At 45.5% G+C, this 72089-nt stretch overlaps 1 protein-coding gene, 3 non-coding genes and 1 pseudogene across 4 annotated transcripts; 2 read left to right on the forward strand and 3 right to left on the reverse strand.

Moving 5' to 3' along the window:
- Positions 1-2881: 2881 nt before the first annotated feature.
- On the reverse strand, positions 2882-2953 carry trnam-cau (transfer RNA methionine (anticodon CAU)). The gene has a single exon. It is a non-coding gene; the product is annotated as a tRNA-Met (tRNA).
- A 6956-nt stretch (positions 2954-9909) lies between these two features.
- Positions 9910-9998, reverse strand: trnar-ucg (transfer RNA arginine (anticodon UCG)). The gene is given in 2 exon segments: positions 9910-9945; positions 9962-9998. It is a non-coding gene; the product is annotated as a tRNA-Arg (tRNA).
- Positions 9999-36595: 26597 nt separating this feature from the next.
- Positions 36596-36667, reverse strand: trnam-cau (transfer RNA methionine (anticodon CAU)). Its single transcript has one exon. It is a non-coding gene; the product is annotated as a tRNA-Met (tRNA).
- A 19838-nt stretch (positions 36668-56505) lies between these two features.
- Positions 56506-56880, forward strand: LOC137365858 (histone H2B-like). Its single transcript, XM_068028101.1, has one exon. The coding sequence runs from the start codon at positions 56506-56508 to the stop codon at positions 56878-56880; it is 375 nt and encodes a 124-aa protein (XP_067884202.1).
- A 7730-nt stretch (positions 56881-64610) lies between these two features.
- Positions 64611-64719, forward strand: LOC137365919 (U2 spliceosomal RNA; annotated as a pseudogene).
- Positions 64720-72089: the final 7370 nt, after the last annotated feature.

Genomic DNA, 72089 nt, shown 5'->3' on the forward strand with positions numbered 1-72089 from the left:
TCTTCTCAGTTGTGTAAATATGATCCGTCTTGTGTAAAAGTGTTCCCGGTTGTTTAAATATGTTCCCTGCTCTGTAATGTAGAGCTGAGTCTGCACTAATGGAATTGCTACAGTATCTTCCAGTCTGATACTGTATGAGGGCTGGAATATGATCCAAAGCACAGTCTATACAAATTGAATTGCTATTGTATCTTTTAGTTTCACAATCCAGGGGAGTTTTAAACTGAAATCTCAGTTTGTATCTCAGGTTATACTATCTTTCAGCTTCTCTCAATCTGATATCACACTTGAGATTTAGACTTAAGAAAGGATGTACTGGCATTGGAGGAGTTCAAAAGCGATTCACTCAGCTGATTCCTGGGATGAAGGGGTTGACTTATGAAGAACGGCTAAACAGGTTATTCATTCGTGTTTAGAAGAATGAGGGGTGATCTTTTTGAAACGTGCAAGATTCTGAGGGTGCTTAACAGGGTGAAGAAGGGTCTCTGACCTGAAACATTAACTCTGCTTCTCTCTTCACAGATGCTGCCAGACCTGCTGAGTATTTCCAGCATTTCTTGTTTTTATTAACAGGGTCGATGTTGAGAAGATGTTTCCACTAGTGGGGGAATCTGAAACTAGGCGACATAGTTACAGAATAAGGGGACACTCATTTAAACTGAGATGCAAAGGAATTTCTTCTCACAGAGGGTAGTGAATGTCTGGAATTCTCTACCCCAGTCAGTATTGGAGGCTAAATCACTGAAAGTATTTAAAGAGGATGTAAATAGATTTTTGAAATATTGGAGAGTTGAGATCTATGAAGAGCTGGCATGAAAGAGGAGTTGAGGTCTGGGGCAGATCAGCCATGATCTTACTGAATGGCAGGGCAGGCTTGAGGGGCCGAATGGCCTACTCCTGCTCCTATTTCTTCTGTTCTTATGTTATGTTATATCTAATGTATATGTCAGGATGCACTATGGGAATTAATACTGAAACTTATAAACTCATAATGTGTGTAAATATTGGGCTGATATTTAACTTGAATCTCAGAGTACACTATTGTGGTTAATTCTGTAAGTTTGAAAAGGGAACTCTGTGCCATAATGAAAACAAGAAATGCTGGAAATACTCAGCAGGTCAGGCAGCATCTGTACAGAGAGAAGCAAAGTTAACGTTTCAGGTCAGTGACCTTTCAGATGCTGCCAGACCTTTTGAAAGTCCATGTAGACCACATCAACAGCATTGCCCTCATCAACCCTCTCTGTTACCTCATCAAAATCTCCAGCAGGACAGTTAAACATGATTTTCCCTTAAGAAATCCATGCTGGCTTTCTTGAATTAACCCACATTTGTCCATGGGACTATTAATTTTGTCCCGAATTATTCTTTCGAGAAGTTTTCCCACCTCCAAAATTGAACTGACTGGGGAGTGAAATGAGGTGAGTTGCTCTAACAGAGACAAAAACAAGAAATGCTGGATTCACTCAGCAGGTCTGGCAGCATCTGTGGAAAGAGAAGCAGAGTTAACGTTTCGGGTCAGTGACCCTTCCACAGATGCTGCCAGACCTGCTGAGTGAATCCAGCATTTCTTGTTTTTGTTTCAGATTTCCAGCATCCGCAGTATTTTGCTTTTATTTTAGTGCTCTAACAGAGAGCCAGCACGGGTTCGACAGGCTGAATGGCCTCCTTCTGTGCTGTCGCCATTCTATGATTGTATGATTCTAGCAACAACTGTTGGTGGACAGGCAGTGATGCAGGAATGGGTTGACAGGAAGGGGAAAGTCTGGGCTGGTGTGTGTTCGGGTTTGTGAATAAAGGTGATTTGGAAGCTGTGTTCCAAATTGAAGTGTTTACTGGAAGGAAGATGTGGATGCAAATAAAGAGTAAAACGTGTTAAGACGAAGCGTGGTGTGATTGGGGAGAGCAGTAAATATAGTGTTGGTGAATTATTTGTGTTAATAAACTTCCACTGCGCCCTCTGCTGCAGGCTGCTGTTTATATCCAGCTGTGTATTAGTGCTGTGTGTTAGCGAGATAAATGTTTGTTTCAACGCTGTTTATAAAGCAATAGCATTGCACTCAAACAGTCCCAGACATAGCAACACACGTACAAAAGCAAAATACTGCGGATGCTGGAAATCTGAAACATAAACAGAAAATGCTTGAAATAGTCAGCAGGTCTGGCGGCATCTGTGGAGAGAGAACAAAGTTAATGTGAGCTAAGGAAACAGATCTGAACTGTTAACTGTTTCTTTCTCCACAGATGCTGCCAGACCTACTGAGCATTTCCAGCATTTTCTGTTTTTATTACAGCAATACAGGTGTTGGGAGGCTCAGCCTGGCTACACAATGTTACAAGGACGCTGAGTAACACCAGCGACAACGGGACAGGGAGAAAAACACACAGAAAACCAATAGACAGTGAGGAAGCAAAACTGAGGGACAGAGAGAGAGACAACGAGACTGAGATGGAGAAACAAGGCATTTGTATGATTGTGTTCTCCCTGTTGTCTAAAGGTATTTCCTGGTGTGTAAATATGTTTTCTGTTGTGTAAAGATGTCCCCTGTTGTTGTGTAAAGGTTTTCCCTGTTATTGTTTTATTTTCTGTGACTGACCGTCTCCTCACTGTGACCATTTGTCCTGGTTTTATTGTGGCCAACATCACCATCTGGTGGTGGAGAGGAGGCTCTGCAGGTAGGGGTTGACAAAGTGGGAGAGACTCGGCTGGTCCGTGTTTGCAGCTTGTGTTCGTGTGAGCAAATGTGATTTGTTACTGATTGATGTGTTCACTGGAAGGAAGAAGCTGATTGCAATAGAGTGCCTTTGGAAGCATCTTGTTATTATGGGGAAATACTTGATGTTTTGAAAGTGAACAGTTTGCATTATTACGAAGCATAAATAGCAGAAAATGGTTTCGATCCATTGACCTCTGGGTTATGGGCCCAGCACGCTTCCACTGCGCCACTCTGCTAACTGCTGCTTTAAATTTTGGCTGCCCGTTAGTGAAATATGTTCATTTCCCCAATGTTTTGATAAAAATAGGATTGTAGTCGGATTTCTCAAGAATCCCGGACTCAGCAACACACATGCTGACGGACTCACCCTCACTGCGCAATGACACAAGGACACGGAGTAACAGCACCGACAATGAGGCAGACAGAGAAAGACGCACAGAAAACCAGGAAGATATTACCAGGACTCAGAAAGGAACAGACAGAGAACGGTACTGAGCAAACCAGCAAGAGACAGCGAAAGACTGATGAACACCACTTGGAGGGAGCACTGAGGGTGGCAAGGGTCCAGAATGTAGTCTGGCTGGGGGATTTCAATGTCTATCACCATGAGTGGCTCGGTAGCACCACTACTGACCATGCTGGCCGAGTCCTAACGGACATAGCTGCTCGATTGGGTCTGCGGTAGGTGGTGAGGGAACGAACAAGAGGGAAAAACATACTTGAACTCATCCTCACCAATCTGCCTGCCGCAGATGCATCAGTCCATGACAGTATTGGTAGGAGTGACCACTGCACAGTCCTTGTGGAGATGAAGTCCCGTCTTCACATTGAGGATACCCTCTATCGTGTTGTGTGCCACTACCACTGTGCTGAATGGGATAGATTTTGAACAGAACCAGCAATGTATAACTGGGCATCCATGAGGTGCTGTGGACCATTAGCAGCAGCAGAATTGTAGTCAACCACATTCTATAACCTCATGGCCCGGCATATTCCCCCACTCTAACATTACCAACAAGCTGGGGGATCAACCCTAATTCAATGAAGAGTGCAGGAGGGCATGCCAGGAGCAGCACCAGGCATACCTTGAAATGAGGCATCAGCCTGATGAAGCTACAGCCCAGGACTACTTTCATGCCAAACAGCAGAAGCAGCATGTAACAGACAGGGCTAAGTGATCCCACAACCAATGGATCAGATCTACACCCTGCCACATCCAATGATGAATGGTGGTGGACAATTAAACAACCAACAGGAGGAGGTGGCTCCACAAATATCCCCAACCTCAATGATGGGGGAGCCCAGCACATCAGTGCAAAAGATAAGGATGAAGAATTTGAAACAATCTGCAGCCAGAAGTGCTGGGTTGATGATCCATCTCGGCCTCCTTCTGAAGTCCCCAGCATCACAGATGCCAGTCTTCAGCCAATTCGATTCACTCAATGTGATATCAAGAAACGACTGAAGGCACTGGATACAGCAAAGGCTACGTGCCCTGACAATATTCCAGCAATAGTACTGAAGACCTGTGCTCCAGAACGTGCCGCGCCCCGAGCCAAGCTGTTCCAGTACAGGTACAATACTGGCATCTACCCGGCAATGTGGAAAATTGCCCAGGTATGTCCTGTACACAAATAGCAGGACAATTCCAACCCAGCCAATTCCTGCCAAATCAGTCTACTCTCAATCATCAGTATCGTGATGGAAGATGTCATCGACGGGGCACTTGCTTTGCAATAACCTGTTCAGTGACGCTCAGTTGGGTTACGCCAGGGCCATTCAGCTCCTGACCTCATTACAGCCTTGGTTCAAACAAGGACAAAAGAGCTGAACTCAAGAGGTGAGGTGAGAGTGTCTGCCCTTGACATCAAGGTAGCATTTGACTGAGTATGGCATCAAGGAGCCAGAGCAAAACTGGAGTCAATGGGAATCAAGAGGAAAACTCTGCACTGGATGGAATCGTACCTAGCACAAAGGTAAATGGTTGTGATTGTTGGAGGTCAATCATCTCAGCTCCAGGACATTCCTGCTGGAGTTCCTCAGGGTAGTATCCTCGGCCCAACCTTCTTCACTACTTCATCAGTGACCTTCCTTCAATCATAAGGTCAGAAGTGGGGATGTTCACTGATGATTGCAAAATTTAGCACCATTCGCGACTCCTCAGATAGTGAAGCAGTCCATGTAGAAATGCAGCAAGACCTGGACAATATCCAGGCTTGGGCTGATAAGTGGCAAGTAACATTCGCGCCACACAAGTGCCAGGCAATGACCATCTCGAACAAGAGAGAATCTAACGATCTCCCATTGACATTCAACGGCATTACGATCGCTGAATCCCCCACTATCAACTTCCTGGGGGTTCCCATTGACCAGAAACTGAACTGGAGTAGCCTTATAAATAGTGTGACTACATGAGCTGGTCAGAGGGTAGGAATCATGCGGTGAGTAACTCACCTCCTGACTCCCCAAGCCTGTCCACCATTTACAAGGCACAAGTCTGGAGTGTGATGGAATACTATCCACTTGCCCGGATGGGTGCAGCTCCAACAACATTCAAGAAGCTCGACACCATCCAGGACAAAGCAACACGCTTGATTGGCACCCCGTCCACAACATTCACTCCCTTCACCACTGACGTACAGTGGCAGCAGTGTGTACCATCTACAAGATGCACTGCAACAATGCACCAAGGCTAGTCAGGCAGCACCTTCCAAACCTGCATCCTCTACTCCCTAGAAGGACAAGGGCAGCAGATGCATGGGAATACCACCACCTGAAAGTTCTCCTCCAAGCTACACATCATCCTGACTTGGAACTATATCGCCATTCCTTCCTTCACTGTCGCTGGGTAAAAATCCTGGAACTCCCTTCCTAATAGCACTGTGGGTGTACCTACCCCACATGGACTGCAGTGGTTCAAGAAGGAAGCTCATCACCACCTTCTCATGGGCAATTAGGGATGGACAATAAATGCTGGCCTGGCTGGCGACGTCCACATCCCATGAAACAAATAATTAAATACAATAACAGCTCATCTCAATTCCTAGTATTTCTAAATCCCACCAGTCCAACATAAGCTGAACAATTATTGCATGTTGTGATTGACGGTCTGGTCTGTAAACTGCACTGTATCACAGATTGCTGACATTTGCTAACTGGAAGTGAGAACTGCAAAATCGGGACAGTAGTTCACATAGTCTGTCAGTGTGAAAGAATCAGGCAATGTGAGGTAATAGAATTTGTCTGTAAATGTTACACTCACATTGCTTTATATTTTTATATTGAAAATAAAAGTAATCATTTCGTGAAAATAGTGACATGTTGTCCAAACTTTGGTAGCCAGTTGTTTTCGTCTTGCACTCAGCAGGGCAATCCACAAGAATACCAATTTAAGGGAAAACAACAACTTTCTTCTGTATGAGAAGAGAGTGCTGATTGGTTGGCAAGTGAACTCTGATTGGTCGAGGCATTGCCATTCAGAATGCATCAGTTTATGGTAACTGACAGATAACTGCCCAGCTTTGTCTGAAATTTAAACCAGGCAGCTTGACTCTGATTGGTCACGGCATTGCCCTGTGGAATGAGCCAGTGAATGGCTGTCACTTATTTTGTTTAGCTGAAACTGGCACAACATGTGTGCATGTTCTTTCTGTCTGCAAAGAACAGGGCCCTGTGTATTAATATATGTAGCTTACAGTACACACCAGTGCACCACACTGCGAGCCCTACTGACAGTCTTAAATCGGTTGTCAGTGTAATTCTTAGCACACTGAGAATTATTTAGCAAATGTTGTCCTATTGTGGAATCACATCTCATGTTGGATACTGTGTTTTGAGTTTTGCAAGCACGGGTTGGTTGGGTTGGGCCCATTGCGAACAGCGGAAGGGACATGTTATTTGATACAATCCGCCAGTTTTGGGATGTACGGTCTAGAAACCTAGCATCACACTGGTATTGAAATTCATATATCACGTTACTTATTTGTGTGATAGGCAGGATGTCTCTTTTGCTTGACAGCAGCATCCTGTTAGTGGCGAACACCACACTTGTTGCTCCTGCATAGTAACAGCAGGAAACAGCTCGCTTCACCTGTTACTCAAATACTGGGGATATATTACCCTTCCAGGGTAATTTGCGGGAGACTGGGCACTTTTCAGGGCTCAAAATGACGTCCTTCAGCCCATTTATAAGTTTGTGTGATATACAGTGAGAAATGATCTGATCAGTGTAGCCATTGTAATGCAGGATGTCTTTGATTCGCCCTATTTCAGCATCAAGCTTGCATGGTGAGCAAATGGCTCAGCCCTATTTATGACGTTGTCGATAAGACCAATTTTATAGCACGTGGAACTGTAATAATCCCAACGCGTGTATTGACCAGTGAAGGTAGGTTTGCGGTAGACCGTGGTAGAAAACCCCTTAGCAGATTTCTCAACTAGTACATCAAGGAAAGGGAACTCATTTGACTGCTCCATTCCAAAGGTGAATTTGAGTGTAGGATGGAGCCCATGAAGACGTGCAAGGAAATTATTTCATGCAGCTGCGGATTCAAATTTAGCAAACGTATCATCTACATATTGGAAATATGCAAGCGGTCGGAGGTTAGGTGTCATTCCCTTAAAAACAGGTTTGTCATGGAATCCAACAAAGATGTTTGTGAGAGCTGGGCCTAGAGGGGATCCCATGGCAACACCAGCAATGCATGGTGTCAATAAAACTGAACTCAACTGTGCAAGTTGCCGAGTTCATAAGTTCAATGAATACAGATTCACACAATGGTGACGGGTATAGATCACCATGATATAGCACTGCAGTGCAAATATCTATGGCTTCCTGAAGTGGTACATTGGTGAATGGGCTAGCAATGTCAAATGACACATGGACACGGCATTGCTATCGAAATGCAAGTCCTGTATGGTCTTCGCAAATGTGAAGGAATCCTTCACTGTGCATGTGGAAAACTTGCTCAAAAACTGGTTGGAACAATTTGCCCAACCATTTGGCAAATTCATTTCAGGAAACTATTTACATTACTTCAAATAAAGGCAACACAACGACACAAAGAATTGAGCACAACGCTGAAAGTTTCACAGCAAATAGTCAAGTGAGAAAAGGATGAAATACAGAAAGAAAAAGCCTAAAATACTGAAAACACTCAGCCAGTCCGGAAACAACTGTGGAAAAGAGAAGCTCGGGTTAGTGGTCCAGTTCTGTGACTCTTCTATAGACCTGAAACATTGCTCCTACCTTCCTCTCTCCACAGATACTGCTGGAACTGCTGAGTGTTTCCAGAATCTTCTGTTTTTATTCAGATTTCCAGTGTGTGCAGTATTTCTCTTTTTGAAAATAAAATATTCCCTGAGAGGAATGGAACTTTACATAAAAAATAGGAGTGGGCCATTCGGCCCATCGAAATAGCTCTGCCATTCAATAAGATCACAGCTGATTTCCTACATCAACTCCATCTTACCACACTAGCACAGATCCCTTGATTCCCCTTAGTATCCAAAAACCTATCGATCTCTCTCTTGGATATACCCAACGACCATCCACATCTCTAGAGTCACAGAGAGATACAGCACTGAAAAAGGCCCTTCGGCCCACCGAGTCTGTGCCGACCAACAACCACCCATTTATACTAATCCTACACTAATCCCATATTCCTACCACATCCCCACCGACCCTATATTTCCCTCCCACCTACCTAAACCAGGGACAATTTATCATGGCCAATTTACCTACCAACAAGTCTTTTGGCTTGTGGGAAGAAACCGGAGCACCTGGAGAAAACCCACACAGACACAGGGAGAACTTGCAAACTCCACCTAGGCAGTACCCAGAATTGAACACGGGTTGCTGGAGCTGTGAGGCTGCGGTGCTAACCACTGCGCCACTGTGCCTCCCATAATGTGTGATCTCACCAATGCTCTGTCTAATTGCAGTCAAACTTCTTTATTCTTATAAAAACTCTTCACAATGTTGAACACAACTATTAACTGCCATTCTGCTCTAAGAAGAAGGACCCCAGCTTCACACACCCCAGACCCCTATTCTTTCCACATTAGCTGAATTCCTGCATTTCTGATACCATTCCAGTAAATCTCCTCTGCGCCCTCTCTGAGGCCTTGACATTCCTGCTAAAGTGTGGAGCATTTAATTAGGCACAACGCTCTAACTGAGGCCTATAACCAGTGAGATTTCTAAAGGTCCAGCATAAATTCCTTGTCTGTGTCCCGTACTCCCATTTCTAGTTTCTGACTCAATGTCGGCTCTGAGCTGTTGAAACTGCCTGAATAAATATTTCCACCCAACAAAGCGCTCGGAATGTGAGAAGGGACAAAGTGAGTGACCAAGTACATCAACTCCAAGTAAAACTCCACCATGTAGTGAAAACACTCGAAACACAACGGCTCTTTTCAGAGCCACCCACAATCGCTCTGAAAAAACTGCACCAACATCTCTCTAGAATTGGTTTATTTCATTGGTTTTAATGCTCAGTAACTCTCTGGAACTTTCTCACTGTCTTTGTGTTTTCTGTTTCAATCTGGTATGGAGATTCTGGGAAGATGAGTTTCACTGCCTGGGAGGATCTTTGTGGTTTTCCTGCAGAAACACAAAACAAAGTCTCTTTTCAGAGTCACCCACCGCCTCATAGGGACAGCAGTGACATGGGAACGGGAGCTGGGGTGTGTTTTATGCCGGAAATATCAGTTAATGATTTATGTTCTGCTCTCGTTATATTCCAATCTCTGAATTGAGCCTTTCCACCACACCAGGGTTATGGGGAGAGTTTTCATCGTTTCTTTTCTAAACGTACAGACGATGTTATAAAGTTGCTGATTTACCCAGATGGCGGATTCTCCCCTCACAGTGAAAAGTAACATCACACCTTCACATTGTTTTATAATTGAATAATTAGTCAAATGGAATTATTTGTGATGTTATTTCCCCTGAGACGGTGTTTCCTGCAGTGAAACTGAGCAGTTTCAGCTCAGTCATTCAGGGACCTGGAATTCCTGCAGTTTGAACCCGCTGGAACCCCAGCCCACTTCTGATTGGTCACCCTCTTCTCATAAAGTCGGTGACAGCACATGAGGAGACCATTCGCCCCATTGAGTCCATGTCGGGTTTCCAATCTGTTCAGTCCCCGACTCAATCCCCAAATCCCTGCATAATCCCTTTGGGTCAAAATGACCGTGGTAGGACTCGAACCTGCAATCTTCTGATAACATCATCGAATATACCGAAGTCAGACGCCTTATCCATTAGGCCACACAGCCGTTAGCTTATATGAATGATTCAATCAGAGAATCTCGAAGCACAAAATACAAAAAATCATTGGTTGAACCTGTCAACCTGGCAGAATATTTGAATTTGTGAAAGCCGCCAATTTCACTGTGGAAAAGAAGTGATCGACTGGAAAAGTACATAAAAATCTATTTTCCCGTAGCGGTTTAAATAAACTTTTAAAACACAATTTTGCTTTTACCGACTCAAATTGCTGGTGCTATTTTATGAACAGCTTTATTTTGCCAATTTTTGTCAACTTCTCATCCGTAACTGACAGTAAAATACTCCGTTCAGCAATCTTTCACGCGACAAATAACTCAAACTCGGTGTGGAAGTAATAAATTACAGACTATTGGTAATTCCCCTTCACACAGGCTTCAGGGGGACAGTGAGAAGCCACTGAAATAGTTGCTTCATCCTTTTAAAAGGTTCCCATTCTGTCCTGTTACTGACATGTTGGAATCAGATTTGTATTTAACAAGATATTTCTGTGAAAACAAAATCCTCAACAGACCAGCTGGGAATCTGGGAATCACTGTAGTAAAATTTTGATTGAGAAGACGGGACCGTCTCACCAGCAGCCGGGTTACATTCCCCTCACATCCTTATACAGTGAGCAGCTCTTTCCCTCGAGAAATAGACAGCAGCAGTTGGAAGTTCAGTAAAAGGATCGGTTCATTGAGACAAGTTTCTGACTGACAGGTGGTGCTGAATATTAATACAAGAAGGTCCTGGAATGGGAAACAAGTGTCCAGAGTAGGGTCTGAAATCAGGACAGGGAAATGGCCAGCACTGACACAGATCATTTCATTATTACATTGATATCTGACCGTCTAAAAGGAGAAGCGAGTTAAACACATGATGGTGAAAGGAATGGAAGATGATGCTGGTTGTTCTAGATGAAGAGGGATAGACAGAGGTGTGGGTACAGCAGACTTCAGACAGTAATCAGCCCTTTCAGATACTGTGGGTGGATCTGAAAAGAGCCTTTGGGATAGGGAAAAAAGCTCTTTGTTTAAAAACCCTCAAATAGCTACCTTGTAATTGGTCAGGTTACTAATGTTTTAGTTAGTGTAATTTATGAATAATTACTAATTAGAAAGTGCTGTTTGGACAGAGTGTAAAGCTGTGAGTTGATGTGTGAGGGACTTCACTGACTGGGGGAAGGAGGTGCTCTTTGGTCTTTTCTGCCTTTTCAGCCTCCATGGTATAGGGGAAGAAGCTGATCGGTGAGTAACTGGTAAATTATTCTACTTATTACACTTATTACACGAGCAATAATGAGTTTGTAAAGCTAAGTAATGGCAGGGCAGCTCGAAAAGTAAAAGTTCTAAATTGGGGGAAGGCAAATTTTACAAAACTGAGAGGTGATTTGGTGGATGTGGACTGGATACAACTACTTGAAGGAAACCCAAGGATGTTTTATCAGTCCATTAAGAGCAAGAGGATAACTAAGGAAAGGGTATGGCCTATCAGAGATGTACAAGGGAACTTCTGTGTGGATCCAGAAGATGTGGGCGGGGTTCTTAATGAGTTTTTTGTCTCTGCCTTCACAAAGGAGAGGGATGATGCAGACATTGTAGTAAAAGAAGAGGAGTGTGAAATATTAGATACGATAAGCATAATGCGAGTGGAAGTACTAGAGAGTCTGACATCCTTCAAAATGAATAAATCACCAGGGCCGGATGGTTTGCATGTGAGGTTGTTAAAGGAAGCCAGGGAGTAAAAAGTGGATGCGCTGAGGATCATCTTCAAATCCTCACTGGATATGGGGGAGGTGCCGGAGGATTGGAGCTCTGCGAACGTTGTACTATTATTTTAAAAGGATGTGGTAAGTCTGACCTCAGTGGTGGGTAAATTATTCGAATCAATTCTGAGGGACAGGATAAACTACCACTTAGAAAGGCACGGATTAATCAGGGATAGTCAGCATGGATTTTTTAAGGGAAGGTCATGTCTCACTAACTTTATTGAGTTTTTTGAGGAAGTAACAAGGAACATTGATGAGGATAGTGCGGTGGATGTGGTTTACATGGATTTTAGTAAGGCATTTGATAAGGTCCCACATGGCAGTCTGGTCAATAAAATGAAAGCCCATGGGATACAGGGGAATGTGGCAGGTTGGATCCAAAATTGACTCAGTGACAGCAAACAAAGGATAGTAGTCAACGGATGTTTTTGCAAATGGAAAGCGGTTTTTCGTGGCGTTCCACAGGGCTCAGTGTTGGGTCCCTTGCTGTTTGTGGTGTATATTACCACACGGGCAGCACAGTGGCGCAGCGGTTAACACCGCAGCCTCACAGCTCCAGCGACCCTGGTTCAATTCTGGGTACTGCCTGTGTGGAGTATGCAAGTTCTACCTGTGTCTGCGTGTGTTTCCTCCGGGTGCTCCAGTTTCCTCCCACATGCCAAAGACTTGCTGGTTGACAGGTTAATTGGCCATTATAAATTGTCCCTAGTATCGGTAGGTGGTAGGGAAATATAGGGGCAGGTGGGGATGTGGTAGGAATATGGAATTAGTGTAGGATTAGGATAACATGGATGGTTTGTGGTCGGCACAGACTCGGTGGGCAGAAGGGCCTCTTTCAGTGCTGTATCTCTTCAAAAAAAAGTTAATTATTTGGAATTAAATGTGGGAGCTATGATTGGGAAATTTGCTGATGACACAAAAATTGGCCGTGTAATTGATAGTGAGGAGGATGGCTGTGGACTTCAGAATGATATGAATGGATTAATTAAGTGGGCGGAAAAGTGGCAAATGGAATTCAATCTGGAGAAGTGTGAGGTAATGCACTTGGGGAGGGCAAACAAAGCAAGGGAATACACAATAAACGGGAAGATACTGAGATGGGTAGAAGAAGTGAGAGACTTTGGGGCGCATGTCCACTGGTCCCTGAAAGTGACAGGATAGGTTGATAGAGTGGTGAAGAAGGCATATGGAATGCTTTCCTTTCTTGGTCGACAAAAGCAGGGATGTAATGCGAGAACTGTTTAAAACGGTGGGTTGGCCACAGCTGGAGTATTGCGTACAGTTCTGGTCATCACATGACAGAAAGGACATAATTGCTGTGTAGAGAGTACAGAGGAGATTTACAAGAATGATACTGTGGGTGGCTCTGAAAAGAACCTTTGGGTATTTGATAAAATCCTGGCAGATTGCCTTGGTTTTGGTGCCCGGAGCGCTGGTTTTCTTGGGCAGCAGCATGGCCTATATATTAGGCAGCACCCAGCCCTGAGTGATGGTCACCCCTCCCAGCAGCTTGGTGAGCTCCTCGTCATTCTGGACAGCCAGCTGTAGGTGTCTGAGGATGTTGCGGGTCTTCCTGTTGTCCTGGGCCGCGTTACTGGCCAACTCGAGGATTTCAGCGGTCAGATACTCGAGCACAGCAGCCAGATAGACCGGGGCTCCGACACCCACATGCTCAGCATAGTTGCCCTTTCTCAGGAGCCTGTGAACACGGCCCACCGGGAACTGCAGTCCAGCCCAGGAGGAGCGAGACTTGGCCTTGGACCGAGCTTTCCCGCCGGTCTTTCCTCTTCCAGACTTTTCTTTTCCAAAAATATACTTGAGGACATTCCGTGCAGACCACTGCCTGATGGATTGGTGGTCAAAGGTGTTTTTCCACACAAACATTTCCACGAACGCACAGTCCAACTGGATGGAGCGTTCCGTGGCAATGTGACCAGATCCATCCTTCGCAACACCGGGGTCAGATAGAACCTCAGCACATAGTGACAGTTGGTGTTTGCATACTGGGGCTCTCCGCACAGCTTGATGCAGCCACATACTAAGGCGGCCATCAGGTTGAGGGCGATGTTGAGTACATTTTTTCGCCTTTATCCAGAGGTTTGAACATCGTGTCCCTCTGGACCCTGTCCATTTTGCGTCTTCAGATAAAGCGGGAATTGGCTCGGGTGATCGCCACAGCGCAGGTTTGGGGTATGGGCCAGACCTGTGCCACTTACAGCAACAACGTGAGCACCTTGCACCTGATGACCAGGTTCTTACCCATAATAGAGAGAGATCGCTGCTCCCACTTGCTCAGTTTATGTTGTACCCTGGCTACTCGCTCCTCCCAGGTTTTGGTGCGCGTCACGGCCCTTACAAACCATATCCCCAGCACCTTCAGGTAGTCTGACCTGACGGTGAAGGGGACAAAGGATCGGTCAGCCCAGTTTCCAAGGAACATGGCCTCGCTCTTGCCATGGTTAACAGTGGCTCCCGAATCCAGTTCGAACTGGTCGCAGATGCTCATCAGTCTGTGAATGGACAGCGGATCCGATCAGACTACAGCAACATCATCCATGTACAGGGAGGCTTTGAACTGAGTGACTCCGCTGCCTGGGATTGTCACCCCTCTTATGCCCGCATCCTTCCAAATAGACTCAGCAAAGGGTTCGATACAGCAAACACACAAGGCAGGGGAAAGAGGACAGCCCTGTCTGACTCCAGATTTGACTGGAAACTTTCTGATTCCCACCCAATTTTTTGGACTGTACTACTGATGTTTGTGGAGAGCAGTTTGATCCAATTGCAGATTCCCTCCTCAAACCCCATTTTGGAGAGCATATCCATCATGTATGTGTGCGATATCCTGTCAAAAGCCTTCTCCTGGTCCAGGCTGATGAGGCAGGTGTCCACCCTCCTGACCCGTACATAGGCGATCGTATCCCTAAGTAGCACGACACTATCAGAGATCTTCCTGCTGGGTACAGTACAGGTCTGGTCAGGGTGAATCACCAACTCCAGAGCAGACTTGACTCGACTGGCGATGACTTTGGACAGAACCTTGTAGTCTACATTAAGCAGTGAGATGGGCCGCCAATTTCTGATTTCTGCCCTCTCCCCCTTCTGCTTGTAGATGAGGGTGATGATGCCTTTCCTCATGGATTCTGACATGCTGCCGGCCAGGAGCATACTCTCGTACACTTCCAGCAGGTCTGGGCTGACCCAGTACCACAGGGCCGAATACAACTCAACTGGTAAGCCGTCGCTTCCGGGAGTTTTCTTCGTCTCAAAAGACTTGATGGCCTTTGTCAGCTTGTCCAGAGTTAGCGGTTTGTCCAGATTCTCCTGCATGCTGTCATCTCAGACCTCTGTGATAGATGACAGGAAGGACTGGGAGGACGTGCTGTCCATAGACTTCACGTCTTACAGCCCAGCATTCAAGGATTTGCTAATCCTTAGTATGTCGGAGTGTGAAGTTGTGACTGAGCCATCCTCTTCCTTCAGGCTGCTGATCACAGAGCTCTCTCTGTGTACCTTTTGGAAGAAGAAACGCGAGCACGTCTCATCCTGCTCAATGGAGCGGACTCTGGACCGGAAGATGATCTTGGAGGCCTCCGTGGCAAAGAGCGAGGCCTGCTGGCTCTACACCTCTTGGAGATCCTCCTTGACCTCGACCCCCATCGACTGCAGCCGTAGCAGATATTGCATACTTTTCGGGAGTTGGGACATTTCCCTTTGTCTCTCTCTCGCCCTCTGAACACCTTTGGAGATAAAGAACCTCTTGATATTCTCCTTGATCACTTCCCACCAGTGCACTGGATACTCAAGGAGGGTCTCACTGTTCTCCAACTTTTTCAATCTCTTTTGAGTTGCTCAATGTTCTCTGAGGTTAGTAGTGTAGCATTGAGCTTCCATGTCCCCCTGCCAACCCGCTGGTCATCCTGTAAGTGACAGTCAGCCAGTAAGAGGCAGTGGCTGGAGAAGAACACCGGCTTGACGTCGGTGGATCTGACCGTGAAAGCAGGGGACACATACAGGAAGTCAATCCTGGAACGGGCAGACCCGTCCGATCTTGACCAGGTGTATCTACGCTGCTCTCTGTCTGCAGGTTTGCTGAAGACATTGTGCAGTTTGGCATTTTTTAAGAATCTGGGCGTAGCGTCCAGTTTTCTGTCGTCACTGCCAGATTGTCCAGCTGCATCAATGATGCAGTTGAAGTCACCTCCAAGAATGATCGGCCTGGATGTCACCAGCAGCAGTGTGAGTTGCTGGAGGATGGTCAGCCGCTCACTGTATTCGACCGGGGCATATACGTTGCTTAAATGGAGCGGAGCATTGTTGTACATTACATCTGCTACGAGAAGGCGACCGCCCACCAGCATCTTAACTTCAGAGATGGTTAAATTGCCTCCCCGCAGCAGAATCCCCAGGCCGGAGGAACAGGAATCATTTCCCCTGGACCAGATCGATGTCCCATGGGATCACCATCGTGACCATTGCCTGTAAGTGCTGCGGTGCAGGATTCCACACTCCTGACAAAACAGTACGCCGGCTTTGACCTTTGCGAAGTCATCCAAGGTTGAAACACATCACGTGGTGGATTTAACACAATGCATGTTAATCGAAGCAATCTTTATATCCACTATAAAGTTGGGTGTTGCTTACCACACCAGGTGTCCTTGCTAGTCCCAGTCCTTGAGTATGTTCCTGCATACCCATAGTGTACGCAAGCTGTTTCACATTCGTTGAGCCCAGAAACCCCTCATGGTTATTCATGAGGGTTTTGTTCCACTGGGGTGACATCGGCGGGTGGGGGGCGGGTCTTGTAGGCAGCAAGGCTTGGGTTGTCCTCTGCTGTTGGTGTCTTTCCCCTCGGTCCCTCCTCAAAGACATCACTGTTCCTGACTTCCCGGAGCTGGAGCTGGAGTGCGCAGGACAGCAGCCTGAACTACAAATTCAATGTCAGATAGAACGGACAAACAGTACCTGATTGTGAAGTACAGAATTAATCTCAATAATGTAACCAGACTGCAGACTGAGCTACATGTTACACACAACTCCACAAATATCACAAGTGGTCAGACTGGAGGATACAGTATTAATTCCATAACTACAAACTGAATGCACTGTTATCTGCCAGGACATAAAGCATATTGTAAAATGAAAGGACACAGACCTGAAATGTTAATTGTGTTTCTCCCTCCACAAATGCTGCCTGAACTGCTGAGTATTTCCAGCATTTTTGTTTATTTCAGATTTCCAGCATCTGCAGACTTTTGCTTTTATTTTAGAGTTAAAGAAACATTGCATTGTGAGGTGGGAGTGACTGCCCTTGACATCAAGGCAGCCTTTGACATGTATGGCAACAAGGTAGCCCTAGCAAAACCAGTGTAAATAGAAATCGGGGCAAAATGCTCTGCTGTTTGCAGTCATACCTAGCACGAAGGAAGATGGCTGTTGTTGTTCAGGTCAATCATCTCAGTCTGCGGACATTACAGCTGGAATTCCTCAGAGTGGTGTTCTCGGCTCAACCATCTGCAGCAGCTTCATCAACGACCTTCCCTCCATCACAAGGCCAGAAGTGTGGATGTTTTCTGATGATTGCGCAATGTTCAGCACCATTCATGACTCCTCAGATACTGAAGCAGACAATGTCCAGATGCAGCAAGACCTGCACAACATCCAGGCTTGGGTTGATAAGTGGCAAGTAACATTGGCATCAGATAAGTGCCAGGCAATGACCATCTCAAACAAGAGAGAATCTAATCATCTCCCCTTGATGTTCAATGGCATTACCATCACTGAATCCCCCACCATTAACATTGACCATTGGTTACCATTGACCAGAAACTGAACTGGACCAGCCATATAAATGCTGTGACTGCAAGAGCAGGTCGGAGGCTAGGAATTCTGCGGCGAGTAACTTACCTCCTGTTTCCCCACATCCGTCCACCATTCACAAGACACAAGTCAGGAGTGTGATGGAATACTGCCCACTTGCCTGGATGAGTGCAGCTCCAACAACACTCAAGTAGCCTGTTTGATTGCCCACATCCACCACCTTCAATATTCACTCCATTCACCACTGATGCACAGTGGCAGCAGTGCGTACCAGCTAAAAGATGCACTGCAGCATCACACCAAGGCTTCTTCGACAGTACCTTCCAAACCCAGAACCTCGACCACCGACAAGGGCAGCAGATGCATGGGAAAACTACCACCTGCAAGTTCCCCTCCAAGCCACACACCATCCTGACCTGGAACTATATCACCATTCCTTCATTGTCGCTGGGTAAAAATCCTGGAACTCCTTTCAAAACAGCACTGCTGGAATTCCTGCAGCTCAAGGACTGCAGCGGCTTAAGAAGGCAGCTCACCACCACTTTGACAAGGGCAATTTGGAATGGGCAATAAATGCTGGCATAGCCAGTGATGCCGACATCACACTAACAAATGAAAAAAGTGAGGAAATAGTGAAGGGCTTTTATAGAATACACGGAGACATGTTTCCACTTGTGGTGGTGTCTGAAACAAGAGCCAAAAATATAAAATCGACATTCATAAAACCAATGAGGAATTCATGAAAAAGGTATTTATGTAGTGAGTGGTTAGAATCTGGAATTTGCAACCACAGGGAGATGTCGAGGCGAATAGTATTGATGCATTTAAGGGGAGGTGGAACAACTGTATGGGAAGAAAGAAATTGAGGGATATACATATGGGGCTTTATTTTTCTTTATTTGTGCATATGAAGCAGGGTGGCTGGAAATATGTGTCGAGCATAGAGAAGTTGGGACGATCCCAGTGCAGTGTTTTGTCTCGATGGATCTGCCCAGAATACTTGTGATGCAGGAGCTGGGAGCTTCAGTACTTCAGTGGAGACACATACTGACACTGGTTTTCATTTGTGGGTGTTTTTAATGATTATTAATTGCGAAATTAAATTCACCTCTTTGATACTTTGCACCTCCCCTGTTCTTGAGTTAAGACATATTTTTTCTTCATGCAGGCAAATACTTGAAGATATTGTGATGAATGTGATGGTTGCTGCACTCGAGGCACAAGGAACAGTGCAGCCAGCTCCTCTCACACACAGTAGGTACATTATCACTCAGAGTACAGAGGTACCGACAGTTAATCAGTTCCCTAGTCTCAGACTGCAGAAGTAGTCAGGCTCACATTGATTCCAAGTTCCAGAGACACATTTTCAATCCAACAATCAAACAAAGCTTGAGAGAAATAAGTTGTTTCCATTTCACCCCAATTCAGTCCCATTGACAGTCAGATACCTCAATCCCAGGTCAAAGTCACCGTCATTAACAGATTGAAATACAATGTGTCAATCTAAATATAATGCAGACTTAGCTATCAATTACATATCAGATAGAATTGGCACACAGTATTGATTGAATGGCACAGAATCTCATGTAATGCTGTACCCTGAGATTTAAATTAAATACCATACTCAAAGCTCACATCCATTCATGATAAAGGATGTTTAAACATCCCCATCGTGTCCCCTGAGATACAAGTTACATACAAGTCCAACATTCATTACAGTGAAAGTTCTAAGGTGCTGAAAGATATTGTAACCCGAGACACAAATTAGATACCAGTTCAGAACTCATCCACACTGTGAAATGGAAAGATACAGAATCAATTCCATTAGTGTAGATTGATCTAAATATTATATACCATTCTAAAAACTCATACAATATCAAACTGAAATACAGTATCAATTCCATGAGTGTAGATTGATCTAAACATTGCCAGTCCAAAAATAAAACAGTATTAGATTAAGTAATGCTGACAGAAAGTGCAAACTGTGTTGTAAATTAGATGCCTGAACTCACCCAGACTGCGGAATTTAAAAATACAGTCGACTGAGATACACATTATTTACCAGCCAAAAACATCTCAAACATTATCAGTGTGAAATAGATTATCAATTCCATTTGTGTAGATTGAAATCCACAGAACAAACCAGTAAAAAATCTCGTACAGCGGTATGGTGGTTTTGTGGTGACATTACAGGACGAGTAATCCTGAAGTCTCCACTAATGGTCCAGAGAAACAAGTTCAATTTCCATTACAACAGCTGGGTAATTATAGTATCATAGAATCAAAGAAAGGTGAAGGCACAGAAAGAGGCCACTTGGCCCATCGTGTCTGTGCCAGATGAAAAACTTTCCACCCATTCTAATTCCACCTTCCAGCATTTGGTCTGTAGCCCTGCAGATTAGAGCACTTGAAGTGTATATCCAGACTTCTTTTGAATGAATTGAGGCAGTGAGTTCCAGACCCCCACCACCCTCTGGCTGAAAAAATCTTTTCCTCATCTCCCCCGTAATCTTTCTACCAATCACTTTAAATCTATTTCCCCTAGTCACTGACCTCTCTGCTAAGGTAAATAGGCCCTTCACTTCAACTCTGTCCAGGCACCTCAAAATTTTGTATGTTTCAATGAGATTTCCCCTCAGCCTTCTCTGTGCCAAGGAGAACAGCCCCAGCCTATCCAGTCTTTCCTCATAGCTGCATTTTTCCAATCCCGGCAACATCCTCGTGAATCTCCTCTGTACCCTCTCGAGTGCAATTACATCCTTTCTGTAATGAGGTGATCAGAACTGCATACAGTATTCGTTGTGGCCTGACTAATGATTTATGCAGTTCCAGCATAACCTCCCTGCTCTTAAATCTATACATCGGCTAATAAAGGAAAGGATTCCATATGCCTTCTTACCACCTTATCGACCTGTCCTGCTACCTTCAGGGATCTGTGGACATTTACTCCAAGGTCCCTCACTTCCTCTACACCTCTCAGTATTCTCCCATTAATTGTGTATTCCTTTGCCTTGTTTGACCTCCCCAAATGCATCAACTCACACTTCTGAATTGAATTCTATTTGCCATTTTTCTGTCCATCTGACCAGACCATGAAGATCTTCCTGCAGCCTACAGCTATCCTCCTTGCTATTTACCACACAGCCAATCTTTTTGCCATCTGCAAACTCATACCTCCTACCTTTACATCCATGTAGACTACATCAACTGCACTACCCTCATCTATCGTCCTTCTTGATTCTTCAAAATTTCGATCAAGTTGGTTAGACAAGATCTTCCCTTAACAAATCCATGCTGACTATCCTTGATTAATCTGTGCCTGTCGAAGTAACATTTTATCCTGTCTCTCAGAATAGATTCCAATAATTTGCCCACGACTGATGTTAGACTGACTGGCCTGTAATTATTTGGTCTCCCTCACTCCCTTTTTAAACAAAGGTACAACGTTAGCAGTCCTCCAATCCTCCATCACCACACCTGTATCCAGTGAGGTCTGGAAAATGATGATCAGCTCTTCTGCTATTTCCTCTCTTGCTTCTTTTTAACAGCCTGAGGTGCATTCCATCCGGCGCTCGTGATTTATCAACTTTCATATACACTAATCCCATTAATATGTCCTCTCTCCCTCTGTTGATCACATCCATACTTCACACCCCTCTTCCGTATCTACAATATATGCATCTTCCCCCTCTTTTGTGAAGACAGATGCAAAGCATTTATTCAGAACAACGCCAGCTTCTTCTGCTCGACACATAGGTTACCTTTTTGGTCTTTTCTGTGCCCTACTCTTTCCTTATTTATCCTTTTACTCTCAATGAATTGATAAAACATCTTTGGGTTCACCATAATTTTGATTGCCAATATTCTTTAATGCTGTCGCTTAACTTTCCTAATTTCAATGTTGATTTCCCCCCTCCACATTCTGTACTCCTCTTGGCTTTCTGTAGTATTCAGTTCTCTGTGTTGGGCATAAACTTTCCTTTACTACCTTATTATACCCGTAAACTCCTTGACATCCATGGGGCTCTAGATTTGGCCTTCCCACCCTTTTTCATTGTGGGAACATGTTGACTCTGAACCCCTTGAATCTCCCCTTTGAATTCTTCCCACTGCTCTGACACTGATTTACCTTCAAGTACCTGTTTCCAGTCCACTTTCGGTAAATCACTCCTCAGCTTAGTAAAGTTGGCCTTGCCCCAATTGAGAACTCTAACTCCTGTTCTGTCCTTGTCCTTTCCATAATTATATTAAAACTGACTGAATTATGATCACTACCACCAAAATGCTCTCCCACTGCCACTCCTTCCACCTGCCCTCTTCATTTCCTAAAACGGAGTCTAAAACTTCACCCTCTCTTGTTGGACTTGCTACATATTGGCTAAAAAAGTTCTCCTGAATGCACCTCAAGAATTCTGCTCCCTCAATTCCCTCTACACGAAAAGTATCCCAGTTAATGTTGGGGTGGTTCAAATCTCCTACTGTTACTGCCCTATTGTTCTTGCACTTCTCAGATATTTGCCGACATATCTGCTCTTCCATCTCCCTCTGACTGTTTAGGGGTCTATAGTACACTCCCAGCAGTGTGATTGCCTCTTTTTTGTTCCTCAGCTCAATCTAATCGGTCTCATTTGATAAACCTTCCAACATATCATCTCTCCTCACAGCTTTAATAGTTTCTTTGACCAAAATTGCCACTCCCCCTCCGTTTTTATCCCCTTCTCTCTCACGTCTGAAAACCCTGTAACCAGGAAAATTGAGCTGCCATGCCTGTCCCTCCTTAAGCCATGTTTCTGTAATAGCTATGATATCATACTGCCATGTGTCTAACTGTGCCCTGAGCTCATCTGCTTCATTTGCTGTACTCCTTGCATTGATTTAGATATCCTTGAGCAGTGCCAACATTTTTTGTTTTGAATTTCCGAATCAGTGTTTCCTCTCTGTTCCAAACTGCATTAAGTTTCTGCCTTCCATTTTCATTTCCGATTTTGTCCCATCTGACTCTACCTTCCGGTCCCCATCTCCCTGCCAAACTAGTTTAAACCCTCCCCAACAGCACTAGCAAAACATCCTGCAAGAAACTCCGTCCCGGCTCTGTTCAGGTGCAACCCATCCAACCTGTCCCAAGAATCTGAAGTCCTCCCTCCTGCACCATCTTTCCAGCCACACGTTCATCTGTCTTATCCATCTATTCCTGTACATTCATCTGTCTTATCCATCTATTCCTGTACTCACTTGCACGTGGCACTGGGAGTAATCCGGAGATTATTACTTTTGATGTCCTGCTTGCTAATTTCTTACCTTGCTCCCTATTTTCTGATTGCAGCACAACATCCTTATATCTACCTATGTTGTTGGTTCTGATGTGGACTACCCCTGCTGGCTGTTCACCCTCCCCCTTCAGAATGCTCTGTAGCTGCTCAATGACATTCTTGACCCTGGCACCAGGGAGCCTACACTCCATTCCTGGATTCACGTCTGTGGCCACCGAAACACCTGATTGTTCCCTTGACGATTGAATCACCTATCACTATGGCTTTTCCAGTCTTCCCTGTACTCCCTTTTGCAGCTGAGTCACCCATGGTGCCATGGACTTGGCTCTGGCTGCACTCCCCAGGTGAAGCATCATTGTCCTCTGTATTCAGAACTGAATACCTGCTGGAGATTGAGACGCACTCGGGGTGTCCTGCACGACCTGCCTGATTCCTTTTGACTGCCTGGTGGTCACCCATTCCCTCTCTCCCTGCATACTCTTAAGCTGTGTGGTGACCACATCTATAAACGTGTTATCTATGTAGAAAGAACAAAGAACAGTGCAGCACAGGAACAGGCCATTCGGCCCTCCAAGCCTGCGCCCATCTTGATGCCTGTCTAAACTAAAACCTTCTGCACTTCCAGGGACCATATCCCTCTATTCCCATCCTGTTCACGTATTTGTCAAGATGCCTCTGAAACGTTGCTATCGTACCTGCTTCCACCACCTCCCCAGGCAGCAAGTTCCAGGCACTCACAACCCTCTATGTAAAGAACCTGCCTTGCACATCCCCTCTAAACTTTGCCCTTGCACCTTAAACCTATGTCCCCTCGTAACTGACTCTGCCACCGTGTGAAAAAGCTTCTGACTCTTCATTCTGTCCATGCCACTCATAACTTTGTAAGCCTCTACCATGTCGCCCCTCCACCTCCGTCGTTCCAGTGAAAACAATCCGAGTTTATCCAACCTCTGCTCATAGCTAATGCCCTCCAGACCAGGCAACATCCTGGTAAACCTCTTCTGTACCCTCTCCAAAGCCTCCATGTCCCTCTGGTAGTGTGGCGACCAGAATTGTACGCAATATTCTAAGTGTGGCCTAACCAAAGTTCTGTGCAGCTGCAGCATGACTTGCCAATTTTTATACTCTATGCCCCGACCGATGAAGGCAAGCATGCCATATGCCTTCTTGACTACCTTATCCACCTGCGTTGCCTCTTTCTGTGACCTGTGGATCTGTACGCCCAGATCTCTCTGCCTGTCAATACTCCTAAGGGTTTTGCCATTTATTGTATCCTTCCCACCTGTATTAGATCTTCCAAAATGCATTACCTCACATTTGTCCGGATTAAGCTCCATCTGCCATTTCTTCGCCCAAGTCTCCAACCAATCTATATCCTGCTGTATCCTCTGACAATCCTCATCACTATCCGCAACTCCACCAACCTTTGTGTCATCCGCAAACTTATTAATCAGACCAGCTACATTTTCCTCAAAATCATTTATCTATACTACAAACAGCAATGGTCCCAGCACTGATCCCTGCGGAACACCGCTAGTCACAGCCCTCCATTCAGAAAAGCACCCTTCCACTGCTACCCTCTGTCTTCTATGACCGAGCCAGTTCTGTATCAATCTTGCCAGCTCACCTCTGATCCCGTGTGACTTCACTTTTTGTACTAGTCTGCCATGAGGGACCTCGTCAAAGGCTTTACTGAAGTCCATATAGACAACATCTACTGCCCTTCCTTCATCAATCATCTTCATCACTTCCTCAAAAAACTCGATCAAGTTAGGGAACACTATGCTGCCTCTCGCTAAGAAATCCATTTGTTTCCAAATGGGAGTAAATCCTATCCCGAAGAATCCTCTCCAATAATTTCCCTACCACTGAATTAAGGCTCACCGGCCTATAATTTCCTGGATTATCCTTGCTACCCTTTTTAAACAAAGGAACACCATTGGCTATTCTCCAGTCTTCTGGGACCTCACCTGTATCCAATGAGGATACAAAGATTTCTGTCAAGGCCCCAGCTATTTCTTCCCTTGCCTCCCTCAGTATTCTGGGGGAGATCCCATCAGGCCCAGGGGACTTATCTACCTTAATGCTTTGCAAGATGCCCAACACCTCCTCCTTTTTGATAACGACATGACCCAGACTATCTACACTCCCTTCCCTATACTCATCATCCACCAAGTCCTTCTCTTTGGTGAATACTGATGCAAAGTACTCATTTAGTACCTCGCCATTTCCTCTGGCTCCACACATAGATGTAGCTCTCATCCTCACCAATGCAGCACAGTGTCGCCAGTTACCGCTCAAGTTCCAAAACCCAGAGCTCAAGCTGCCAAAGTTGACATCACTTCCTGGCACAAATGGTTCTCCAGGATACGGGAAGCATCTGGGAGCTCCCACATAGCACAGGAGGTGCACGCTCGAGATTGAAGCACCCCTGCCATTCCTTTATGTATTAGTTGACCCTTTGCTGCTGCTGAAAAAAAGCCTGACAAATTCTACAACACCTTAGAATTATGAATAAAACCTTACTAGTACTGATAAATCCTAATAAAAATCAAGACAGTTCACTAGTTAAAATAAACCTTACTGAAAAAAACATACTCACCGGCTACTCACTTGTTCCTTATTATTCATACTTTTTTTTTAAGTCTGCCAGTTGTTGAGATGTGAGAACCCAGCTATTTACACATCCACCCCAACAGTGGTGTACTAACGATTTACTGATTCTCCTTAACAGCATTTGCTCACAACCAATCACCTTGCAGCTTTCCTGTGATGTCACTATTCACTTTGTTTTCACACTTCGGCGGCCTGGACTCTTGTCCGCTCCACTCTCGCTGTTTCCGCTCTTTGAGCGAACTCGAACCCGAACTCGATCTGTCTCTCGCTCGCTCTCTGGGGTCTTTATGCTCCATTCCACTCTCGCTGCTCCCTACTCTCAATGTATCAATCTATGTTTGTCTTGTGTTTAATTTAAAATATGAATTAACTGTATTTTACAACTGTAGGTTTTATTTGGTAGTCCTGTGCAAGTTGTGGATTGGTATTCAATATTTAGCTCTGTGAAAACGATCGTGAATGAAAATGTAACTTCGATGGGCTGGTATGCAAGCTCCAAGTCCTTCAGTTTGTCATAATCGATTTGATACTGTATCATTCAGTCTTAAACTTTGTGGGATTTTTGGACTGTTATGTAATGTGTAGCTCGGTCTAACGTCTGATGTATATTATTGGGATTTATAGCATCATAGGAAATAGGGGCAGTAGGCCATTCGGCCCATCGGCCTGCTCTACCATTCAAATAGCTCGTGGCTGATCATCTACCTCTACGCCATTTTTCGCCACTATCTCCATATCCCTTGATCTCATTAGTATTCGGAAATCTATCAATTTCTGTCTTGAATATGTTCAATGATTGAGCCTCCACAGCCCTCTGGGGTAGAGAATTCCACGGATTTGCCACACCAAGTAAAGACATTCCTGCTCATCTAAGTCTCAAATGCCCGGCCCTTATTTTGAGACTGTGTCCTCTTGTTCTAAACTCACTAGCCAGAAGAAACCTTCTATCCATATCGACCCTGTCAGACCCTGGAAGAATTTTGTAAGTTTCAATTAGATCATCTGTCATTCTTTGAAACTCTAGAGAATACAGGGCCAGTTTCTGCAGTCTCTCATCATCTTCCATCCCAGGGGATTAGTCTGGTGAACATCTGTTGCACTCCCTCTATGACAAGTGTCAGACAAACCCCCACCTGCCAAGACTGAGGGACACATTATTTCACCGCATGAATATTAAAACTTAAAAATTGCAAGCCCCAGACTGGAAAGACATTTGCATAGTAACAGACAGTGTTGAAACAATGGGGACCCAGTTGTTGCTTCCCCAATGCACAGAAGAAATGGTCAGACCAGTTTTAGTCACATGACTAACTGGCTATTGCAGAGGTTTGAACTGAGAGTTTTTAAATTGGAGAAAACAGTACTTGAAATCAGAAAGCACTTTTCTCCTGGACTGATAAGACCTCCCTCCTGCCGGCCTCCATCTCTTCCCCACGGAACTGAATCTTGTGAAAACAGATGAAGCTCAAAGAGAGAAAAGTCTCCTACGTGAACAAGGTTTAAGAAGAACACTAGGCCCCAACGAACAGCAAGACTAACTACAATCAAGTGAGCATGCAGCAGAGTAAAATAAAACGTTAGAGACTGCCTCAAACCTTTCACCTAACAATTTCTTCTCTTTTCTGTCCTTATTTGCATGTGTGTATCGCGTATGCATGCTAGCGTGGGCACGTCGTATATCCGTATGGGTGAACCGTATTAGAGTTTAAGTAAGTTTAATATTGCAGAGGTTTGAACTGAGAGTTTTTAAATTGGAGAAAACAGTACTTGAAATCAGAAAGCACTTTTCTCCTGGACTGATAAGACCTCCCTCCTGTATGATGGCATGAAGAGAGCTCTTGGGCCAACCATCAAGAAGATCACCCCCCTCAAATCTAAATCGGGGGACATAATCACTGACCAACGCAAACAGATGGACCGCTGGGTTGAGCACTACCTAGAACTGTACTCCAGGGAGAATGCTGTCACTGAGACTGCCCTCAATGCAGCCCAGCCTCTACCAGTCATGGATGAGCTGGACATACAGCCAACCAAATCGGAACTCAGTGATGCCATTGATTCCCTAGCCAGCGGAAAAGCCCCTGGGAAGGACAGCATTACCCCTGAAATAATCAAGAGTGCCAAGCCTGCTATACTCTCAGCACTACATGAACTGCTATGCCTGTGCTGGGACGAGGGAGCAGTACCCCAGGACATGCGCGATGCCAACATCATCACCCTCTATAAAAACAAAGGTGACCGCGGTGACTGCAACAACTACCGTGGAATCTCCCTGCTCAGCATAGTGGGGAAAGTCTTTGCTCGAGTCACTCTGAACAGGCTCCAGAAGCTGGCCGAGCGCGTCTACCCTGAGGCACAGTGTGGCTTTCGTGCAGAGAGATCGACTATTGACATGCTGTTCTCCCTTCGTCAGATACAGGAGAAATGCCGTGAACAGCAGATGCCCCTCTACATTGCTTTCATTGATCTCACCAAAGCCTTTGACCTCGTCAGCAGACGTGGTCTCTTCAGACTACTAGAAAAGATCGGATGTCCACCAAAGCTACTAAGTATCATCACCTCATTCCATGACAATATGAAAGGCACAATTCAACATGGTGGCTCCTCATCAGAGCCCTTTCCTATCCTGAGTGGTGTGAAACAGGGCTGTGTTCTCGCACCCACACTTTTTGGGATTTTCTTCTCCCTGCTGCTTTCACATGCGTTCAAATCCTCTGAAGAAGGAATTTTCCTCCACACAAGATCAGGGGGCAGGTTGTTCAACCTTGCCCGTCTAAGAGCGAAGTCCAAAGTACGGAAAGTCCTCATCAGAGAACTCCTCTTTGCTGACGATGCTGCTTTAACATCTCACACTGAAGAATGCCTGCAGAGTCTCATCGACAGGTTTGCGTCTGCCTGCAATGAATTTGGCCTAACCATCAGCCTCAAGAAAACGAACATCATGGGGCAGGATGTCAGAAATGCTCCATCCATCAATATTGGCGACCACGCTCTGGAAGTGGTTCAAGAGTTCACCTACCTAGGCTCAACTATCACCAGTAACCTGTCTCTAGATGCAGAAATCAACAAGCGCATGGGTAAGGCTTCCACTGCTATGTTCAGACTGGCCAAGAGAGTGTGGGAAAATGGCGCACTGACACGGAACACAAAAGTCCGAGTGTACCAGGCCTGTGTCCTCAGTACCTTGCTCTACGGCAGCGAGGCCTGGACAACGTATGCCAGCCAAGAGCGACGTCTCAATTCATTCCATCTTCGCTGCCTTCGGAGAATACTTGGCATCAGGTGGCAGGACTATATCTCCAACACAGAAGTCCTTGAAGCGGCCAACATCCCCAGCTTATACACACTACTGAGTCAGCGGCGCTTGAGATGGCTTGGCCATGTGAGCCGCATGGAAGATGGCAGGATCCCCAAAGACACATTGTACAGCGAGCTCGCCACTGGTATCAGACCCACCGGCCGTCCATGTCTCCGTTATAAAGACGTCTGCAAACGCGACATGAAATCGTGTGACATTGATCACAAGTCGTGGGAGTCAGTTGCCAGCATTCGCCAGAGCTGGCGGGCAGCCATAAAGACAGGGCTAAATTGTGGCGAGTCGAAGAGACTTAGTAGTTGGCAGGAAAAAAGACAGAGGCGCAAGGGGAGAGCCAACTGTCCAACAGCCCCAACAAACAAATTTCTCTGCAGCACCTGTGGAAGAGCCTGTTACTCCAGAATTGGCCTTTATAGCCACTCCAGGCGCTGCTTCACAAACCACTGACCACCTCCAGGCGCGTATCCATTGTCTCTCGAGATAAGGAGGCCCAAAAGAAGTTTAATAAATATCGGTTTTCTTCTTTAAACCAAAGAAAGCCTGTTTTTGCTCATTACTTTGCCTTATAATTGGAAAGCTGTGAACAAGGATTCACAAAGGGAGAGCTCAAAACACAATGTGTTTAAAAATTAAGCCCTGTTACAATAAGACCAGGTGAAGAAATTAACAGACCCCGAGACACCTTTCTCACCTGGTCGTAACACAAGTATATACTTCCCGAGATAAAGAAACCACAATTGTACAGAATATTCTCGGTGTGGTCTCACCAAGTCATTATACAATTGAAGCAATACATCTTTACTCAGGTACTCAAATCCCCTTTCAATGAAGCCAACATACAATTTGCCTTCTTAATTGCTTGCTGCACCTGCATACTAGCTTCTAGTAGCTCATGAACAAGGACATCCATCTCCAACAAGAGAGAATCTAACCATCTCCCCATGAGATTCAATGGTAGTACTATCACTGAATCCCCCACTATCAACAGACTAGGGGCTACCACTGGCCAGAAATTGAACTGGAGTAGCCATATAAATACCGTGGCTAAAAGAGCAGGTCAGAGGCTAGGAATCCTGTGGCGAGTAACTCATCTCCTGACTCCCAAAAGCCTGTCCACCATCTCTTAGGCACAAGTCAGGAGTGTGATGGAATATTCTCCATTTGCCTGGATGGGTGCAGCTCCAACAACACTCAAGAAGCTCGACACCATCCAGGACAAAGCAGCCCACTTGATTGGCACCCCATTCACAAACATTCACTCCCTCCACCACTGATGCACAGCAGCACCAGTGTGTACCATCTACAAGATGCATGGCAGAAACACACCAAGGCTCCTTCGACAAAACCTTCCAAACCCGCAACCTCTACCACCTAGAACGACAAGGGCAGCAAATGCATGGGAACACCGCCAGCTGCAAGTTCTCCCCCAAGCCACACACCATCCTGACTTGGAAGTATATTGCCATTCCTTCACAGTTGCTGGGTCAAAATTCTGGAACTCCCTAACAGCACTGTGGGTGTACCTACCCCACATGGACTGCAGCGGTTCAAGAAGGCAGCTCACCACCAACTTCTCAAGGGCAATTAGGGATGGGCAATACATGCTGGTCTCGCCAGTGACACCCACAACCCATGAATGAATAAAAAAGAAATCCAGGTCCCTTTGAACATCGACACTTCCCAACCTCTCACCATTTAACAAATACTCTGTCTTTCTGCTTTTTCTACCAAAGTGGATAACTTCACACTTACTCACATTATATTCCATCTGCCATGTTCTTGCCCATTCCCTTACCTTGTCCAAATCCCCTTGAAGCCTCCTTGCATTCATTCTGTTCCTTTCAATCATGTAAATTTTGTCTGTTCTGTTTCAGATTTTATATTTAAAATGTGACCATGGTGACAGAGTTTATATAGATCTGATAGTGAGTTTGTTTTTGGACTGTGATTGATGTATCAACCTGTCAGCTGAACTGAATTGGAGTGAAATGGAAACAACTTCTGTATCTCCTGCTGTTGTTTGACTGTTGGATTGAAAATGTGTCTCTCGACTTTGGGATCAGTGTCTGTCTGACTACTTCTTTTGCATGTTCCAGTGGAACTGATGAGCTGGCAGTATCTCTGTGCTTTGGGAGTGATCCTGTCCCGACTGTGTGTTGGAACGAGCTCGCTGCACTTTTTCTTGTGGCCAGGAATCACCACATCGCCACATCCATTCAGGTTCCTTCATGTATTTGCCTGCAGGAATGAAAAGTAACTCTTAAACCTTAAGAACTGGTGAGATAGAAGATACAAAAGCGATCAATGTAATCGTCCCAATAATAATCATTATGAACAATCACAAAATGAAAACCAGGAACACAAACAGTGTCAGTGTCTGACTCCACTGCAGTACTGCAGTATTTAGCTTCTGTCTACCAGGTGTTTGCAGTGGTTTTACAACAAGTTTGTGACATTCAGAAACAACACAAGCCCTGCACTGCTCAATGACTGGGACTGTCCGATAGAGCAGTGACCTTTACACAGTCACATTTCTATTTCAACGGAAAACAAGCAGCCACTATTTAAAATGTGCCTTTCACACTTCTCACCTGGTGTCTGCAATAAATGCTCTTTGTCTAACTGTCCACATCGTTATTTTGCGGCTATTTCCACCCCACTGTTCACAATCCAACGAACAGTGAGAGACTGGAACTAAAGCAGGAAAATTCCCTCTCCTTTGGGTGGTGAAATTGTCACTGATTTTCAATAGTGATTTCTTCCCATTGTGTCTCCCTGAGCCTGTACAGACACTGTCCGAGAATGAACTCTCCCTTCCCCGTGTTCCCGGCTCACTCCATGTTCCGGGAGCAGCTCCTGCTCCACAGTGCCTGTTCCAAACACTCCCCCTCAACTTCCCACCACTCAATGCTAATCTCTGAGCACATCTGCGGACACGCTCCCAAAGCAGTGGCTGCTGGAAGCAGATGCTGTTTGTTCCCTTCCCCCGCATCCGGGAAGTCTCCATTAGCAGCTGATTTAAAGCATCTTCCCCTCATTGAGTGAACGGCCTCACAGACAGGGTTGGGGAAAGGCTGCGCATGCGCTCCAATCCTGATTGTGACGTCACATTGGGGGCGGGGTTATGTCGCGCTTGCGCAGATCTTTGCAGCAATTCCGCATTCAGACATGAATGGGAACTTTCCCCATTTCACCCTCATCAAAGTCCCAAAGAAAGAAAGTGAAGAGGGGCTTGGACTGGAGGGAGGGAGGGGCGGAGTAGGGGGAACCTAGAACCCAGAAAGCTGCCCACTTGCCCCATTTAGATGCTCAATTGGCGGTCATTCCCTGCAGGGGGTTTGTTATTATTGAGCCCCTCCTGGTATAACAATCCGATAGAAAGAGGGGAGAAAGGAGGGAGCCGGTGTGTTTTCTGGGACCTTGCAGAATTCATTTCAGCAGCAAAAGTCCCGGGTTATATTAACCCGAGTGAAACACGCTGTCAGTGAGAGGAAAACCGAACGGCCCTTTTCATCTTTTCATTGGAAACAAAGCAGAGCCGGAAGTGCGGCGAGCAGAGCAGACACACAAGCTCAATGACAGGAGAGCTCGGCCGTCCCTGAGTTTCAGCTCCCGGCTCTTACATTTCCTCATCCACACTGTCTTTACTGTGGATGCTCAGGGGTTCCTTGTCGGATCTGAGGACTGTATCCATTAAACATTCTGAGTCAGGAGATCCACACACTCTCTGTTATCAAGATTTATGGGCAGGAATGTTTCAAAACTTTGTCTATGAAATCATTGTATTATTCACAGAACTAATGAGGCAATCGGTTCATTATTCAGGCCTTGAACTTGGTTTGGGAAGACCGAAAACTGAGAGGTTCAGCACCTTTCCACTTCTTCACTAATCTAACTGATTTGTTTGATGAAGAAACAGAAAAGGTTGATGAAGGGAAAGCAATGGATGTTTTCTATATGGATTTTAAGAAAGCGTTTGAGAAACTACCACATAAAGGGCTGGGTAACAAAACTGAGGCTCCTGGAATAGGAGGGTCAGTATCTGCTTGGATTAAAAAATGGCTGAAATAACAAAAAAAGTGAGTATTTGGTTGTTTTTCAGAATGGAAGATGGTGGACAGTGATGTCCACAAGGGTCAGTGCCAGGACCACCATATATACAAATGACTTGAATATTGGAATCACAGAATCACAGAATTGTTACTGCACAGAAGGAGGCCATTTGGCCCATCGTGTCTGCACTGACTCTCCAAATGAGCAATTCACCTCATGTCACTTCCCCGTCCTCTCCCCATAATCCTGCACGTTCTTCCTTTACAGAAAGCAGTCTAATTCCCCTTTGAATGCTTCAATTGAACCTGCCTCCATCACATTCTCAGGCAGTTCATACTTTAACCACTCGCTGCATGAAAACGTTTTTCCTCATCTCGCTTTTGCTTCTTTTAGCTTTAAATCTGTGCCCTCTTATTCTCGATCCTTTCACAAGTGGGAATAGTTTCTCCCTGTCCACTCTGTCCATTTTGAATACCACTATGAAATCTCCTCTTAGTCTTCGTTTCTCCAAGTAAATCAGTCCTAACTTCTCCAATCTATCTTCATAACTGAAGTTCCTCATCCCTGGAACCATTCTCATGAATCTTTTCCATAATCTCTCCAATGCCTTCACATCTTTCCTAAAGTGTGGCACCCAGAACTGGACGCAGTACTTCAGCTGAGTCTAGTGTCTTGTACAAGTTCAACATGACCTCCTTGTTCTTGTACTCTATGCCTCTATTACTAAAGCTGAGGCAACTGTATGCTTTATTAACAACTCTCTCAACCTATCCTGCCACCTTCAATGACTTATACCCTCAGGTCCTTCTGCTCCTGCACCCCATTTGGAATTGTACCCTTTATTTTATATTGTCTCTCCATGTTCTTCTGACCAAAATTTATCAATTGACATTTCTCGACATTGAACTTCACCTGCCATCTGTCTGCCCTTTCCACCAACTTGTCCATGTCCTTTTGAAGTTCTACACTATCCTCCTCAGAGTTCACAATGCTTCCAATTTTCATAACATCCACAAACTTTGAAATTCTGCCCTGTATACCAAGGTCTAGGTAATTAATATATATCAGGAAAAGCAGGAGTCCCAACACTGACCCTTGGTGACCTCCACTCCAAACCTTCCCCTAGCCCGAGAAACATCCATTGATCACTACACTTTGTTTCCCGTCACTCAGCCAATTCCATTTTTTTTAGAGATACAGCACTGAAACAAGCCCTTCGACCCACCGAGTCTGTGCCAACCATCAACCACCCATATATACTAATCCTACACTAATCCCATATTCCTACCACATCCCCACCTGTCCCTCTATTTCCCGACCACCTACCTATACTAGTGGCAATTTATAATGGCCAATTTACTTACCAACCTGCAAGTCTTTTGGCTTGTGGGAGGAAACTGGAACACCCGGCGAAAACCCACGCAGACACAGGGAGAACTTGCAAACTGCACACTGGCAGTACACAGAATTGAACCCGGGTCGCTGGAGCTGTGAGGCTGCAGTGCTGCACTGTGCCACTGTGCCATCTATATCCCTGTTACTACTGTCCCTTATACTCCATGAGTTATAAATTTGCTCACAAGTCTGTTGTGTTGCATTGTATCAAACACCTTTTGAAAGGCAATAAAAGCAAAATACTGCAGATGCTGGAAATCTGAAATAAGTTCACGTTTCAGGTCAGTGACCTTTCAGATGCTGCCAGACCTTTTGACAGTCCATGTCGACCACATCAACAGCATTGCCCTCATCAACCCTCTCTGTTACCTCATCAAAAAAACTCCAGCAGCACAGTTAAACGTGATTTTCCCTTAAGGAATCTATGCTGGCTTTCTTGAATTAACCCACATTTGTCCAAGAGACTATTAATGTTGTCTCGAGTTATTCTTTCGATAAGTTTCCCCACCTTCGAAATTAAACTGACTGGGGAGTGGGACGAGGTGAGTTGCTCTGGCAGAGAGCCAGCACGGGTTCGACAGGCTGAATGGCCTGCTTCTATGCTGTAGCCATTCTATGATTTTATGATTCTAGTAGCAACTGTTGGTGGAGAGGCAATGATGCAAGAATGTGTTGACAGAAAAGGGAAAATCTCGGCTGGTGTGTGTTTGCAGCATTTGCAGCTTGTGTTCGGGTTTGTGAATAAAGGTGATTTGGAAGCTGTGTTCCAGATTGAAGTGTTGACTGGAAGCAAGAAGTTGATGTAAATAAAGAGTAAAATATGTTAACACAAAGCGTGTTGTGAATGTGGGTAGCAGTAAATAATGTGTTGGTGAATTATTTGTGTTAATAAATTCCACTGCGCCCTCTGCTGCAGGCTGCTGTTTCTATCCAGCTGTGTATTGGTGTTGTGTGTTTGCGAGATAAATGCTTGTTTCAACGCTGTTTATGAAGCAATAGCATTGCACTCAAACAGTCCCAGACATAGCAACACACGTACAAAAGCAAAATACTGCGGATACTGCAAATCTGAAACATAAACAGAAAATGCTTGAAATGCTCAGTAGGTCTGGCAGCATCTGTGCAGAGAGAACAGTTAACATTTCAGGTCTGTTTCGTTAACTCAAGTTAACTTTGTTTCTCTCTCCACAGATGCCGCCAGACCTAATGAGCATTTCCAACATTTTCTGTTTTTATTACAGCAACACAGGTGTTGGGAGGCTCAGCCTGGCTACACAATGTTACAAGGACGCTGAGCAACACCATCGACAATGGGACACAGAGAGAAAAACACAGAAAACCAAGAATAGACTATTAGGAAGCAGAAAGTGAGGGACAGACAGAGCGAGAGAGAGACAATGAGACTGAGATAGAGAGACAGGGCACTTGTCTGAAATAAACACAAGAAATGCTGGGAATACCCAGCAGCTCTGGCAGCATCTGTGGAGAGAGAAACATAGTTAACGTTTCAGGGAGTGACCCTTCTTCAGAACTGACAAATATTAGAAATGTAAAAGATTTGAAGCAAGTAAAGCAGGTGGGGGGGGGGGGGGGGAGAGATAACAAAAGAGAAGGTGTTGATAGGACAAGGTCACAGAGAATAACTGACCAGAAGGTAATGGAACAAAGGCCAACCGTATGTTAATGGTAAAATAAAAGCAAAATACTGCGGATGCTGGAAATCTGAAACAAAAACAAGAAATGCTGGAATCACTCAGCAGAGTATGTTAATGGTGTGCTGAAAGACAAAGCATTACTGCAGAGAGGGTGTAAATAGACTGTAAAGCACAGAGCACTCCAAGCACAAGCATTAAAAAAATTAAAAAGCAGAAACAGTGGGTTCGCACAGTAGAAACAAACTAAACACACTAAAAAACCTAAAATAAAATAAGCAAATTAAAAAGAAAAAAAGGAAAAATAACTACACATAAAAAGGAGAGGGTGGGGGGAGTGTGTGGTGGGTGCTGTCATGCTCGGAAATTATTGAATTCAATGTTCAGTAAAGGTTTTCCGTCTTATTGTTTTACTTTCTGTTACTCACCATCTCCTGACTGTGACCATTTGCCGTCGTTTTACATCTGCTGGTGGAGAGGAGGCGCTGCAGGAATGGTTTAACAAAGAGGAGAGACTGCGGTGAAACGTGTTTGCAGCTGGTGCAGCTTGTGTTCCTGTGCGCAACAAATTGGTTTGTGAGACTTGTTGCTGATTGATGTATTGAGTGGAAGAAAAAAGCTGATTGCAATAAAGCGTTTGAAGAAGCATGATGTGATTGTGGATAAACACTTGATGTTTTGAAAGTAAACAATTTGTGTTACTACAAAACATGAATAGCAGAGAATGGTTTCGATCCATCGACCTCTGGGTTATGGGCCCAGCACGCTTCCGCTGCGCCACTCTGCTACCGGTTGACTTTGATTTCAACTGCCTATTAGTGAAATATGATCATTTCCCCAATTTTTTTTTAACAAAATAGGATTGTTGTCAGATTGCTCAAGAACCCAGACTCAGCAACACACTCGCTGACAGACTCACCCTCACTGCACAATGGCACAAGGACACTGAGTAACAGCACCGACAATCAGGCAGGCAGAGAAAGACACACAGAAAACCAGGAAGAGATTTCAGGACCCAGAAAGGAACAGACAGAGAAAGTTACTGAGCAAACCAGCAAGAGACAGCGAAAGACGGATGATTTATGGAAACGTGTTCTCTGTCAAGATGTCCCCTGTGTTCTTTTAAAGATATTTCCTGCTGTGTAACAGAATATTTTCAGTGTTTTCTGTTTTAAGCTCTCCCTCTTGTCCTGGCCAGTATTTATCCCTCAACATCACTAAAACAAGTGATTATCTGCTCATTATCAGATTGATCTTAGTGGCAAATTGGATGCAGCATTTCCTACAACAGTGACTATGTTTTAAACGTCCTTCACTGGCTGTCTGGGTCTTTCGCACAGCATGAGGCTGTGTGTGAGATCCCAGTCCAACCCACATTCCCTGTGTGAGAGCCCAGTCCACCCACATTCCCTGTGTGAGATCCCAGTCCATCCCACATTCCCTGTCTGAGATCACAATCCACCCCACATTCCCTGTGCACGATAATAATTTGCTTCTTTTCTTTCTTACTGTATTCGCTGTTGTGTAAAGATGCTCTCTGGTATTATGTAAAATGGTTCCCTGTTGGGTAAGGATCTTCTCAGTTGTGTAAATATGATCCGTCTTGTGTAAAAGTGTTCCCGGTTGTTTAAATATGTTCCCTGCTCTGTAATGTAGAGCTGAGTCTGCACTAATGGAATTGCGACAGTATCTTCCAGTCTGATACTGTATGAGGGCTGGAATATGATCCAAAGCTCAGTCTATACAAATTGAATTGCTATTGTATCTTTCAGTTTCACAATCTGGGTGCGTTTTAAACTGAAATCTCAGTTTGTTTCTCAGGTTAGAATTAGAATATTACAGCGCAGTACAGGCCCTTCGGCCCTCGATGTTGCGCCAATCATCTGATCTACACTATTCCATTTACATCCATATGTCTATCCAATGACCACTTAAATGCCCTTAAAGTTGGCGAGTCTACTACTGTTGCAGGCAGGGCGTTCCACGCCCCTACTACTCTCTGCGTAAAGAAACTACCTCTGACATCTGTCCTATATCTTTCACCTCTCAACTTAAAGCTATGTCCCCTCGTGTTTGCCATCCTCATCCGAGGAAAAAGACTCTCACTATCCACCCTATCTAACCCTCTGATTATCTTGTATGTCTCTATTAAGTCACCTCTCCTCCTCCTTCTCTCTAACGAAAACAACCCCAAGTCCCTCAGCCTTTCCTCGTAAGACCTTCCTTCCATACCAGGCAACATCCTAGTAAATCTCCTCTGCACCCTTTCCAAAGCTTCGACATCCTTCCTATAATGCGGTGACCAGAACTGCACGCAATACTCCAGGTGCGGCCTCACCAGAGTTTTGTACAGCTGCATCATGACCCCGTGGCTCTGAAACTCGATCCCCCTACTAATAAAGGCTAACACACCATATGCCTTCTTAACAGCCCTATTAACCTGGGTAGCAACTTTCAGGGATTTATGTACCTGGATACCAAGATCTCTCTGCTCATCTACACTACCAAGAATCTTCCCATTAGCCCAGTACTCTGCATTGCTGTTACTCCTTCCAAAGTGAATCACCTCACACTTCTCCGCATTAAACTCCATTTGCCATCTCTTAGCCCAGCTCTGCAGCCTATCTATGTCCCTCTGTACCCTACAACACCCTTCGACACTATCCACAACTCCACCGACCTTCGTGTCATCCGCAAATTTACTAACCCACCCTTCTACACCCTCATCCAGGTCGTTTATAAAAATGACAAACAGCAGTGGCCCCAAAACAGAACCTTGCGGTACACCACTAGTAACTAAACTCCAGGATGAACATTTGCCATCAACCACCACCCTCTGTCTTCTTTCAGCTAGCCAATTTCTGATCCAAAGCTCTAAATCACCTTCAACCCCATACTTGCGTATTTTCTGCAATAGTCTACCGTGGGGAACCTTATCAAACGCCTTACTGAAATCCATATACACCACATCCACGGCTTTACCCTCATCCACCTGTTTGGTCACCTTCTCGAAAAACTCAATAAGGTTTGTGAGGCACGACCTACCCTTCACAAAACCGTGCTGACTATCGCAAATGAACTTATTCTTTTCAAGATGATTATAAATCCTGTCTCTTATAACCTTTTCCAACATTTTACCCACAACCGAAGTAAGGCTCACAGGTCTATAATTACCAGGGCTGTCTCTACTCCCCTTCTTGAACAAGGGGACAACATTTGCTATCCTCCAGTCCTCCGGCACTACTCCTGTCGACAATGACGACTTGAAGATCAACAACAACGGCTCTGTAATCTCCTCCCTGGCTTCCCAGAGAATCCTAGGATAAATCCCATCTGGCCCAGGGGACCTATCTATTTTCACTCTTTCCAAAATTGCTAACACCTCCTCCTTGTGAATCTCAATCCCATCTAGCCTAGTAGCCTGAATCTCAGTATTCTCCTCGGCAACATTTTCTTTCTCTACTGTAAATACTGACGAAAAATATTCATTTAACGCTTCCCCTATCTCCTCTGATTCCGCACACAACTTCCCACTACTATCCTTGATTGGCCCTGTTCTAACTCTTATCATTCGTTTATTCCTGATATACTTATAGAAAGCCTTAGGGTTTTCTTTGATCCTATCCGCCAATGACTTCTCGTGTCCTCTCCTTGCTCTTCTTAGCCCTCCCTTTAGATCCTTCCTGGCTAGCTTGTAACTCTCAAGCGCCCTAACTGAGCCTTCACGTCTCATCCTAACATAAGCCGCCCACTTCCTCTTGACAAGCGCTTCAACTTCTTGAGTAAACCACGGCTCCCTTGCTCGACAACTTCCTCCCTGCCTGACAGGTACATACTTATCAAGGACACGCATTAGCTGCTCCTTGAATAAGCTCCACATTTCGTTTGTGCCCATCCCCTGCAGTTTCCTTCCCCATCCTACACATCCTAAATCTTGCCTAATCGCATCATAATTTCCTTTCCCCCAGCTATAATTCTTGCCCTGCGGTATATACCTGTCCCTGCCCATCGCTAAGGTAAACCTAACCGAATTGTGATCACTATCGCCAAAGTGCTCACCTACATCTAAATCTAACACCTGGCCGGGTTCATTACCCAGTACCAAATCCAATGTGGCATCGCCCCTGGTTGGCCTGTCCACATACTGTGTCAGAAAACCCTCCTGCACACACTGGACAAAAACAGACCCATCTAAAGTACTCGAACTATAGTATTTCCAGTCAATATTTGGAAAGTTAAAGTCCCCCATAACCACTACCCTGTTACTCTCGCTCCTGTCGAGAATCATCTATACTATCTTTCAGATTCTCTCAATCTGATAACGCACTTTAGACTTAGACTTATATAGAGTCATAGAGTTAAACAGTACAGAAACAGGCCCTTCGGCTCATCGTGTCTGTGCTGGCCATCAAGCACCAAAGTATTCTAATCCCATTTTCCGGCACTTGGCCCGCAGCCTTGTATGCTATGACGTTTCAAGTGCTCATCTAAATGCTTCTTAAATGTTGTGAGGGTTCCTACCTCTACCACCCCTTCAGGCAGTGTGTTCAGATTCCAACCACCCTCTGGGTGGAAAACAATTTCCTCAAATTCCCCTCTAAACCTCTTTCCCTTTACCTTAAATCTTTGCCCCCTGGTTATTGACCCCTCCGCTAAGGGAAGAAGTCTCTTCCTATATAACCTATCAATGCCCCTCATAATTTTGTATACTTCAATGATGTCCCCCCTCAGCCTTCTCTGCTCTAAGGAAAACAACCCTAGCCTTTTCAGTTTCTCTTCATAGCAGAAATGCTCCAGCCCAGGCAACATCCTGGTGAATCTCCTCTGCACCCTCTCCAGTGCAATCACATCCTTCCTATGGTATGGTGTCCAGAACTGTACACAGTACTCCAGCTGTGGCCTAACTAGCGTTTTATACAGCTCCATCATAACCTCCCTGCTCTTATATTCTATGCCTCCACTAATAAAGACAAGTACCCCATATGCTTTCCTAACCACCTTATCTACCTGTGCTGCTGCCTTCAGTGATCTATGGACAAGTACACCAAGGCCCCTCTGACCTTCTGTACTTCCTAGGGTGCTACCATCCATTGTCTATTCCCTTGCCTTGTTAGTCCTCCCAAAGTGCATCTCCTCACACTTCTCAGGATGAAATTCCATTTGCCACTGCTCCGTCCATCTTATCAGCCCATCTATATTGTCCTGTAACCTAAGGCTTTCCTCCTCACTATTACAACATCACCAATTTTTGTGTCATCTGCGAACTTACTTATCATACCTGCTATATTCACGTCGAAAACATTAATAATTATGTATCTAATGTATATGTCAGGATGCACTATGGGAATTAATACTAAAACTTATAAAATCATAACGTGAGTAAATATTGGGCTGGTATTTAATTTGAATCTCAGATTATGTTATTGAGGTTAATTCTGTAACTTTGAAACAGGAACCATGTGTCAATTCTATGTGTATTTAATTTGTAGCTGAGGTTGCACTATTGTGGGATTGACACACTGATAATTTGATAGTGGGTGAGAATTTGGGCTGGGATTTATGTATCTACCTGTCAGTGGTACTGAGTTATGGTAACAGGGAAACAACGTCTGTCTCTCCTGCTCTGTTGGATAGATGGTTTGAAAATGTGTCTCTGGAACTATTTCTGCTGTCTGAGACTGTGGAACTGATGACCTGTCTGTGTTTCTGCGCTCTGTGAGTGATAATGTACGGACTGTGTGTGAGAAGGAGCTGGTGACACTCTTCCTTGTAACTTGGTGGAGGAAACATCCCATTTACTCTGGCTTCTTCATTTATTTTCCTGTTGAAACAAAAGTATGTTTTACAACTCAAGTACAGGTGAGGTGGAAGATACAAAGACCATCAGCTTAATGTCTCGATTAATAATCATTATGAACGGCCACAAAGGAACCCCAGGGATACAAACATTATCAAATATTTGACTCCACTGCAGTACTGCAGCACTCAGGGTCTGTATCCTTGGAGTATTGGGCGCGATGACAACAATGTAATGATATGTAGACAGAGCCCAAACCCTGCACTGTTCCATGAATGGAAATATCCGATGGAGCAGAGACATTTGCACTGGTCAGATTTCCATTTATTGCTCCCATGGCATTAACCTGTTTAAAATGAGCCTGTATTAGGTCTCACCTGGCGACTTACAGATGCTCTTTGTATAACTCCCCACATTCTTCCTCTCTGGCTCTGTTTCCGCTCTTCACTGTCAAATAGCAACAAACCGGCTGAGACTGGAACTAAACCAGGAACATTCACTGCTGGTCTGGGGAGAGGAAGCAGCATTGAATTTCAATAACAAATTCTTCCCATTCTGTCTCCATCCCCTTGTCCACACACGCCGAGAATGGTCTCTCCCTTCCCCCACTCACTCCATGTTCCGGGACCAGTTCCTGCTCCATTCCGCCTCTTACAAACAGCCCCCGCCTCTCCCTGAACTTGACCCCGGACTCGATGCTGATCTCTGAGTCCATCTGCGGATACGGTCCCAAAGCGATGTGCTGCTGTTTGCTCCCTTCCCCCGGGACCTGGATCTTTTCATTCGCGGCTGTTTTAAACCATCTTCTTCCGCTCACAGGCAGTGCTGGGGGAGGGGAGCGCAGGCGCAGATTTCTGCAACAATTCCGCAAACAGAAACATGGAAAATTTGGGGCAAACAATGAGTCCATTCGGCCCATCCTGTCCACGCCAGCGCAAAGGGAGCGATTCATCCCATAGTTGTTGTTTTTGGACCATGAAGTGTGGAAACAGAAGCGGACAGTCAGGATGTGGGGAGTTACACAAAGAGAATCTATTATCAGCACCAGGTGAGAAGTGTGAAGGACACATTTTAAACAGTGGCTGTTTGGTTTCATTTGAACGGTTAGACCATGGGAGTGGGAACTGGAAATCTGACCTGTGTAAAAGTCCCTGTTCCGTCGGTCAGTCCCATTCATGGCCCAGTGGATTGTTTCTGGATGTCATTAAATTGTTGTAAAATGGCCAAAGCCCCTGGTATGCAGTAGCTGGGGGCTGCAGGACTGCAGTGGAATCAGACACTGACTCTGTTTGCATTGCTGGGTTTCTTTTGTGATTGTTGATAATGATTATTCATTGAAAAATTGTTTTGGTCACTTTTGTATCTTCTACAACATCTCTTCCTGAATTATAATAAATACTTTTTCTTTCTACAGGCAAATACTTGAAGGAAGTAAAATAAATGTAATGATTCCTCGACACAAGGGGAAGTGCAGCCAGCTCCTCACACACAGTAAGTACAGGATCACTCACAGAGAGCAGAGACATCAATTCCGCAGTCACTGACAGCAGAAGTAGTCAGACCGGCACTGATCCCAAGTTCCAGAGACATTTACTCAATCCAACAGTCACACAGAGCAGGAAAGACTGAAGTTGTTTCCATTTCACCCCAACTCAGTCCTACTCACAGGTAGTTACATCAATCCCAGTCCAAAATCACACCCACTATCAGATTGCAAGGCATTGTGTCACTCTTACAAGAGAGCAGCCTGAACTACAAATTCAATGTCAGATGGAACAGACAAACAGTACCTGATTGTAAAGTACAGAATTAATCTCAATAATGTACCCAGACTGCAGACTGAGCTCCATGTTACACACCACTCCACAAATCTCACAAATAGTCAGAGTGGAAGACACAGTATCCATTCCATTACTGCAAACTGAATGAACCTGATCTTACATACAACAGATTATAAGATGAACGGCCACAGACCTGAGAAATTAACTCTGCTTCTCTCTCAACATATGCTGCCTGACGTGCTGGGTATTTTCAGTATTTTATGTTTTTATTTCAGATTTCCAGCATCTGCAGAATTTTGCTTTTATTTTAGGGTTCAAGCAACATTGCATTGTGAGGTGAGAGTGACTGCCCTTGAGATCAAGGCAGCCATTGACCTTGTATAGCATCAAGGAGCCCTAGCAAAACTGGAGTCAATGGGAATTAGGGGGAAAACATTTTTTTTTAAAAAGAAAGTTAATACCAAGCATAAAGGAAGATGGCTGTGGTTGTTCAGGTCAGTCATCTCACTCCCAGGACATCACTGCAGTAGTTCCTCAGGGTATTGTCCAAGGACCAACCATCTTCAGCTGCTTCATTAATGACCTTCCCTCCATCAAAAGGCGAGAGGTGGGGATGTTGGCTGATGATTGCACAATGTTCAGCACCATTCATGACTCCTCAGATACTGAAGCAGCCCGTGTCCAGATGTAGCAAGACCTGGACAACATCCAGGCTTGGGCTGATACCTGGCAAGTAACATTCGTGCCACATAAATGCCAGGCAATGACCATCTCAAACAAGAGAGAATCTAATCATCTCCCCTTGATGTTCAATGACATTGCCATTGCTGAATCCCCCACTATTAACATCTTGGGGATACCATTGACCAGAAACTTAATTATACCAGCCACATAAATGCTGTGGCTGTAAGAGCAGGTCAGAGGCTAGGAATTCTTCAGCAAGTAACTCACCTCCTGTCTCCCCAATACCTGCCCACTATTTACAAGGCACAAGTCAGAAGTGTGATCAAATATTCTCCCCTTGCGTGGATGAATGCAGCTTTAACAACAGTCAAGAAGCTCGACGCCATCCAGGACAAATTAGCCCGCTTGATTGGCATCGCATCCGCCACCTTAAATATTCACTCCCATTACCACTGATGCACAGTGACAGCAGTGTGTACCATCTACAAGCTGCACTGCAACAACTCACCAAGGCTTCTTGGACAGTACCTTCCAAACCCGCCACCTCTACCACCTAAAAGGACAAGGGCAGCAGACACATTAGAAAACCACCATCTGAAAGTTCCCCTCCAAGCCACACACCATCCTGACTTGGAACTAAATTGCCAATCCTTCACTGTCACTGGGTCAAAATCCTGGTACTCCCTTCCAAACAGCGCTTTGGTTGTACCTACACAGCAAGGACTGCAGTGGTTCAAGAAGGCAGCTCACCACCACTATATCAAGGACAATAAGGAACGGACAATAAATGCTGGCCTGGCCAATGATGCCCACAACCTATGAGCAAATGAAAGAAAGGTAAGGAAATGGTGAAGTGCTTTGATAGGGTACACGGAGATATGTTTCTACTTGTGTTGGTGTCCGAAACAAGAGCCAAAAATATAAAATCATCATTAATAAAACCATTGAGGAATTCTTGAAAACCCTATTTATGTAGTGAGTGGTGAGTGGAATCTGGAATTTGCTATCACAAGGAGAGGATGCGGCGGATAGTATTGACACATTTAAGGGGAGGTGGAACACGTGTATGGGGAGAAAGGAATTGTGGGATACCCACATTGGGCTTTATTTTTCTTTCATTCATTCATATGAAGCAGGATGGCTGGAAATATGTGTGGAGCATAGCGCAGTTGGGATGTTCCCAGTGGAGTGTTTTGTCTGGATGGATCTGCCCAGAACACTTGTGTTGCAGGAGCTGGGAGCTTCAGTACTTCAGTGGAGGCAGACACTGACACTGGTTTTCATTTGTGGCTATTATTAATGATTATTCGTTGAGAGATTAAATTGATCACTTTGATATTTTACACATCACCTGTTCTTGAGTTATAAGATATACTTTTTCTTCTTCCAGGCAAATACTTGAAGGAATCATGATGAATGTGATGGTTGCTGCACTTGAGGCACAAGGAACAGTGCAGCCAGTTCCTCTCACACACAGTAGGTACATTATCACTCAGAATGCAGAGCCACAGTTGGTTCATCAGTTCCACAGTGTCAGACTGCAGAAGTAGTCAGGCCCACATTGATCCCACGTTCCAGAGACATCATTTCAATCCAAGAATCAAACAAAGCAGGAGAGAAAGAAGTTGTTTCCATTTCACCCCAATTCAGTCCCACTGACAGTCAGGTACATCAATCCCAGGTCAAAATCACACCCACTAGCAGATTAAAATGTAATGTGTCAATCTACATATAATGCAGACTTAGCTATCAATTAAATATCAGATAGAATTGGCACATGGTACTGATTGGATGACACAGAATCTAACCTAATGGTATACCCTGACATTTAAATTAAATACCATAGGCAAAGTTCACATCGATTGATTATAAAGGATGTTTAAACATCCCCATAGTGTACCTGAAGATACAAGTTACATACAAGTCCAACATTCATTACAGTGAAATATTTAAAGCTGCTGAAAGATATTAGAACCTGAGACACAAATTAGATGCCAGTTCAGAACTCACCCACACTGTAAAATTGAAAGATACAGAATCAATTCCATTAGATCTAAACATTATATACCATTCTAAAAACTCAAACAATATCAAACTGAAATACAGTATTGATTCCATTCATATAGATTGATCTAAACAATACCAGTGCAAAAATCACATGCAGTATCAGATTGAGCAATGCTGATATGAAGTCTAAACTGTGATGTAAATTAGATGCCAGTGCAGAACTTACCCAGACTGCGGAATTGAAAAATACAGTAGACTGAGATACGGATTATTTACCAGCCAAAAACATCTCATACATTATCAGAGTGAAATAGATTATCAATTCCATTTGTGTAGACTGAGCTCCACATTACAAAGCAGTATAAAAAAATCTCATATCAGGTTGTTTTAGTTATTATGCTACAAGACTAGTAATCCAGAAGTCTCGACTAATGATCCAGAGACATGAGTTCAAATTCTACGACAGAATCTGAGTAATTTAATTTCAGTTAATTAAAAACATCTGGAATTAAAAAATCTAGTATCAATACTAGTGACCTTGGAACTACTAGATTGTTGCAAGAAAATCCATCAGATCCAGGAATGTCCTTAAGAGAAGGAAATCTGCCATTCTGACCCAGTCTGGCCTATAAGTGATTCCAGACCCACAGGAATGTGATTCAATCTTAACTGTCCTCTGAAATGGCCCAGTAAACCACTCAGCATAATTGTAAGAGTAATTACTGATGGGCAACAAATACTGACCTTGCCAGCGATGTCAACATCCTGTGAATGAATAAACAAGCAGTATCAGACTGAGAAATAACATTATATATTCCATTGGAACAGACTGAAGTACAGATAACATAGCACGCCATAAATCTATAGTGTTCGAATGAAAGATACTGTCTCAATTATTTATTGCAGCCTGAGCTACACATTACATACCTTTTTTTTTTAGAATTAGAACATTACAGCGCAGTACAGGCCCTTCAGCCCTCGATGTTGCGCCGACCTGTGAAACCATCTGACCTACACTATTCCATTTTCATCCATATGTCTATCCAATGACCACTTAAATTTCCTTAAAGTTGGTGAGTCTACTACTGCTGCAGGAAGGGCGTTCCACGCCCCTACTACTCTCTGAGTAAAGAAACTACCTCTGACATCTGTCCTATATCTATCACCGCGCAACTTAAAGCTATGTCTCCTCGTGTTTGCCATCACCATCCGAGGAAAAAGACTCTCACTATCCACCCTATCTAACCCTCTGATTATCTTATATGTCTCTATTAAGTCACCTCTCCTCCTCCTTCTCTCCAACGAAAACAACCTCAAGTCCCTCAGCCTTTCCTCGTAAGACCTTCTCGCCATACTAGGCAACAGCCTAGTAAATCTCCTCTGCACCCTTTCCAAAGCTTCCACATCCTTCCTATAATGCGGTGACCAGAACTGCATGCAATACTCCAGGTGCGGTCTCACCAGAGTTTTATACAGCTGCAGCATGACCTCGTGGCTCCGAAACTCGATCCCCCTACTAATAAAAGCTAACACGCCATATGCCTTCTTAACAGCCCTATTAACCTGGGTAGCAATTTTCAGGGATTTATGTACCTGGACACCAAGATCTCTCTGTTCATCTACACTACCAAGAATCTTCCCATTAGCCCAGTACTCTGCATTCCTGTTACTCCTTCCAAAGTGAATCACCTCACACTTTTCTGCATTAAACTCCATTTGCCATCTCTCAGCCCAGCTCTGCAGCCTATCTATGTCCCTCTGTACCCTACAACATCCTTCGGCACTATCCACAACTCCACCGACCTTCGTGTCATCCGCAAGTTTACCAACCCACCCTTTTACACCCTCTTCCAGGTCATTTATAAAAATGACACACAGCAGTGGCCCCAAAACAGATCCTTGCGGTACACCACTAGTAACTAAACTCCAGGATGAACATTTGCCATCAACCACCACCCTCTGTCTTCTTTTAGCTAGCCAATTTCTGATCCAAAGCACAGTGGCGCAGTGGTTAGCACCGCAGCCTCACAGCTCCAGGGACCCAGGTTCAATTCTGGGTACTGCCTGTGTGGAGTTTGCAAGTTCTCCCTGTGTCTGCGTGGGTTTTCTCCGGGTGCTCCGGTTTCCTCCCACAAGCCAAAAGACTTGCACGTTGATAGGTAAATTGGCCATTATAAATTGTCACTAGTATAGGTACGTGGTCGGGAAATATAGGGACAGGTGGGGATGTTTGGTAGGAATGTAGGATTAGTATAAATGGGTGGTTGATGTTCGGCACAGACTCGGTGGGCCGAAGGGCCTGTTTCAGTGCTGTATCTCTAATAAAATAAATAAAAACCCCATACTTCCATATTTTCTGCAACAGCCTACCGTGGGGAACCTTATCAAGCACCTTACTGAAATCCATATACACCACATCCACTGCTTTACCCTCATCCACCTGTTTGGTCACCTTCTCGAAAAACTCAATAAGGTTTGTGAGGCACGACCTACCCTTCACAAAACCATGCTGACTATCGCTAATGAACTTATTCTTTTCAAGATGATTATAAATCCTGTCTCTTATAACCTTTTCCAACATTTTACCCACAACCGAGGTAAGGCCCACCGGTCTATAATTACCAGGGCTGTCTCTACTCCCCTTCTTGAACAAGGGGACAACATTTGCTATCCTCCAGTCTTCCGGCACTATTCCTGTCGACAATGACGACATAAAGATCAAGGACAAAGGCTCTGCAATCTCCTCCCTTGCTTCCCAGAGAATCCGAGGATAAATCCCATCTGACCCAGGGGACTTATCCATTTTCACACTCTCCAAAATTGCTAACATCTTCTCCTTGTGAACCTCAATCCCATCTAGCCTAGTAGCCTGAATCTCAGTATTCTCCTTGACAACATTTTCTTTCTCTCCTGTAAATACTGACGCAAAATATTCATTTAACACTTCCCCTACCTCCTCTGATTCCACACACAACTTCCCACTACTATCCTTGATTGGCCCGAATCTAACTCTAGTCATTCTTTTATTCCTGATATACCTATAGAAAGCCTTAGGGTTTTCCCTGATCCTATCCGCCAATGACTTCTCGTGTCCTCTCCTTGCTCTTCTTAGCTCTCCCTTTAGATCCTTCCTGGCTAGCTTGTAACTCTCAAGCACCCTAACTGAGCCTTCACGTCTCATCCTAACATAAGCCTTCTTCTTCCTCTTGACAAGCGCTTCAACTTCTTTAGTAAACCACGGCTCCCTCGCTCGACAACTTCCTCCCTGCCTGACAGGTACATACTTATCAAGGACACGCAGTAGCTGCTCCTTGAATAAGCTCCACATTTCGATTGTTCCCATCCCCTGCAGTTTCCTTCCCCATCCTACGCATCCTAAATCTTGCCTAATCGCATCATAATTTCCTTTCCCCCAGCCACGTGATAGTGAGGCTAGGAATAGGGAGAGAGCACAGCTGAACACGTGGCTGCAGGAATGGTGTAGGAGGGAGGGCTTCCAGTTCTTGGATAATTGGACTGCATTCTGGGGAAGATGGGACCTGTTCAAACAGGACGGGCTGCATCTGAACCAGAGGGGCACCAATATCCTGGGAGGGAGGTTTGCTAGTACTGTTCGGGAGGGTTTAAACTAGTTTGGGAGGGGGATGGGAACCGGACTTGTAGTCCAGGGACCAGTGGGTCCACTCAGAAAGACAAAGAGTGTAGTGAGGTATTGGGGAAGGTAGCACTGTCGCAGAGGACAGATGGGCACGGAGAAGGGTTAAAGTGCGTATACTTCAACGCAAGAAGCATCAGGAATAAGGTGAGTGAATTGAAGGCGTGGATGGGCACTTGGGACTACGATGTTGTGGCCATCACTGAAACGTGGATAGGTGAGGGGGAGGAATGGTTCTTGGAGGTACCTGGTTATAGATGTTTTCATAAGATTAGGAATGGTGGTAAAAGAGGTGGGGGGGTGGCATTGTTAGTTAGAAATAGTGTAACAACTGCTGAAAGAATTTTCGAGGAGGATCTGCCGACTGAGGCACTGTGGGTTGAGGTCAGGAACAGGAAAGGAGCAGTCACCTTGATGGGAGTTTTCTATCGGCCCCCCAATAGCAGCAGGGAGGTGGAAGAGCAGATTGGGAAACAGATTTTGGAAAGGAGCAGAAGTCACAGGGTAGTAATTATGGGGGATTTCAACTTCCCAAATATTGATTGGCAACTCTTTAGATCGAATAGTTTGGATGGGGTAGTGTTTGTGCAGTATGTCCAGGAAGCTTTTCTGACTCAGTATGTAGACTGCCCGACCAGAGGGGAGGCAATATTGGATTTGGTACTAGGTAATGAACCAGGGCAAGTGATAGAGCTGTTGGTGGGCGAGCACTTTGGAGATAGTGATCACAATTCTGTAGCATTCACTGTGGTAATGGAGAGGGATAGGTATGTGCAACAGGGCAAGGTTTACAATTGGGGGAAGGGTAGATATGATGCTGTCAGGCAGGAACTGAGGAGCATAAGTTGGGAGCATATGCTGGCAGGGAAGGGCACGGTCGAAATGTGGAACTTTTTCAAGGAGCAGATAGTAGGGGCCATTGATAAGCATGTCCCTGTCAGACAGGGAAGGGATGGTCATGTGAGGGAACCGTGGTTGACAAGAGAGGTTGAGAGTCTTGTTAGGAAGAAGAAGGATGCGTATATAAGGTTGAGGAAAAAGGGCACAGGCATAGCTCTGGAGGGATACAAGATGGCCAGGAAGGATCTGAAGAAAGGGATTAGGAGAGCTAAGAGAGGGCATGAAAAATGCTTGGCGGGTAGGATAAAAGAAAACCCCAAGGCCTTTTACGCGTATGTCAGAAATATGAGGATGACTAGGGGGACCGTAGGTCCGGTCAAGGACAATAGCGGGAGACTGTGTGTTGAGCCGGAAGAGATAAGTGAGGTTTTGAATGAGTACTTCTCTTCGGTATTTACGAATGAGAAGGGGTGTATTACTGAAGAGGACGGTGTGAAACAGACTGGTAAGCTCGAGGAAGTGCTCGTTAGGAGGGAAGATGTGTTGGGGTTTTTGAATAACTTGAAGATAGACAAGTCTCCCGGGCCTGACGGGGTATATCCAAGGATGTTATGGGAAGCAAGGGATGAAATTGCAGAGCCGCTGGCAATGATCTTTTCATCTTCTCTGTTGACGGGGGTGGTACCAGGTGATTGGAGGGTGGCAAATGTTGTGCCCCTGTTCAAGAAAGGGAATAGGAACAACCCTGGGAATTACAGGCCAGTTAGTCTTACTTCGGTGGTAGGCAAGTTGATGGAAAAGGTGCTGAGGGATAGGATTTCTGAGCATCTGGAAAGACACTGCTTGATTCGGGACAGTCAGCACGGTTTTGTGAGGGGTAGGTCTTGCCTCACAAGCCTGATTGAATTCTTTGAGCAGGTGACCAAGCAAGTGGATGAGGGTAAACCAGTGGATGTGGTGTACATGGATTTTAGTAAGGCATTTGATAAGGTCCCCCATGGTAGACTTATGGAGAAAGTCAGGAGGCATGGGATAGTGGGGAATGTGGCCAGTTGGATTAAGAATTGGCTAACTGATAGAAGGCAGAGAGTGGTCTTAGATGGTAAATACTCAGCCTGGAGCCCAGTTACCAGTGGCGTGCCACAGGGATCAGTTCTGGGTCCTCTCCTGTTTGTGATTTTTATTAACGACTTGGATGAGGAAGTCGAAGGGTGGGTCAGTAAATTTGCAGATGATACAAAGGTTGGTGGAGTTGTGGATACCGAGGAGGGCTATTGTCGTCTGCAAAGGGACTTGGATAGGTTGCAGTGCTGGGCTGAAAAGTGGCAGATGGAGTTTAACCCTGAAAAGTGTGAGGTCGTCCATTTTGGAAGGACAAACACGAATACAAAATACTGGGTTAACGGTAGGGTTCTTGGGCATGTGGAGGAGCAGAGAGACCTTGGGGTCTATGTGCATAGATCGTTGAAAGTTGCAACTCAAGTGGATAGGGCTGTGAAGAAGGCATATGGGGTGTTAGCGTTCATTGGCAGAGGGATTGAATTTAAGAGCCGTGAGGTGATGATGCAGCTGTACAGGACCTTGGTAAGGCCTCATTTGGAGTACTGTGTGCAGTTCTGGTCGCCTCATTTTAGGAAGGATGTGGAAGCCTTGGAGAGGGTGCAGAGGAGATTTACCAGGATGTTGCCTGGAATGGAGAATAAGTCTTACGAGGAAAGGCTGAACATTCTAGGCCTCTTCTCGTTAGAACGGAGAAGGATGAGGGGCGACATGATAGAGGTTTATAAGATGATCAGGGGAATAGATAGGGTAGACAGTCAGAAACTTTTTCCCCGGGTGGAGCAAAGCGTTACAAGGGGTCATAAATTTAAGGTGAAGGGTGGGAGATATAGGGGGGATGTCAGGGGAAGGTTCTTTACCCAGAGAGTGGTCGGGGCATGGAATGCCTTGCCTGGGGAAGTTGTTGAGTCAGAAACTTTAGGGACTTTCAAACGGCTTTTAGATAGGTATATGGATAAAGGAGAATGATGGGGTATAGATTAAATTGTCCTTGACAGAGGACAAAGGATCGGCATAACATCGTGGGCCGAAGGGCCTGTTCTGTGCTGTATTTTCTATGTTCTATGTTCTATGTTCTATAATTCTTGCCCTGCGGTATATACCTGTCCCTGCCCATCACTAAGGTAAACCTAACCGAATTGTGATCACTATCACCAAAGTGCTCACCTACATCTAAATCTAACACCTGGCCGGGTTCATTACCTAGTACCAAATCCAATGTGGCATCGCCCCTGGTTGGCCTGTCTACATACTGTGTCAGAAAACCCTCCTGCACACACTGGACAAAAACTGACCCATCTAAAGTACTCGAACTATAGTATTTTCAGTCAATATTTGGAAAGTTAAAGTCCCCCATAACAACTACCCTGTTACTCTCGCCCCTGTCGAGAATCATCTTTGTAATCCTTTCCTCTACATCTCTGGAACTATTCGGAGGTCTATAAAAGACTCCCAACAGGGTGACCTCACCTCTCCTGTTTCTAACCTCGGCCCATACTACCTCAGTAGACGAGTCCTGAAACGTCCTTTCTGTCGCTGTAATACTCTGCTTGATTAACAATGCCACACCCCCCCCCCCCTTTTACCATCTTCTCTGTTCTTACTGAAACATCTAAATCCCGGAACCTGCAACATCCATTCCTGCCCCTGCTCTCCCCATGTCTCCGAAATGGCCACTACATCGAGATCCCAGGTACCAACCCATGCTGCAAGCTCACCCACCTTATTCCAGATGCTCCTGGCGTTGAAGTAGACACACTTTAAACCAGGTTCTTGCTTGCCAGTGCCCTCTTGCGTCCTTGTAACCTTATCCCTGACCTCACTACTCTCAACATCCTGTACACTGAAACTACAATTTAGGTTCCCATTCCCCTGCTGAATTAGTTTAACCCCCCCCCCGAAGAGCACTAGCAAATCTCCCCCCCCCCCCCCCCCCCAGGATATTGGTACCCCTCTGGTTCAGGTGAAGACCATCCTGTTTGTAGAGGTCCCACCTACCCCAGAAAGAGCCCCAATTATCCAGGAAACCAAAACACTCCCTCCTGCACCATCCCTGCAGCCACTTGTTCAACTCCTCTCTCTCCCTATTCCTCGCTTCGCTATCACGTGGCACGGGCAACAACCCAGAGATAACAACTCTGTTTGTTCTCGCTCTAAGCTTCCACCCTAGCTCCCTGAATTTCTGCCTTAAATCTCCATCTCTCTTCCTACCTATGTCGTTGGTGCCTATGTGGACCACGACTTGGGGCTGCTCCCCCTCCCCCCTAAGGATCCCAAAAACATGATCCGAGACATCACTATCTAAAATCGCATACAGTTTCAGACTGAGATACAGTATTTATTCCATTACTGCAAACTGAGCTACTTGTTTCGCAGAAGTTCTAAATACTGAACAAGTCTGGTCTCTTTTGTTTGGAAAAGAGGAAGCTGAATGATCACCGAATAGAAGCACTGAATTATATGAAAGGATTTGATAGGGTAGAGGTAGAGATATTTCCCATTTGTGGTGGAGTCAAAAGCTGTAAATATGAAATAGTCAGGAATAAATCAAATAATTAATTCAGGAGAAACTTCTTTACCCTGCTTTGGACCTGGTTAGAATCTGGAACATGCAGCACTTGGGTTGATGAGAATTGTTACATTTAACATCAAATTAAATGATTGATAAATTAAATATGAGGCAGAAAAGATTTGAGGGATTTGCAGATACAATTAGAGGAGGTAAGGTGGGAGGAGGCTCATGTGGAACCAGCAGCACTTGGGCAGAATAGCTTGTCTCTGTGTTGTAAATTCTATGTAATTGTGTGTAGGATGAATTCTGAAATACAAACTATCCCAGAGATTAATGATTTCTGAATGCATCCCACACATAGAGTACCAGAGACTGACAGACACTGAACAAAACTCACACTCATAGGCAGTACCAGAAACTGACAGATTCTGAATAAAACCCACACTCATAGGCAGTACCAGAAACTGGCACATACTGAATAAAACCCACACTCATAGGCAGTACCAGAGACTGACGGATGTTAAATGAGCCCAGATTCAAAGGTTTACAGTGGCAGAGAGGTACAACAGCAATCCTACTCTCACACACAGTACCAGAGGCTGACTGATACAGAATGAATCACACAGTTACATACTGCAACAGAGACTTATTGGCAGTGTCTGAATCCTAAGCTCACAAACAGAATTAGAGACTGACTGACGGCAGCATGAATTCCACATTCTCTTTCAGTAACGGAAACTGACAGATCGCCACAGATAAAGAATGATTCTTACTCTAAGGTACGGGACAACAGGCTCACTTATTTGGCACAGGGTCATCACTAATGTTTGAGCTAACTAAATGCAATAACAGCTCGTCTTGTTTCTTAGTATTTCTAAATCCCATCTGTCCAACAAAAGCTGAACAATTATTGCAGGTTGTGTCTGACTGTCTGATCTGTAAACTGCACTATATCACAAATTGCTGACGTTTTCTAGCTAAAAGTGAGAAATGCAACATCGGGGCAGAAATTGACATGGTCTGTCAGTGTTAAAGAAGCAGGTAATGTGAGGTAATAGATTTTTGTCTGTAAGTGCTACACTGATATTGCTTCATATATTTATATTGAAAATAAAGATAATTGATTCGTAATAAAGGTTGTCTTCGTTGATCCGATGATTGTAAATGTGCCCTGTTATATTTTACCAGTATTTACCATTGACCAGTATTTCTGTCTGTTTTTTCAGGATAGTATTTACATTACTTCAAATAAAGAATACAAAACTACACAAAGAACTGAGCAGAATGCTGAAAATTTCACAGCAAACAGTTAAAATAGAAAGCGATGAAATACAGAAAGATAAAAGCTAAAATACTGAAAACACTCAGCCAGTCCGGAAACAACTGTGGAGAAGTGAAGCTCGGGTTAATGGTCCAGTTCTGCGACCCTTCAATAAACCTGAAACGTTGCTCCTACCTTCCTCTCTCCACAGATGCTGCGGGAAGTGCTGAGTGTTTCCAGAATCTTCTGTTATTATCCAGATTTCCAGTGTGTGCAAAAAGTCTCTTTTTGAATAAAATATTCCCTGGGAAGGAATTGTAAGATTTAGGTTCTGTGTTCACAGATACACAAAGAAGCGGGTCGAGCTCATAATGTCGAGCTCATAATAGTTTATTAAGAAGCAACAGTTTAAATATAATATTAAGAAGTAACAGTTTATATATGAACAGTTTAATTATGGTAATGCATAAGCCAAACAGACAGAAAAGACAAACGACCCGTAACAGATTGAATGGATGACCGGTCCCGGATCATACAGTGGGGAAGAACAGTGTTGACAGTCTCCCCGACGATGAGGCAGGTGAGGTGTTGGTGTCCTCAGTCTTCTTGAGCCAACCAAAGTGTCAATCTGAAGGCGACTCTTTCCCTCCCGAGCACCCAAAAAAGTGGCTCAACTTAGAGAGGCCGGAATGTGAGAAACTGCTGAGAATAAGGGACCCTCGCAGCCAGGACACATTTCCCGGTGGATTTTCCAATGGAAACTGCGACTGGAGAGAGTCTTTGGGAAATGGAATTCCTGAATGGAGTGAAAGAGTTAGTGATTGGTTTGTAGATGTTAAATCTGATTGGATGGCTGAAGAGACCAATTGTAGTATTACAATATAAAACCGTTGTGACATCATTGCCAATCGCCCAATCACAATCTTAACTTTCCCCCATCCCTCATTTGCAAAGAGCTGTGGGATTGTCTATTTAATCCGCACTCGGAAGGGGTTTGGTTTATTTCTGTGTCTGAAATGGAATCTGAAAATGCCTGAAGAGAAGAAAACAGCTGCTAAGAAGGGCGCCAAGAAAGCCTTAAATAAACCGTCAGCAAAGGGCGGCAAGAAGCGGAGAAAGTCGAGGAAGGAGAGTTACTCCATCTACATCTACAAAGTGATGAAGCAGGTTCACCCCGACACCGGCATCTCCTCCAAGGCCATGAGCATCATGAACTCGTTTGTGAACGATATTTTCGAGCGCATCGCGGGTGAGGCTTCCCGCCTGGCCCATTACAACAAGCGCAGCACCATCAGCTCCCGGGAGATCCAGACCGCCGTGCGCCTGCTGCTGCCCGGGGAGCTGGCCAAGCACGCCATGTCGGAAGGGACAAAGGCGGTGACCAAGTACACCAGCTCCAAGTAAAACTGCACAATGGACTGAAAAACATCCCAAACACAACGGCTCTTTTAAGAGCCACCCACAATCTCTCTGAAAAAGCTACATCATCTCAATGGTATCGATTTGGTTTTTTTTATGAAGAGTCTGGAACTTTCTAATTGCCTTTCAGATCTCTGTTTTAACCCCATGGATTCTGGGTGATTCACTTTCACTGTTGAGATCTTTGTGTCTCTACTTATTAATGCCGTGTAAATTAATTACTGATCACTGACCCCAAGTGCGCTTGGATCTCGGACGCGTTCATATTCGACCCCTTTCCTGTATCTCGTTAATAAAAGCTGACAGATCAGTTCTCAGTCACTTGCTTCCCTTGTTCAAGCTCGGCCTCAATAATTAATAAGTACATTATCTGGAAACCCCGCTGTTGTAGGAACCCTCAGTCTCACATTTCAACACCTGACAGTAAAAATCTTCTCTCCGCTTTTGTCTCCCACAAATAGGTTCAATCTAGAATCAGTGATGCGGTATCTTGACAAAGATTGATCTGAATTGTGTCAGCTTGCAGAATGCTGTGAATGAGACTTTCTGCCTCCGCTTACAGACTGTTTCAAAAAGGACTGAGAATAAACCCGAATAGATACCGGATTGTAAAAGTGTATCTGGAACTTGTGACAAAGTGTAGAATAATACAAGAGGAGAAAGATTTTAAATTTTTTTGCTGTAAAATGAAATTGCCTGTTAATGCGATATTCTATATTGAAGCTGCTCCTTGTTTTACACATATATTAGCGGGCTTTTCAAATTTAAAAAATCGGTTGGAGTCTGACAATTTAGCGCCGTTATTTTCCGCCGTTATTCAGCGTGGAATCTCCGGATTGGTGAATTAAGCAGCTCTGGGATTGGAAACATGAACCACATCATGAGATGCAGTAACAGAGTGACCAATCAGCAGCCTCCACCACTAACATCCCAGCCCAGAGGGACCAATGTCAGCAGATTTCAGCATTCTTTGTGAAAGTATTTGTGAGATTGTGGCCTGAGCAGACTGCCAAAGTCATTTGGCAGAATACCTCATCACCAGAACTTTCAAACAAGCACCAAGATGTAGCTTCGCTGGTGGTGAGAAGAGCCCTCCCCGTCAGATCCTTCCTGCATGCCCGAAGTCTCACCCCCTCCACACAATGCCCTCGAGGTGGCTGTGGTGGGGAAGAGATGGTTGCCCACCTCCTCCTGGAATGTGTCTTTGCAAAGCAGGTGTGGAAAGAGATGCAATGGTTTTTGTCGAGGTTCATCCCAAGCAGCTCTGTAGCACAGGGGTCTGTGCTCCACGGGCTGTTCCCAGGGACGCACACCGAGATAAACATCAACTGCTGCTGGAAGACTATCAATTTGGTGAAAGACGCCCTTTGGTCTGCACAAAACTTGCTGGTCTTCCAGCGCAAAGAGTTGTCCAGGACCGAATGTTGCGGACTGGCACATTCCAAGGTCCAGGACTACGTGCTGAGGGACGCACTAAAGATTGGGGCAGCCGCAGCAAAGGCTCAATGTGGAAAGATCACAGTGTAAGGTCCCCCCAGCAAAGTGAACGGAGGGGCTGGACCAATGGGAAACCCCTCAACTGTATCTAGAAAATATTTGGTTTGCTGTAAAATGTACATAGCATGTAAAATGAAATGGAAGGGTTGTGAGGCAACTCACTCCTGTATTGAAAGAAACTAATCTCATTTGCACTCCTTGTATTTTTCGACTTTGTGCTTTTTGGAACTGTCTGGTAATCTATTTTTTTAATAGTTTTTTATGAATAAAGTATACTTTGGAAATTTAAAAAAAGTGTCTGGAAGAGGGGCAGCCACTGCAAAGTCTCAATGAGGTATAAACACTGTGTAAGGTTCTCCCACCAAAGTGAACTGAGGGGCTGGACCCATGGGAAGCCCCTCGGGCTGTATACACTGAATATGGGTTTGCTGTAAAATGGAAGGGTTGTGAGGAAACTCACTCCTGCATCAAAGAAAACTGATTTCCTTTGCACTTTTTGGGATGTCAACTTGGTGTTATTTTGAACTGTTTTGTACTGTATTTTTTTACAGATTTTTATGAATAAAGTATATTTTGGGGGAAAAGAGGAAGAAGAAAACACCAGCGGGAAAGCTCGGGCCAGGGCCAAGGCCAAGTCTCACTCCTCCCGGGCTGGACTGCAGTTCCCGGTGGGCCGTGTTCACAGGCTCCTGAGAAAGGGCAACTATGCTGAGCGTGTGGGTGCCGGAGCCCCGGTCTATCTGGCTGCTGTGCTCGAGTATCTGACCACTGAAATCATCGAGCTGGCCGGTAACGCGGCCCGGGACAACAAGAAGAGCCGCATCATCCCCAGGCACCTGCAACTGGCCGTCCGCAACGACGAGGAGCTCAACAAGCTGCTGGGAAGGGAGGCCATCGCTCAGGGCGGTGTGCTGCCTAATATCCAGGCCGTGCTGCTACCCAAGAAAACCAGCGCTCAGAGCTCCCAGAAAAAGTAAAGCGGCCAAAATGTCATCTAATAAACCAAAGACTCTTTTCAGAGCCACCCACAGTCTCTGTGAAAGGGTTGGTTACTGTCAGGAGGGAGTCAGAGATGGAGTTATTGTAATGGTGCATTGACCAGTTTCACATCTGTCCAGGTGTGTTTTCCGTTCCCTCTCTGGATTTCGCTCTGCTCCTCTGCTCACACATCCCCCTGCACCCTTCCCCCCACCCCCAATTAAATGAAGAACTGAACTACATGATGTCAATCAACAATTTAATAAATGCCGCCACCTTCAATTTCATAAATTTGGAGACCCTCCCGGTGCATTAATGATAAGTGGTTTGGTGCTGATGAATTAATTTAATAATGGAAGTATCTGGGTCAATTCTGGTCTGTTTTTCATTGAGACAGTTTGAATTCTTTTTTCTCTCTCCGGTGATCAATGAGAATCTGCTCCCGGAACAGAGCAAGTGCAGGAAGGAAGAGGCCAATCTCGGGCTGTGTGTGGACAAGGTAAGGGAGACAGAACGGGAAGAATCTGCTATTGAACATCATTGTTGTTTTCTGTCCTCAAACCTGTAATGCACGTTCCTGGTTTGGCTTTAGTTTCACACTGTTTGTTGTTCTTGAACAGTGAATAGAGGAAATAGAGCCGGGCAGTAGGGATGTGGGCAGTTATGCGAACAACAACTATTGCTGTCACTCGGTGAGAAGTATCGAGGAAATACTTTAAACAGCGGCTGTCGATTTCGGTTGAATTGTTGGTCCAATGAGAAACAAGGAAATGGCAGAGACTTTGAACAAGTATTTTGACTCAGTCTTCATGGTAGAAAACACTAAAAGCATCCAAAGAATAGTATAAAATCAAGGGGAAAAGGAGGGAAGGAACTTGAAACGATCATTGTCGCTGGAAAAAATGTATGAATAAAACTAATGGGACTAAAATCTGACAGATCCCCTAGACCTGATGGCCTGCATCCCAGAGTTTAAAAGAAATGGCTCCAGCCATAGTGGATGCGTTGGTTGTAATCTTCGTCAATTCACGAGATTCTGGAACAGTGCCAGTGGATATTAAAACCACAAATGTAAAACCCCTATTCAAAAAGCAGGTAATGATAGGCCTGCTAGCCTAATGTCTGTCATTGGGAAAATGCTGGAATCCATGATTAAGTAAGTGGTAGCAGAACATTCAGAAAATTAAAGTACAATCATGCAGAGTCAACATGGATTTATGAAAGGGAAACCATGTTTGACAAAATTATTAGAGTTCTTTGAGGATGTAACAAGCAGGGTATATGAAGGGGAACCAGTAGATGTAGTGTATTTGGATTTTAAAAGCGTTCGATAAAGTGCCATGTAAAAAGTTACAACACAAGATAAGAGCTCATGGTGTTCAGGTGTAATATGTTAGCACGGATAGAGGATTGGCTAACTAACAAGAAACAGAGAATTGGGTTAAATGGGTCATTTTTCAGGTTGGCAAACTAATTAGTGGGGTGCCACAGGGATTGGTGTTGGGGCCTCAACTACTTACAATCTATATTAATAACTTGGATGAAGGGATCGAGTGTATTGTAATCAAATTTGCTGGGGATACAAAGATAGGTGGGAAAGCAAGTTGTGAGGAGGACACAATGAGTTTGCAAAGGGATAAAGACAGGTTAAGTGTGTGGACAAAAATTTGGCAATGAAGTATAATGTGGGAAAATGTGAGGTTATCCACTTTGGTATGACGTATAGAAAAGCAGAATATTATTTAATTAGAGAGAGAATGCAGAATACTGTGGTACAGAGGGATCTGCGTGTCCTCATATATGAATCACAAAATGTTAGCATGAAAACACAGCAAGTAATTAGGAAGGCAAATGGAATGTTGGTGTTTATTGCAAGGGGGATGGAGTATAAATGTGCAGGTTGTTGATTCGACCGCACCTTGGGTGTTGCATGCAGTTTTGGTCTCCTTATTTAAGGAGAGATATATTTGCATTGGAGGTAGTTCAGGCAAGTACCACTAGGTTGATTTCTGGGATAAAGGTGTTGTGTTATGTGGAAAGGTTGACCTGGTTGTGGTGCACTCATTGGAGTTTAGAAGAATGAGAGTCAATCTTATTGAAATACATAAGATTCTGAGGGGGCTTGACAAGGTATTTGCTGAAATGATGTTTCCCCTCATGAGGGAATCGAGAACTATGGGGGAACAGTTTCAAAATAAGGAGTCTCTCATTTTAGATGGAGTTGAGGAGGAATTTCTTCTCACAAAGGGCTGCTATTCTTTGGAATTATCTACCCAAGAGGATGGTGGAGGTTGGTCATTGAATATATTCAAGGTTGAGTGAGACTGACTTTTGATCTACAAGGGAATAATTGGTTATAGGGGCAGGCACGATAGTGGAGTTGAGGCCATGATTTGATCTGCCATGATCTTATTGAATGGTGGAACAGGCTCGAGTGGCAGAATAGCCTAATCCTGCTCCTAGTTATTATGTTCTTATGCTATAATGCCAGATGGAAATAAAAATATGACAGAGACTGCAATCTGAAGACAACAGAAGGCAGGTCCCTCCCTCTCTCACACACACACATGCAGAGTCCCAGACACCCATGGGAGTAGCTCAACCCTCAAGACAGAAGACCAGCGAAACAAGTTTGAAAGTGTGCACTGGTCCCCAACAAGAACTGCAAGCCATAACAGCAATCAAAGACTTTACATCAAACCCAAAGCCAGCAACTGAACTCCAGCTATTGCTTCAAATCTTTTCCCCTCTTCCGTTTCTATGTGTGTGTCTGTTTGTCACATATGTACGCTAGCGTGGTTGTGCTGCGTATCTTTATTCATTTTAACTGAATTAGATTTTTAAGGTTAATAAACTTACACTGTTCTTTTTTAAATCTGAGAAAACATGCCTGGTTGATGTCTTTGCCATTAGAATTAGGGAGTAGTGAAGCTAAAACCTGGTGTTTTAAAAAGTTAAACCCTGTTACAGGTAAGGAAGAGGCTGAGAGGGGGAGCCTTTCTCACCTGGTCGTAACAATGACTTTTCTAGCTTCTACCTCAATTGATCTTGAGTTACAGAGATATTTTTCTTTCTCTCTGTAGGCAAAAACTTGAAGTAACCTGAAGGAAGGTGGTGATTCCCCAGCACAAGGAAAAGTGCAGTCCACTCCTTCGAACACAGAGTAGGTACATTATCACACCCAGAGCACAGAGACACAGACAGGCCATGAGTTCCACAGGCACAGAGAGCAGAAGTAGTCAGACTCGCACTGATCCCAAGTTCCAGAGACACATTTTCAATCCAGCAGACAATCAAACAATGCAGGAGAGGCAGAAGTTGTTTCCAATTCACCCCAACTCAGTACTGCTGAAAGGTAGGTCTATCAATCTCAGTTCAAAATCACACCCACCATCAGATTAAAAGGCACCGGACTAATCCCACAAAAGTGCAGCCGAAGCTACAAATTAAATATCAGGTAGAGCAGCTGATGGAAAGGTACAGAATGAATCCTTAGATTTCTTCGAGGCGGCTCAGTGGCGCAGTGGTTAGCACCGCAGCCTCACAGCTCCAGCGACCCGGGTTCAATTCTGGGTACTGCCTGTGTAGAGTTTGCAAGTTCTCCCTTGTCTGCGTAGGTTTCCTCCGGGTGCTCCGGTTTCCTCCCACATGCCAAAGACTTGCAGGTTGATAGGTAAATTGGCCATTATAAAATTGCCCCTAGTGCAGGTAGGTGGTCGGGAAATGTTGGGATGTGGTAGGAATATGGAATTAGTGCAGGATTAGTATAAATGGGTGGTTGATGATTGGCACAGACTCGGTGGGCCGAAGGGCCTATTTCAGTGCTGTATCTCTAAATAAATAAATGTAGCCCAGACTGCATACCCAGTGACAGATTACAATGTAGTACAAACATCTCATACAGTATCAAAAATAAAGTTATAGTATTATGTCAATCAGTGCACACTGCACTACTCATTTCATACCAGTCCAATAATCTCTGAAAGAGCTGTAACGAAAGATAGAGTATCAATTCAATGATTCTAATTGTACTGAGCACACCATTTGTGAGTTTGAAACATTTGCCATCATTCACAAATGTGTTCAGAGTTACAGACTAAATAATAGTCCAAAACAGATAGCAATGAGGAAAAACCTCTTTACTCAGAGCGTTGTTAAACATTTGGAATTCTGTACCCCAGAGGGCTGTGGAAGCTCAGTAATTGAGTATGTTGAAAGCAGAGAGTGACAGATTTCTAAATACAAATAACAGAAGGGGATATGAGGATAGTGTGTGAAAAAGGCATTGAAGTGGATGATCATCTTGAATGGCAGAGCATGCTCAATCGGCTGAATGTCCTGATCCTATGTTCCTAAAACTCTCACACCACAACTCAATAAAACACACAGTTAAAATGTGATCCATATTTTGAAATACAAATGAGGCAAGCAAATCGTGACACATCATGGAATTAAACAAATAGTTCTCAATACCATCACTGAGATACATATTAAGTGCAGGTACAGAGGAATCCTGCAACAGAATTTCATAGATACACAATGTATCACATTTGCAGACAATGGCAGTAGCTGAGAGATACAAAATTAATCCCACTGTAACTGACTGTCCCAGAAACAGACACATAAAAAATGAATTGCAACACACATTCAGTACCAGAGACTGCCAAATGCAGAATGAGCCCTGGATGTGCACATGCAGAGTGTACCAGAAATTGACTGATACTGAATGAGACCCAGACTCATATGCAGTACCAGAGACTAACAGCTGAAGAATAAATCCAACATTCACTTCCAGTACCAGAAAATAATATATGCATAACAGATATCACTCATGTACAGTAGCAGAGATTGACAAACAACAGAATGCAGCTTGACAGTAGCGAAGGTGCGAGAGCGAGCTTACAGCTGGGAAGTCAATTTCAGTGGAAGGTTAAAAGTTAATTCCCTTTTGTTTTCGGAGGACCAGGGGACTGCTGGGGAAGTAAAAACTATATATTTGGGTGGTTTATAATCTCTTTCTTTTAGTTTTGGTGACTGCAGCTTGACAGTAGCGAAGGTGCGAGAGCGGGCTTACAGCTGGGATGTCAATTTCAGTGGGAGTTTAAAAGTTAATTCCCTTTAGTTTTCGGAGGACCAGGGGACTGCTGGGTAAGTAAAAACTATATATTTGGGTGGTGGCTGTACCCGATACACTACACGTGTCGTGTCTCCCACCCACCCTCCTCCTCTAACAAAAAAAAAGGACTTCTCGGCCTTTTGGCTAAGATCAAGTGTAGTATCTGTTCTTATCAGTGCTTATTTGATTGAGAAGAGACCATGATCATTGCCTTTTGATCCTGGGGAAGCTTTGAGTAAAATGGCTATAACCAATTTTCGAGCTTCGGGCCAGGTAGTGCGGAACAGCGTTCGGGTGGTCGTGAAGGACAAGGAAGGAGATGCACCGGTTGATCGCACCTTCTTCATCAAGAAAATTCTCTTCGATTGCTGCGGATTTCAAGCGACGGGCGTCTTCTGCCTGCAGGATTTCCCCAGCAGTGGATACTTTGACGTGACGTTCCGGAACGTGTCGGGATGCATCAAGTTCCTGAAGGCGTTCAAGGAGAAAGGGGACCGGGCGCCACTGTCGATCCTCACTGCGGAGCCGCTCTTCACACTTCCGTCACAATGGGACCGGGTGGTGACAATTCACCTCTACAACCCCCATGTTCCGGTGGTGGATGTACTCACCTTTCTCGCCAGGTATGTCGAGGTGGCCAGCACTGATGTCAAGGACCCTTTTGGGATCTGGACCAGCAAGCGGCAGGTCAAGGTGACCTTGAAGGTAGATCCCAGTGGAGCCATCATCCACCCTCCCTCCAGCTTCGCTATCGGGGGAAGTCGAGGCTTGTTGGTCTACGCTGGGCAGCCCAGAGTTTGCCGCACCTGTGGCAAATCTGGTCACATGGCAGCCAACTGCAGCACGGTTGTTTGCAAGAACTGCAAGGAGGAAGGCCATCAGACCAAGGACCGTAAGCAGACTAAGTGTTGCAACTTGTGCGGTGCGGCAGGCCATCTCTACAAGACCTGCCCCAAACGTTGCCTCAGCTATGCTCAGGCGGCAAGGTCCAAGGAAAGGCCGCGAGAAGGTTCGACGAAGGCGTCCGCTGTTCGAAAGGAGACCAGCAACCTTCTCCGCAGTGAGGAACTTCAACCTGAGAAGGAAGGGGAGGCAGCTGAAACCAACGACCCAGCACCTACCCAGCGCCCGGAAACCCCTCCTCCACAGACAGAATCAATGGAGGAGGAGGCAGCAGATGGACAAACAGGTCAGTGGCAAGTGGTCCAGAGGAAAACCACAAGGAAAAAACATCCCAAAGCCACCACCCAAACCAGTGGCAAGAGGAGGCTCTCTTCTGAATCAGACTGCAACAACTCCTCTTCACTGGACGGGGAAATGCTGGAACGACAGCCCCTTCAAAAGAGGTGGCAGAACTCCGAGATGGATGATGAAGCATCCCAGCCCCCGGGCACTGGAAGCTGTGATGGGCCCGGCGTGCCCCAACCCCAATGCCCCACATGTAACGACGTGGCCAACGCATCTCAGCTCCGAGACACCGGGAGCAATGACACGTCTGGCGCACCTGAGCTCCGGGAGACCGGGAGCTGTGATGTTTTCGAGGAGGAACAGATGGAAGCAGCTGAGGACAACCCAATCCTCTCTGCCTACAAGACCCCCCCGATGTCACCCGAGCGGCACAAACCCTGCATGAAAAATCAGGTGGGGTTTCTGAGCCCCACCAACGTGAAACTGCTTGCGCACACGATGGGTATGCAGGAACATCCCGGAGGACGAATGGTATGGGAAGCAACAACTAATTTTTAGTAAAAAATAGGTGTAAGAATTGCTTCCATTAATGTGCGTCGCATTAAATCTACTACGCGATGTGTTTCAACCTTGGATTACCTTGCCAAGGTCAAAGCTGACCTACTGTTTCTGCAGGAGTTTGGAATACCACACCTCAGCACCTACAGGCAGTGGTCGCGATGGTGGTCCCACGGGCCATCGATCTGGTCGGGGGGTAATGACTGCCGTTCCTCCAGCCTGGGTATTCTGCTGCTGGGAGGTAACTTCACCATCTCCGAAGTTAAGGAGGTGGTGGGCGGCCGCCTCCTCGTAGCAGACGTGATGTACAACAACGCTCCGCTCCGGTTGATCAACGTGTACGCCCCGGTACAACGCAGCGAGCGGCTGACCGTCTTCCAGCAGCTCCCACTGCTGCTGGCGACGTCCAGGCCGGTCATTCTAGGCGGTGACTTCAAATGCATCATCGATGCGGCTGGACGATCCGGCAGTGACGACAGCAAACTGGACGCTACGTCCAGATTCCTAATAGAAACAGTTAAAGATGCCAAACTGCACGACGTCTTCAGCAAACCTGCAGACGGAGCGCAGCGCAAATACACATGGTCAAGATCGGACGGGTCTGCCCGTTCCAGGATTGACTTCCTGTTTGTGTCCCGTGCTGTCACGGTTGGATCCACCGACGTCAAGCCGGTGTTCTTCTCCGACCACTGCCTCTTACTGGCCGACTGTCACTTACAGGACGACCAGCGGGTTGGCAGAGGGACGTGGAAGCTCAATGCGACACTGCTGACCACAGAGAACGTTGAGGAACTCAAAAGGGATTACAAAGGTTGGAGGACCGTGAAACCCCTCTTTGAGTCTCCAGTTCACTGGTGGGAAGCGATTAAGGAGAACATCAAGAGGTTCTTCATCCACAAAGGTGTTCAGAAGGCGAGAGAGAGACAGAGGGAACTGTCCCGACTCCAGAAAATTATGCAAAATCTACTCCGGTTGCAGTCAATGGGGGTCGAGTTCAAGGAGGACCTCCAAGAGGTGAAGAGCCAGCAGGCCTCGCTCTTTGCCAAGGAGGCCTCCAAGATCATCTTCCGGTCCAGAGTCCGCTCCATCGAGCAGGATGAGACGTGCTCGCGTTACTTCTTCCAAAAGGTACACAGAGAGAGCTCTTTTATCAGCAGCCTGAAGGAAGAAGATGGCTCGGTAACGTCTTCGCAGTCCGACATACTAAGGATCAGCAAATCCTTTTATGCTGGGCTGTATGACGCGAAGCCCACAGACAGCAGAGCCTCCCAGTCCTTCCTATCATCTATCACAGAGGCCTTAGATGACAGCAGGAGGGAGAGACTGGACAAGCCGCTAATTCTGGACGAGCTAACAAAGGCCGTCGAGTCTTTCGAGACGAGTAAAACTCCCGGGAGCGACGGCTTACCGGTCGAGTTGTACTCGGCCCTGTGGGACTGGGTCGGCTCGGACCTGCTGGAAGTATACGAGAGTATGCTCCTGGCCGGCAGCATGTCAGAAGCCATGAGAAAAGGCATCATCACCCTCATTTACAAGCAGAAGGGGGAGAGGGCAGAAATCAGAAATTGGCGGCCCATCTCACTGCTTAATGTTGATTACATGATTCTGTCCAAAGTCATAGCCAGTCGAGTCAAGTCTGCTCTGGAGTTGGTGATTCACCCCGATCAGACCTGTACTGTACCCGGCAGGAAGATCTCTGATAGTCTCGGGCTACTCAGGGATACGATCGCCTACGTACGGGACAGGAGGGTGGACACCTGCCTCATCAGCCTGGACCAGGAGAAGGCTTTTGACAGGATATCGCACGCCTACATGATGGACGTGCTTTCCAAAATGGGGTTTGGGGACGGAATCTGCAATTGGATCCAACTGCTCTCCACAAACATCAGGAGCGCAGTCTCAATCAACGGGTGGGAATTGGAAAGTTTCCCGATCAATCTGGAGTCAGACAGGGCTGCCCTCTGTCCCCGGTCTTGTTTTTTTGCTGTATTGAACACTTTGCTGAGTCTATTAGGAAGGATGCGAGCATAAGAGGGGTGACAATCCCAGGCAGCGGAGGTACTCAGGTCAAAACATCCCTGTACATGGATGACGTCGCCGTTTTCTGCTCGGATCCGCTGTCCGTGCGCAGACTGATGAGCATCTGCGACCAGTTCGAACTGGCCTCGGGAGCCAAAGTTAACCACGGCAAGAGCGAGGCCATGTTCTTTGGCAACTGGGCTGACCGATCCTTTGTCCCCTTCACCGTCAGGTCAGACTACCTGAAGGTGCTGGGGATATGGTTCGGAAGGGCCGGGGCGTGCACCAAAACATGGGAGGAGCGAGTAGCCAAGGTACGACAAAAGTTGGGCATGTGGGGGCAGTGATCTCTCTCCATTGTGGGTAAGAACCTGGTCATCAGGTGCGAGGCGCTCACGTTGTTGCTCTACGTGGCGCAGGTCTGGCCCATACCCCACTCCTGCGCCGTGGCAGTCACCCGAGCCAGTTTCCGCTTCGTCTGGGGATCTAAAATGGACCGGGTCCGGAGGGACACGATGTTCAAATCTCTGGACAAGGGCGGGAAAAATGTACCCAACGCGGCCCTCATCCTGATGACCACCTTCGTGTGTGGCTGCATCAAGCTGTGTGTCGATCCCCAGTACGCAAACTCCAAGTCAACTACGTGCTGAGGTTCGATCTGTCCCCGGTGTTGCGAAGGATGGGCCTGGTCACATTGCCGCGGAACGCTCCGTGCAGTTGGGCCGTGCCGTACCACCTATCCTTCGTGGAGCAGTTTCTGCGGGAAAACACCTTTGACCACCGGTCCATCAGGCAGTGGTCTGCACGGAATGTCCTCAAGGCCCTACGGGAAAAGGAAACAGTGGATCATGTTGGATGGTTCCCCCTGCAGACCGTCAAAGTCATTTGGCGGAATGCCTCATCACCAGAACTTTCAAACAAGCACCAAGACGTAGCTTGGCTGGTGGTGAGAAGGGCCCTCCCCGTCAGATCCTACATGCACACCCGAAGTCTCGCCCCCTCCGCACAGTGCCCCCGCGTTGGCTCTGGTGGGGAAGAGACGGTCGCCCACCTCCTCCTGGAATGTGCCTTTGCAAAGCAGGTGTGGAAAGAGATATAGAACATAGAACATAGAAAATACAGCACAGAACAGGCCCTTCGGCCCACGATGTTGTGCCGATCCTTTGTCCTCTGTCAAGGACAATTTAATCTATACCCCATCATTCTCCTTTATCCATATACCTATCTAAAAGCCGTTTGAAAGTCCCTAAAGTTTCTGACTCAACAACTTCCCCAGGCAAGGCATTCCATGCCCCGACCACTCTCTGGGTAAAGAACCTTCCCCTGACATCCCCCTTATATCTCCCACCCTTCACCTTAAATTTATGACCCCTTGTAACGCTTTGCTCCACCCGGGGAAAAAGTTTCTGACTGTCTACCCTATCTATTCCCCTGATCATCTTATAAACCTCTATCATGTCACCCCTCATCCTTCTCCGATGCAGTGGTTTTTGTCAAGGTTCATCCCAAGCAGCTCTGTCACACAGGAGTCTGTGCTCTCTGGGCTGTTCCCAGGGACGCACACCGAGACAAACATCAACTGCTGCTGGAGGACTATCAATTCGGTGAAAGACGCCCTTTGGTCTGCCCGAAACTTGCTGGTCTTCCAGCGCAAAGAGTTGTCCACCACCGAATGTTGCAGACTGGCACATTCCAAGGTCCAGGACGACGTGCTGAGGGACGCACTAAAGCTTGGGGCAGCCGCAGCAAAGGCTCAATGGGGAAAGAGCACAGTGTAAGGGTCCCCCACCAAGCTTGACTGAGGGGCTGGATTCTAGGGAAACCCCTCGAACTGTGTCGTTAAAATTCTCAATTGCTGTAAGTGTAAAACTGTAATTGACATGACAATTGTGAAACGGAAGGGTTGGGAAGAAACTCATGACAGTATTGAAGGAAACTGATCTCCCTTGCAATGTTTGTATTTTTTGGTACTGTTTGGCAATGTAATTTTTACAGATTTTTATGAATAAAGTATATTTTGGAAATAAAAAAAAGGACTCTGTTGTGTTGATAAGGTAAGCTTTTTATTTAAGAAGTTCTGTCCGTTGCATTGCTAACCGAACAAGTTTTGACAGTTTTTTGGTTTTTCAGTAGATTTGTTGGGAATTTAGAATAGAGGGAATGGAAGTGAAGGCAGTTGTATGTTCCTCCTGCGGAATGTGGGAGGTCAGGGTCGCCAAGAGTGTCCCTGCTGACTGCATCTGCGGGAAGTGCACCCAACTCCAGCTCCTCGAGAACCGCGTTGGGGAACAGGAGCTGGAGCAGGATGAACTTCGGATCATTCGGGAGGCGGAGGGGGTTGTTGAGAGGAGTTATGGGGAGGTAGTCACACCTCAGGTAAAAGTAGGTAGATGGGTTACCGTCAGGGGAAGGAGAGGGAACCAGCAGGCAGTGCAGGGATCCCCTCTGGCCGTTTCCCTCAACAACAGGTATACCGTTTTGGATACTGTTGCGGGGGACGACTTACCAGGGGTAAGCAATGGGGTACGGGTATCTGGCACAGAGTCTGTCCCTGTTGCTCAGAAGGGAAGGGGGAAGAGGAGCAGAGCTTTAGTCATTGGGGACTCCATAGTTAGGGGAACAGATAGGAGGTTCTGTGGGAATGAGAGAGAAGCACGGTTGGTATGTTGCCTCCCAGGTGCCAGGGTTCGTGATGTCTCGGATCGTGTTTTTGGGATTCTTAAGGGGGAGGGGGAGCAGCCCCAAGTCGTGGTCCACATAGGCACCAACGACATAGGTAGGAAGAGAGATGGGGATTTAAGGCAGAAATTCAGGGAGCTGGGGTGGAAGCTTAGAGCGAGAACAAACAGAGTTTTATCTCTGGGTTGTTGCCCGTGCCACGTGATAGCGAAGCGAGGAATAGGGAGAGAGAGGAGTTGAACACGTGGCTGCAGGGATGGTGTAGGAGGGAGGGTTTTGGTTTCCTGGATAATTGGGGCTCTTTCTGGGGTAGGTGGGACATCTACAAACAGGATGGTCTTCACCTGAACCAGAGGGGTACCAATATCCTGGGGGGGAGATTTGCTAGTGCTCTTCGGGGGGGGGGGGGTTTAAACTAATTCAGCAGGGGAATGGGAACCTAAAATGTAGTGCCAGTGTGCAGGATGTTGAGTAGTGAGGTCAGGGATAAGGTTACAAGGACGCAAGAGGGCACTGGCAAGCAAGAACCTGGTTTAAAGTGTGCCTACTTCAACGCCAGGAGCATCCGGAACAAGGTGGGTGAGCTTGCAGCATGGGTTGGTACCTGGGATCTCGATGTAGTGGCCATTTCGGAGACATGGGCAGAGCAGGGGCAGGAATGGATGTTGCAGGTTCCGGGATTTAGATGTTTCAGTAAGAACAGAGAAGATGGTAAAAGAGGGGGGGGGTGGCATTGTTAATCAAGGAGAGTATTACAGCAACAGAAAGGACGTTTGAGGACTCGTCTACTGAGGTAGTATGGGCCGAGGTTAGAAACAGGAGAGGTGAGGTCACCCTGTTGGGAGTCTTTTATAGACCTCCAAATAGTTCCAGAGATGTAGAGGAAAGGATAGCGAAGATGATTCTCGACAGGGGCGAGAGTAACAGGGTAGTTGTTATGGGGGACTTTAACTTTCCAAATATCGACTGGAAATACTATAGTTCGAGTACTTTAAATGGGTCAGTTTTTGTCCAGTGTGTGCAGGAGGGTTTTCTGACACAGTATGTAGACAGACCAACCAGGGCCGATGCCACATTGGATTTGGTACTGGGTAATGAACCCGGCCAGCTGTTAGATTTAGATGTAGGTGAGCACTTTGGTGATAGTGATCACAATTCG

Source organism: Heterodontus francisci, unplaced genomic scaffold (assembly GCF_036365525.1).
Source record: "Heterodontus francisci isolate sHetFra1 unplaced genomic scaffold, sHetFra1.hap1 HAP1_SCAFFOLD_58, whole genome shotgun sequence".
Taxonomy (NCBI): Eukaryota; Metazoa; Chordata; class Chondrichthyes; order Heterodontiformes; family Heterodontidae; genus Heterodontus; species Heterodontus francisci.

Bases quoted from the DNA above. Each gene is read 5' to 3' on its own strand.
- LOC137365858 (XM_068028101.1), top strand. From the start codon at position 56,506: ATGCCTGAAGAGAAGAAAACAGCTGCTAAGAAGGGCGCCAAGAAAGCC.